This window comes from Triticum urartu, chromosome 6A (assembly GCF_056163025.1).
Source record: "Triticum urartu cultivar PI428250 chromosome 6A, HENAU_Tu73, whole genome shotgun sequence".
Classification (NCBI taxonomy): Eukaryota; Viridiplantae; Streptophyta; class Magnoliopsida; order Poales; family Poaceae; genus Triticum; species Triticum urartu.
The window spans coordinates 527,274,342-527,346,430 of NC_141878.1; positions in this window are offsets into that span (position 1 = coordinate 527,274,342).

Genomic DNA, 72,089 nt, shown 5'->3' on the forward strand with positions numbered 1-72,089 from the left:
CCACTTGCATCTCCTCTTCCCTTTCCCTCTACCTCGATCCCCTGCCTGCAGCACTAGGGTTCCTCCAGCGAGCCGTCGCCACTGGTCCCATCTGGCCTTGTTCTCGATGATGCTAGGTCCAGCTAGGCTACATGGCCGGCGGGTAGGGGCAAATCTCCCTGGCTTCTCCTCCCTCTGGCGCCGCCCCTCATTCTCATGGTCTCCAGCAGCTGCTCCACTGTGGTTCGTCCAAAGCACTACTCCAGCGGGCGCTGCACAACTACGGCTGATGCCACACTGCGGCAGAAGGCACCCTATTCCCCCTCCCCTCCTCCCAGGCCATGGCCTTGAGGTGCTGTTGAAGGATGAGCTCATCCAACAAGGTGAGGATCTCCTCTGATTTTTTGCCAAATTTTCATTCTGATCCACTATACGATGAATTGCTATGAGCTGCTTCTGCTGCTGCTATATGATGCATTGCTATGAGCTGCTCCTGCTGCTGCTATATGATGAATTGCTATGAGCTGCTGCTGCTGTATGATGAGTTGCTATGAGCTGCTGCTGCTGCTATATGATGAATTGCTATGAGCTGCTGCTGCTGCTATATGATGAGTTGCTACAAGCTGCTGCTGCTATATGATGAGTTGCTACAAGCTGCTCCTGCTGCTGCTATATAATGAATTGCTATGAGTTGCTCTTGCTGCTGCTATATGATGAATTGCTATGAGCTGCTCCTTCTGCTGCTATATGATGAATTGCTATGAGCTGCTGCTGGTATATGATGAATTGCAGACTGCTGCTGCTGTATGATGAGTTGCTATGAGCTGCTGCTACTATATGATGCTTTCAGGTGGTGCTGCTATACGATAATAACCAGCCACTTGGACCATCAAATTTCAATAAATAATTGTTCTTCATTTAAATGTGGGTCATGCGTTCTTCGTTTAAATTAGGCAATGAGATCTCTATGGAAAACATTGACCAAAATAGATTGTGCCAAGTAGATGGTATCTTTTTATTTGCATTTTGAGCAAATAGTGATGGTCTGTTTTCCTATCATATTAATTACCGCACTGGGTTCAATTTGTGATGTTTGCAAGTCAAATTAATTTCCATATGGGCAGCAAAATGAAAAAAATATAATGCAATCTAGACTTTCCACTGATCATACCAAAGATAAGCTGAAAACGCAATGAAAAGAACTGGTTGGCTTATTACATGGAACTTATATTCACAGGTGCTTATTTTCTTAGGATAACTCATAATAACTGTCCCTAAGAAACTTGGCTAATAGAACTGGCATACAAATAACATGTCACGATGATTGTAATGGAGGAGTGACGTACCATAGCACAATGTATAGGCTCACCGCTGCCTCTCCTTTTTTTGCGATGTTCCATGAAATTGCCACATACATCTTGTACTTTTTCATTGTGTAACTCTATCTGCAAGTTGACACGGCTAATTTCAAACATCTCTACATGATACTACATTGCATATCCCTTGCGCATATTTAAACCACCAATTAACGATTGTGTGCGTACCATAAACTAGCCATGACTCTGTATGCTGGACTAGCAGGCACTCTAAGGGAGCCTAATGTAGTGCACTAGAATTCCTACATGCCACCTACGATTTTGTGTAATGTACTGCCCCTGTTCCTAAATATATGTCTTTGTAGAGATTCCAGTATGGACCACATACAGATGTATATAGATGCATTTTCGAGTGTAGATTCACTCATTTTGCTCTGTATGTAGCCTATAGTGGAATCTCTAGAAAGACTTATATTTAGGAACGGAGGTACGAGGTAGTATCATGTATGACATCTACATATCTAATTTAGCAACCAGCAGTAGAAATCATTGTCTGCGCAAAGGGATTACTGGTCGAAAATCCTAGCAAAGCATGCTGGCAGGCACAGAACAATACAAGAGAGAGAGACGTGCTTACAAGATCATAGCAATGCCTCAGTCCAGGATCTTGGTTAGCCAAGCTGTTAGATCCAGAAGAAACATCGTCCTTGTAGTTTTTTCCAGCTACATAACAGGTAACAACGACCGGTTAGTATATTTGAAGTACATCGGGCAGGTGATGTTGGACGGGTTTAAAGGTGACAAGTACCTAGGCCGTGGCGGGTGCTTGGCATCTCTCCAGACTGTGGGAATCAGGTTAGAAACGTCGAGGGTGATGACGCTGCGCTGGCTGTCGGGGTCCGGTAAGGAGATCTAGAACCGTCGAGTAGGGTGTTTGTGGAGCGGCTTCGGTAGGGTGGACTACGGTGTGGGCGAAGCGGATCTATGGCCGTGGACGAGGGCGTAGGTGAAGCTGCTCCGGTGGTTGGGTTAAGGATGGTGTCGACTATGCGGATCTGCGGCCGTGGACGGGGTGTCAGAAGCTGCTCCGGTGGTTGGGTTAAGGGTGGCGTCGACGATGCGGATCTGCGGCCGTGGATGGGGCGTCAGAAGCTGCTCCGGTAGGTTGGATGAGGGTGCGAGGAAGCGGATCTGAGGCCGTGGACTTGTGAGTTGGCAAAGCGGCCCCAATAGGGTTGAGAATGGTATAGGCGAAGCTACTCCGGTAGGGTTGAGGAAGGTGTCGGCGAAGAGGATCAGAGGCCGTCGACGGGGGCGTCGGTGGGGCGGCTCCGGGGGGTGTGGACGAAGCGTCTCCGATGGGGAGTACGAATGAGCCGCTATAGATGCGCGGCGGTTGACGAGAGTACCGGCGAAGCAGATCCGGCGCTGTGGACAAGGCCGGCACTGAATGGGTTGTGGTACAGTGGTGGATGAGCAGTCTACTTGTTTCTAGGGGAGGTGGGAGGGGTAGATGCGGCCGCAGAAGCAGAACCAGCGAGGTGGACGCTGCTGGCAGTGAATGGGCTATGGTACGCCGGTGGATGAGCAGTCTAGGGTTTCGAGAGGGGAGGGGAGAAAGGGGGATGAAGTACGGACGGCGTGCCGTGTAGTCAGTCGTTTTTGTGGGATGGGGAGAGGAAATGGGGGTGCCGTGTAGTGGGGGAACCGGAAGTTACCAAAGCAGCCCCGACCTATCATGTAGATGAGGGCGGTATTGTAACTGTTGGTCTCCGTGCACCAAGGACAAAAGGGGGATTTCGCATGCTAAAGACTAAGGTGGCGGAAATTTTAGAAGGAGGCGGGAGATTTTGCCGCCTGCGAGATCGTTCGTATCCAGTTTCAACTAATTTTGGACCGTGCTAGCGGGAAGGTCATGCTAGACTGTGTACACGGGGCACGCGTCAGCAGTTAATAACCGGTGTGAAGTCCACCCCAGAAAAAAGACAATAACTCGGGATGATGCGCCGATAACTTGGACGTTCACACAGGCACGGCCAATCGTACGGGTGTAGTGGCGCGTTCACAAAAAAGGGATCAAACGCTCAGCCTATGTATTTCTCGTGTAAATAGATAATTTAGTTCCATTGGTTATTTACTTTAAACATAATGCATTGACGTGTTAGTGTAGAGGAGCACAAAAAGAAATGGATATTGTTGTCAGCTACTTAAAAGTGTTACCTCATATGATTACATAGCCTCCATTTCATAAATTTTGTACCCGTTGAATTCATATATGAATATTACATATATTACTTCAAAATAGAAACTTAAATCATCCAAGACTAATGAATTTGAATGCAAGAGTAACAATGGTGCATGTTCATGATAGCTACATTGGTTGTTTGAAGAAACATCACTGTAACTTGGCATGCACAACTAAAAAGGATTATTTAAATAGAAAAAATGTGATATGTGAGTGTCCAATCTTTATAGAGTTGAATCGATATTGTACATTTGGCCACGATACGAAGTAGATATTGACTTATGATCAAGCGATGCACGTCCACGATCGCTAGATAGTGATACGTCAATGAATTGTGAAATCTCTCTCACACGCATACATATCTCATTTCCCTGTGGGCATCGGAATCACACACGTGCACTTCGTGTATTTCTCTCCCTCCGTCAGGGTTAAATTCGTCTTTCTACCCCGTCCTACAAGTCTCTCACACAGAAACACACACGCTCTCTATGTCTAACACGCCCACCCCTTTAATTCCGCCCACCCACAGCCACTAATGTCTCTCACACATATGCTATCTACCTATCCCTTAATATAGCTAGATCTGTGTCACACAAACTCCTTCTCCCTACTAGCAAGATGCCCATGCGTTGCACGGAACATCAAGATGCATTTGTATGAGAAGTTTATCTTGTGGGAGAAAAGGATGAACGAGGGAATGCCTTATTTGCAAATGCGGAGAGGGGTGTGGGTATCTTTTTGCAAAATTGCCATAGTTTCCTTCCTGTCCGTCGGATATAAATCGGATGGCCTATATTGCAGGATGGCAGGAACACCATCATCACCAACTCTGTTTTTTTATAAGAGTAGAGATATGTGAGTGTCACTTCCCCTCCCCACACACACCCACACTTCCCAACACCGAAGGAGTAGGGTGACACCTCGATCTTGATACTAATCTATCGACTGGCTTCTCTCTCAAACATACACACACACACACACACTACCCGACACCGAAGGAGTAGGGTGGCACATCGATCTTGATAATAATCTATCTACTCCTCTTTCAAACACACACACACACACACGCTAGTTGTGCCTCTGTGTCTACCGCACACACTCTCAATACGTCTTTCTCTCCCTCCCCCCAACAATGACAACAGAAGGGTGATAACTCGATCTGATCATAATCTGTCAATTGGTTTCTCTCTCAAACATTGTGTCTCGGTGCCTCGCTCGGTAGCCCCCTCGATATGTAGACTTCTCGCGCGCGCACAGCTGTAGTGACGATGACGCTGAACCCAGTGTGCCTTGTTTTTACTGGCCTCATGTGATAGTTTTCACCCTGTTTTCTGTTAATTAACAAGGCAACCTTTTCTTTGTTACTACTAGTGAATCTGAAGTCATTCGGCGCAGACATAAAATATATCACTTCAACCCAATTATCGCAGCAACTATTTTAAAAGAAATTAGCTAGCTGCCCGTGCGTTGCACGGAACATCAAGATGCATTTGTATGAGTAGTTTATCTTGTGAGAGAAAAGGTTGAAAAAGGGAAGGCCTTATTTGCGAATGTGGAGAGACGTGTGGGTATATTTTTGCAAAATTGCCATAGTTTCTTTCCTATCCGTTAGATATAAATCCGACAGCCTATATTGCAGGATGGCACGCACACCATCATCACCAACTCTTTTTCTACTCCCTCCGTTCGAAAATACTAGTCATCAAAATGGATAAAAAGAGATGTATCTAAAACTAAAATACGTCTAGATACATTTCCTTTTATCCATTTTGATGAAAAGTATTTCCGGACGGAGGGAGTATTTGTCTTTTTAGAGATTTCAACAAGTGACTATGACCGGACCTTACCAACATACTCAAAAAAGTAGTCCATAATTTTGATGTTACCCTCTTTTCTTGGTGGTGCAGTGCCATCTGGATACCTCATAAATAAATCAAGGACAAATCTGACCCCTTCCTGAAAATACATACGGAGCAAAATGAGTGAATCTACACTCTAAAATATGTCTATATACACATCCGTATGTGGTAGTCCATTTGAAATCTGAAAAAGACAAATATTTAGGAACGAATGGAGTATATATAAGAGTAGACATGGAGATATATCTCCAACATGGTCTACAACAAAAATGTGCTGGGCTGGTTAGCGCCGGATGCTCGCAACGCGATGACATGAGTTCGTATTCTGTCTTTTAACTTTATATTTTTATATTATATATTACTCTACTTATTTGATATATACTTCTTTCACCACTGTACTGACAGTGGAACCCACAGAGTACTTAGAATACAAGATTAAGGAAGGACTTGTTTCTTTTTAACTTTCTATACGAAGCTGTAGCCACCCTGCAAGTCACGTGTACACTGTGCATGCAATTAACTTTTTATAGAGGGACAATCATACATGCAATTAGCTCAAATGGATTGGATGTCACTCTATTATTTCCAGCGTAAAGAGCATCTCCAACGGCAGCCGGCAAATTTCCTCCCGCTTCCTTAAGCGGAGGACGACATCAAACGCCAGCGGCATACATTTTTACAACTCTTACCAACCAGATGAAATTCGTGCAAACACGGACTGATTTCATATAAGCATGAAGGATTTCGTATAAAAAAGCCGGATCTTCATATAAACATCATGGATTTCATTACATTTACATGAACTAAGAGGTGCCAATCCGGCTCTCTTGTATAATTAATACTCCCTCCGTCCGGAAATACTTGTCCTAGAAATGGATGTATCTAGACTTATTTTAGTTGTAGATACATACAATTTATCCATTCTTAGAACAAAAATTCCCCACCAGCTAGAGAGGGAGTACATAATCTAAATGGCCGCCCGCAGATCCCTTTGTCTTCCTCATGTCCGTCAGACACTTGCGGGGTCGATGAAGGTCCTCGGAAGAGACGAAGCAGCAAAGAAACCACCTAAATCCGCGGTCGTCGCCTCGATGGTGGCCTTCATGGGTCCCAAGTGGCGGCGGCCTCCAGTGTTCTACTTCGCCTCGATGATGGTAGCGGACACGGAGAAGCTGACCACCGACTCGTCGCTCTCCACGCACCCGGCTTCTGCCTCTGCCTGCATGGCGCTGCCGCAGGCACGGGAGGCGTGCCCACAAATACGGGAGGCGCGGCCACCGCAGACACTGGTGGCACGGTACGACACGACAGCGACGGCGCCCGTACCGGCGTGCTCGCCGCCGTGCCGGCGTGGAGCAACTCGCCACTCCTCATCGAGCTGAACTAGAGCGGCGAGTTGCTGAACCCCGCGCCTGCTTGGGGCGGCAACTGGCTCTGTCGGGCCAAGCGAGGTTGGTGAAGCACAGAGCGGCCTCGCCCGTATCCGGAGGGCTTGGCGGGCCACCCAGCCGGGTAATATGCCGGAGAACGGCTCATCAGAAGCCATTGGAGGAGTGGAGAAAATGGTGAAGGAGGAGATGGGGGAGTGGTGGAGGGGTGCGATTCTTGCCTGTTGTCTGTTTGGCCTCGTGTAAATAGAGGGCGGGCGGTAGGAGCTTGGCCGGCGTCTGGCCTCATTTAAACTGAGGGCGGACGGGAGGAGCTCGGCCGGTGTTGCGCTTAATTCCGGCCCGCTCATGAACGGACGTGTGGCCGGAGTAGGATTCTCGGTTTGCATGCGGGTTTAACGGAGGGGTTTAATGGAGGCGCCGGGCGTGCAGCGGGCGGCGCAGTACTATTCGATTTGATAGCAGTAAAGAGCCGTCAAATCACAAAGGCCCTCGCCTCTCGTGAAACCGACCGATCTAGACTGCCCCACCCTCTAGCCTTTTAAAAAATGTATATACTCCACTTTTGTACAGTAGTAGTATCGATGGATTGCGCCATGGAGCAAAACTTGAAATAAAAAAAGGTGGTACATATAGAGAGCGCTCGTCACCCACCCCTCAAATAAAACTAAGCACCCTGGAATTCTTTGACAAAACTAAGCACCCTGAAATTCTTTGACAACTAAACTGCTGGCTATATGATGTTGGCCATATTGTACGTATATAATGTGAAGAAATGAGTGGTAGTACTGTACCAACTAAAAGATGAAATGTAAGAAATACTTGTATGTACGTACTGAAGAGTTAAAGTAACAAGAAGAAACATAACATAGTTCTGCTGGGGGCTCAGCACAACACACCCCTCAAATTAAATTAAGCACACCTAAAATTAAACTTTGCAACTATTCCGGTAGACACTGCATTAGAACCACCATGAGCAACGACACTGCCACCTTACTCGGAGTCCTCGTCCACGTCCTCGACTTCGTCCTTGTCCCTCTTCCTCTTGGCCGATACTTCTTTGCTTGAACCGCACACTTGGATGTTGCTCTTCATCCAACCCTTGTAGATATTGAAGCAAAGGTAGCCATCCATTGCAGCATACTGGATGTGGTCTATATCTAGTACATTCCGCTGCCATGCATGACGATGAAATGTGTATGGAGGTTTCTCCAGTTTACCGTACGAAGGATGAAGCATGGCTCCTGCCAGGGTCAGCATTGAAGGCTGAAGAGAGGACACCAGCCGATTCTTCTGGAGGTCGAAGGTGTTGCCTACAATGAGGCCTGCCCGACGCAGGACTTCTTTGTCGTTACCAAAGTCTACAGTAAAGAATTTGACTAGGTTGCTCCCGAGGAAGTCCTTAAAATCCTGGCACTCAATGTCGGCATGGCATATGTGGTAGACCAAGTATAAGTCATGCACGCAAACCTGGATCACGGCGGGCTTCTTCCTCTCTTCGTCCTTTAGATCCTTCTCTCATCCCAGGACTGTGGTGTACTCAACATCTAGCCCAGCGACCCACTCATCATCTGAGTTTTTGAACATGCGTCTGAAGCGAGAAAGGCATCCTTTCACCGTCGCGGAAGAACGGGTGTAGATGACGTTAAACTCATCGCCAGTGATGGTTCTAACCTTGTACTCACCACCGATCCTGGAGATTTGGGACGCCATGGATTTGGGAGGAGGGTTAGGATTAGTGGAACTGCCATAATGTGAATGGACGGGACGACTAGGAGTGAACCACCGTAGTATTGAAGGACGTGCGGGGACGAGTAGGAGCGAACTGCCAGCGTGCGAATGGCAGGGTAGTGGCTTTCCATTCTCCCATGGTACGGGCTTCCGAGAGCCCTTGGATCTGAGATCGAACGGTTGCATGGCGTGATTCTAGACCTATGGGTGAATATCCTATCCTGGAGGGTTATTCTACAAATCTTCAGCAACTTAGCATGCGACCGTTTGATCTTAGATCCAAGGGCTGCCAGCAGCCCGTATCGTGGTCGTGCCTACCATGACCGTCGTGTCGCTCGTGCGGTCGCGCCCTTGGAGATTTAATACGGTGCGTTAGGCTATCTGATGTTTGGCATGTTATACATAGTCATCACTTAGTCACTCATACTACAACAAGGGAGTATTCGATTTGAAAGCGGGCGGTGCAGTTCCCGATACGGCTTTAATGCAGACGAGGGAGAGAGAGTAGCGGTTCCCGATATGTTGAACGGCCAATGCATCCTCCTCAATTAATGCATGAGGGAAGTAATGGGAGAAGGTCCGGGAAAAGAGGCTGCACGATGTGAATGCAACGCAGTTTGCCCTCATTACCCTCATAAAGGCGCCCCTCCATTCCAATGCATCTACCACATCGTACGCACCTAAGCATTTGCCTAAGCACCTACACTAAGCGCAAAAGAGCTCACTCCAGACCCATGGCGGCGATGCGCGTGAGCAGCCAGCGGCTGCGCCAGATGGTCCACGACACCGGCGTGCGGCATGGCGCCGAGGATCGTCTCCAGATGGTGTTGGAGACCGGCTAGTGGATGGCTGCCGTCGACGCGAACTACGACTCTCAGTTGGACCAGATGATCGTTGACACCAGCAAGAAGCTCACCGTCATCAAGAAGCTCGCGGACGACATCGCTGTACTGCTCCAGCCCGCGCGCCCGGGCTCCTCATTGCCTGCCACCCTAATCGGCCTCCATGGCCGGAACCTCTTTCAAGCACTGGTGGCCCTGCGACTGCCCGCCGACGCCATGAAGAATGTCCACCTGGAGGTCGCGCTCGCCGCGAGGCGCCTCGCCCTGGAAGAATTCGTCGACCTACACATCCACGTGTACGAGCAAATCGTGTACATAGGTATCTACAATGCCAGTGAGGATGCTACGAGGTTGGCCTTCCTCAACCGGCTGGAAGCCTTGGATGCCTTTGCTGAGAAGCACCTCGACCTCACCATAAAAGCCGCCGCTCCTTAGCCACCGGTCGGTGGCCCGACGCACTAAGTTGAGGAGGAGGAGGTCGTACGTTCATGGATCCATCTTTCTTCTTGCCTTCTGTAACCACCACTGCGATCGCATCATCGTGGCCTTAATTCTTATTGTGCTGTTGCATTCTCGTTCTAGTCAATACCGACATGTGCGATCCCTTTGCTTAATTATATGCATCACTGTAACTAGTACTTGATCCGTCAATTTATAAGTTGTGCTTACCTTTTCCATCAACTTCGTGCAACACGCGGGCATCTTGCTAGAAACACTAGAATATGTCTATATAATCCGTATGTGATAGTCCATTTGAAATCTCAAAAAAGACAAATATTTAGGTACGGAGGGAGTAATATATTAGGAGTATATCATGCACACAAAGGCAGAGGAGCGGTGGGGCCGAGAGGGATGAGGGGCACGTCGGGGGCATGAGAATCCCCTGACGCAAACAATCCTACCATTCTGTCACTGACATGTGGGACCCATAAGCGTGGGTCCCACCTGTCAGCGAAGAAAAGGCAGGGCAAGGAAGTGATAGCCACGTCAGAGGATCCATGTCCACGTCGGGGGACGTCGTGCCGTGGGTTGGAGGAGCGGCGTCGTGGGAATCGCGTGGGTGAGGTAGTGGTAGAAACAAGAAACGTGATGGTCGCCGTGGTTCAACTTCCATGGACAAGCTGTCATGTCTGCTGAGACATGTATATCAAAACTAGAGTGTTTATATTTCAAGCACGTGAACAAGTATTATTCTACTACTTTGGATCCATTGCAACGCACGGGACAGCACATTGGTAGTAGTAGTGTCCATCACTATCTTTAGAGGCCTTCCCTTGTTCATCCTTTTCTCTCACAAGATAAACTACTCATACAAATGCATCTTGATGTTCCGTGGAACGCACGAGGATGTTTCCTTGGGGGTCTCTCCAGCGCGGCGTGGCCGTAGTTGCAAGTTGACGCCCCTTGAGATGCCGATGTTGAGGGGCACTCGGATTTCCTCCGATGAGCAGGTAAGATGAGTTTGATCACGTAGTAAATGCATTCTAAAGACTACTTCTGTGTCCATTTCCTAATTCTCCCCCTTCCCACTGTTTCACAGGTTAGGCTCAGTGCGAGTGGAGATTGGCTTGCATATGTACGGGAGGGTACCAACATCAATTTGCACAACATTTACAATAGTGACACCGTTCCCGTAGAACCTTTGTCCAACATTGGGATCAGCCATGCAATGGGCCACCGCATGAATTGGTACGATGGAACCACGGTGAGATTGAATAAGAAAGCACGAACCTTGCACATGGCGGTCAAAGGCGGACCATGCTGTCTGTGGCCGATTTGATGCCGTACGAGTAGGAAGACGTTTCTAACCGCATCTTCGCGGTGACAAACCAGGGGACTTATTTTGTATGGGACACATCCTACGATATACTCCCTCTCTCCCAGTTTATTTGTTTTGAATCTTTTCGTTTTGTAAGTTTCAAATTCAAATTTAGAGCTCCCCATCACATGTTAAGATTACAATGTCCATTAAATCGTTGCGTGCATGTATAGTAAAGAAACAAATCTCGAGTTTGGCACGAGTTCGTGCTGCGTGAGCACCACAAGCCCTGGCGCAGGAGTTACATTTCCCTCTCAGGGCCGTCGGGACTGAGCTTCAGCGCCTTACTACACCTACCTTTGAGTCAATAACATGTGGACCCGATAGGTGACTGGTCCACATGTAATGCTCCCATAGGCAGAGGGGCAGTAGGGCCAAGAGGGGTGAGCTGCAGGTCGGGGGACGTGTGGTTTCATGGGTTCGAGCGGCGTCGTGGGAATCGCAGGTGGCTGTGGTAGAAACTTGATGCTCGCTGCATTTTAGGTGGCCCACATGTCATGCACACAAAGGCAGAGAGGCGGTTCGGCCGAGAGTTGTGAGGCGCACGTCGGGGGGCGTGGTGCCGTGGGTTGGAGAGGCGTCGTGGGAATCACGAGATGAAACGTGATGGTCGCCGTAGTTGAACTTCCATGGACAAGCTGTCATGTCTATGGACACATGCACTGCATACCGATCACTGGAAGGAGTAGTAGAGAAAGCTATATATGCGGATAAATAGTTCCTTATAGTCAAGCGGACCCATGCTACTACTCTGTTCCAAAGACATGCACACCATCGAAATAGTCCATCTATATCAATATACACCGAGAGGGAATAATTTTTTTACAAGAGAGGAAATAGTTCATCCATCCATAATGCCCTCCTGCTGGTGCAGCCTCTTCTTCTTCTTCTTCTTCTTCTTCTTCTTCTTCTTCTTCTTCTTCTTCTTCTTCTTCTTCTTCTTCTTCTTCTTCTTCTTCTTCTTCTTCTTCTTCTTCTTCTTCTTCTTCTTCTTCTTCTTCTTCTTGTTCTCATTCTCTGTGGGAGACGGCTTCGCAACAAGCTCTTTGGACCTTGCAGCTATCTCGAAACTCACACGGGCATCGAGGGTAGCATATTTTATCCGCTCGTACGTCAAGGGATAATTCTCCCATCCAGACGACCTTAATGCCACCGTCTCGTCACCCTTCTGAAGATTTGTACCGAGCACAAAATTTGCTACGTCGAATAGGGATGGTGTCTATTTATCACAAACTTCTACAGGAATTTTGATTCTGGTTTGTAGATCAGCGATGCTTTTCAAATCAAGGATGTATGGCTCCAACTTCTGTTCGTCCCCTTCGATGGCTGCCCCATAGAAGTATACGTCCTCCCGAGACAAGAAATCGTGAAGCTCACCTGGTATGGAGGGCGAGTGTATGATGTGGTACACCAAAACATCATCTTCGAGGCACAGCTGAAGGACGGCGGCGCGCTGGATCTTCCCAGGGGCACGCTCCATGTACTCTGCATCGAGACCGATGACCCTCGTCTCTACCTTTTCGAGGGAGTTGGATACATTGTTGATCCACTGCCGAACAACCCTTGGGTGGACGGTGATGGTGGCAACTATGCGCATCGAGCCTTCGACGAGGACATGTTGGATGCTAAAAACCTGCATCTCGATCTCTTTCACCATTTGGAACCGCTGGAATGGAGGGCTATGGTTTGGAGAATTAGGATTAAATGGCTAGTCTAACTGAAGTAGTAGATGATCATTTAAAGAGGTTAAAACAATGTGAACGCGGTGGGGTTTGGATGCAAATGAAGACGAAGGGGAGGTGAAGAAGCCGAGGAGAATCGGTTCCCGATGGAGAAGGAGTAAATGGGATAAGTGGCGTGCAGGCAGTTGATTAGATGGCTAGGTAGACTAAATGAAAAGGCTATGCGGGTAGACTGATGAGTCGTACCTGTTCGTGTACGTGCCCATCCTTCCTGATAGGTGGGACCTATGCAAACAGATAAAAAAATGTGTCGTGGTTTTTTTTGAGCACGTGAGTGGGAGACACAACTTCCCTCCATTTAGGTGAGTATAAGTCACCTCATGAAAATCAGGTTTTCCCAAAACCTTTAGGCCTCCTTTGGTTTGGAGGAATTTTGTAGGATTTTCATAGGATAGGATTTTTATAGGAAAAATTCCTTCAGAGCTCTTTGGTTTGTAGGAATGAAATCCTATTCCTATGGAGGAATTCTTCCTATCCTCCACATTTCATAGGAAAATAAACATTAGCCTAGACTCAATGGAATCAAAGGGCATCTCCTTTTCTATTCCTATGCATAGGATTTGAGATGCATGTCATCTCATTTCCTATGACTTTTCTATTCCTATGATTTTTCAATCCTATGAACCAAAGGAGGCCTGGCGTGGAGCATTAACTTCCTGCTCGATCCCCTCCCAGCCTCGTTAGCCAGCGTTCTCTTCCTCTGCTGCCGCGTTCTACCTTTCCATTTTTCCTCTTCTCAAGTGTGGAGCGATCTGCATGCCGTCCTTGATGCACCAGAATGACCACTGCATGGATCGCGGCAGAGCGTTGATTGGGCATGCACGAGAATTTGGTTCTGCTCGCAATATGGATGATACCTGAACGATGAAGTGAACAGGCATGCTAGCACGGGAGACCTATTTACGCTATACAATACTGGAGTACTCATGTACCTACTACTACTACTACTACTACTACTAGTAGTAGTAGTAGTAGTAGTACAACTGTGGTACACTTGATGGTCAAAATACTATTCATCTGGTCCTCACAGTGAAGTGACAACACCCTGCGCCTGACACTAGTCCAGGCGGCGTGTTCGGGTTACCAAAGTCAGCCTCACCCTGTGCACAGCGCAGTCTGTCACCGCCGCTGTACAGCACATTGGCGCCTCGCCTCGCCTCGTCTCCCTCTCCGCTCCCATAGCACCACTCCATCTCCATCTCCTTCTCCGTCTCCATCTCACTGTGCCCCCGTGTACCGTCGCCTCACTCGCATCCCCAGTACCACTATTCCCTCGCTAGCCGCTCCAGCACCGACATCCTTCTCCCCCGTAAATCAAGCCCCCTTCCAAACTCCACCATGGCCGAACGCGAACCGCGTAGCATCCATATGAGCCGCGATTGGAGCAATCTCCCCAGTGACATCCTCGACCTTTGTTGTTCGTGTATGGATATGTTGAGCGCCCTGCGGCTGGCTGCATGCTCGACGGACATGCACACGGCCATCGTCGAAGCGAGGCCTAAGCTTTTCAAGACACCCTGCTTGCTGCTATCTGGTCTTGCGAGATTCGCTCACCATGTTACGGAGGCATGCATGATGCCCCTCGACTTCAATCCGATCTCCATTAGCCGAAACTTCTTTGCAGGTATGTAGTGGGTCGCCGTACATCATTTCCCTCGACATCGATCCGATCACCATCGCCCGAAACTTCTTGGCAGGTATGTACTGGGTCGGCATGAACTCCCACTGGACGGCTGCCTTCAGAGAAGACGGTAAAAAGTTGGTGCTCGTGAACTTCCAGACCTCCCATGAGATTATCCTTCCTCCGTTGGATTATATAGAGTATTACCATCGCGGTCCAAGTCATCTAGATTACTATGTCAGTTGGACGGACCTTGTTTTGCAAAAGATTATAATCTGCCAAGTGCCCACACGACATGCGAATTATGCAGACTTCAAGCTAATTGCCTTGTTCGACCGTGGACTCGCCTATCTTTATGCCGGTGCCTTCTTTAGCTGGAGACAACTCGACTCGCAGTGGATCATCGTCAAAGCTGATACACACTTCTGTGATGCTATTGAACACAATGGCATCATCTACGCGATCGACAAAGCAGATGGCACCACGTATTGCTGGGACGACGCGTGTAAGTTGTTTCCTCTCATGTTAGTTTCCTCATTTTCATGATGTAGAAACATGCACCACACTGTTGGTTTCATCTAACCATACATTAGGGAAGTAATTGTGCATATGGAGAACTCTATATTTGGAAGTAGTGAAGTCCTGCAATGCTTACCATGTGTACATACCTATATTCGCCCTTCAGCAATCAATGGCTAGAATAATATCCTCACAAAAATTTTGCCCAGAGAACACGAGTATATAACAATGCATGGTCTGTTAGTTACCTTGAAGAATTTGTTTGTGAGGACAGAACATGATTACATAACATGCATGACATGGTAGTTTCCTGTGAAGAATCGATTGCGAGATAACATGAGTATAACCATGCATGGCACTTCTATATTTTCGAACCCAGTATACATTTCCCTGTATTTTCCTCCCAGTTCCAACAGGGACATATCAATGCTGTTTCTTGCATTATCCTACTCATACTATGAACAATGCTGATCTTACAATAACAATGCCCGTCCTTTTTGATATGATGCAGTGTCCCTACTGTTACTGCCCTTTGTAATCACACCACCTTTGCCAAAAACAGGGAAGCACAACTGGTTCCTCGCTCGATCAGACGACGGTAAAAGACTGATGATCATTCGGACACATGAGCCGGAAAAGTTATATTGCAAAAACCCCACTGTATACAAGCACCGTGTAATACGTGAGTATCCGGACAGTGGCTGTTACGTCTATGAGCAGGATACCAGCTTGTTGGGGCCTTTAGGATTTTTTAGTTGGAGGCGGGTAAACAGCCTTGGTTCACACTCTCTGTTTCTCGAACTCAATTATCCGATTAACTAGGAGATCACCGTTGGCAAGGACCTTGATGGCAGAGAGGCTCTGTTTGCTATGGAAAAATATGTCTACACGGCGAGCCCTAGGAGTTCGGGAGCAAACTCCCCTGATTGTCAACGATACAGCCTGCAGCCAAAAGAAGGTGAGAATGGCAAAGGCATCCGGATTAACTTTGATCCTTGGATGTCTCAATTACGACAGGTAGTGATGTGGTTCGAGCCTTCAGGTTGATAGGTAATTGGGCTGTTGCATCGAAAGGGTGGAGTACTGGTGTCTCCGGATCACTGGTCGCTGAAGCGGGGCTGCAAATTATGATGGTGTTGGATCATCTCTTTGAATGACTTTGTTGTCTTTGTTGCTGGTTCTGGATGGGTAGTTCTTTCTTTTGTTATGCATATTCCTTGTCATTTGGTCATCCTCGTCTATGTCACTCTTACTATGTAATAGTTGCTTCTGTTTAGAATGTCATTCTCGTCTGGATCACGAGAGTCTGAGCGCTGCAGATGGGTGCGTTTTGGTGGTGTAGCAAGACTTCTTATGAACTATCATGTCTTGCTGTTTATGTCAGTAGTAGTCACTAGTCAGTGTTTGAATGTTGTATATATCGTTGTTTCGAACTGTTTATTGTCTCGAACTACTGGTGGGCTAAATGAGGGCATCACCATTCTCCAGTGTTCAGAGTATATCTCCTTTTTCAAGTTATATAATTTGAGCTCAGTGTCTTTTCGATGATGTACACTTGTTTGGGCCAGTGAGGTGTCGTTGAATATGGGCCGAGTAGTAACGCAATGCCAAACAGGTCAATTATGACTCTCAGGACGGGCTCTCAAAAGATCCTGAAAAAAGGCTGGGCTCTCCAAAAAAGAAAGAATAAGGACTCTTAGGCCAACATGTGGGTGCCACCGGTGTTTTCGTGCGCTTGCGCGCCGAGAGCATATTGGCGCGTGCTCGAAATTCATGCTACCTTTTCATCACCAGTCTCCCGCCCCTCCCCCACCTCTGGAATCTCGATTCCTACTCCAGTTCCCCCAAATCCCCCTCCTGTACTCCCTGTACTCAAGCGCACTATCATGTCGCCGGTCAACGCAGATCTCCGAGCCGGAGATCCTGAGGTCCGTCCAGCCTTTGGTCACTGCGTGCTGTAGCTCAATAGTGTCATGGCGGCGCTTGACGACCAGTTTGCCGGCAAAGTGGTGATGGTAACCATCAATGGCGACCGGCCTCCCGTCTCGCCGGATGACCTTGTCAAAGCTCTTGGCATTGCGCACGGCATCCAAATAAGTGACTTGCTCGTCGAAGTCTATCCGCCACCGGCTGATTTCTTCGTCAGGTTCCGGACAACTTTCGACTGCAGTCGTGTGTTCGAATCTTCCCGGCGTTTGTTCTGCGATGGCGCACTGGTGAGCTTTGATCGGTGGCACCCAGGATGGGGCTCGGTGCCCTCTGAGCTTGAGTTTTTAACAAAGCTTACCTTCCACGGCATGCCTTGACGTGCTTGGAACAACGAGTCCATGAACAAGCTTATCAACGACCTTGGAGGTGAGCTCGTAAGTATGTTTGTTCCTCCAGACAGCTAGGCTCTGACGGTTATGGCATGGATGAAGAAGCCGTCCACCATACCGAAGGTGATTGGTGTTGAGATACCGGTGCAGGAACCGGGGTTGTACTATTCGTCGCCACCAAGGCCGCCGCGGACCACGTTAGGGATGTACCTGTATCGAGTGTTCGTGCATGTCGAAGAAGTGGTCAATTCATCAATTGAAGTCCTGCCGCCGCCGCTGGTGCCAGGGTCCGTCGACGACGTCCATTACAGGAGTCAACGTCAGACTTTCCCCGTGTTGCTTGGAACGATGGATGGCACAGGGCCTACTCCATCGCGCGGCGGAGGCCACTGCTTCTTTGGGAGAAGAGGCAGGGCTGGCTGCCTGATGTGCTCTAATTTGAGGTAACAACTGAATCTTGTCAGATACTAGTTAAATCCGAGCTATGGGTGTGAAGCACTGATATGCCAGTACATTTGATTGTGACCTGTTCTAATTTTGTACCTGAACTTTTTTTAGAAAGGGATGTACGTCAACTTAATGTGCTAGCAGAACTTATTGTGTTGTCTGTCTATTTTCTTTGCACAACATTCAAGATATTTCTCCGTCATTGATAAAGACGATGAACCGTTATGTACGACTTCGTTGGTTTCAACATAGCCCTTCCCGTAGCGATCCACTGCTTCCATCCTGATTGTGCCGCCTGCATGAATTTTTTGTATGCAAGTTCAGTGTGCTATGATGTTCTATATGATTGTGTCAACTATATAAGTTTTTACTAAGCATCAGCAATGCATATGGCTGAAAGATGTATTTATGAGCATCGGCCGATGGGTCTCTCTCTCTCTCTATCTCTCTCTCTCTCTCTCTCACACACACACGCACACGCACAAGAGGGACCCGTTGAATTATTTATTTGCTCGTGACAACTTTTAATTAGGTTCCACTGTAATCTAACTTTTTTCTTAAGTTATTAATTGAGCTCAGTGACTTCAAAAAGTTGTACAAAAGCCTTGTTTGGGCCTTCCCGGCGTCGCTGAATGTGGGCCGAGTAACCATGTTAGGTTGTACTGTACTACACAGGCCTTTTTTCCGCTATTTTTTTAAATAATACATTTTTTTATTAATTTTCATAAATATTACGCTGGGTAAATTTTTTTCAAAAATAATACACCGTCGGCCCGCTGCTGGCCGACTGGGCCTAGTTGGCCCATAGCCGGCCGATTGGATTCCAGTCGGCCTACAACTGACCGACTGGCCCCTGTCGGCCCATTGTGGGCTGATTGGGTCCTGTCGGTCCACTGTGGGCCTACTAGAGCTAATTGGCTTGCTGTGGGCTAATTGTTTTTGCAAAAGTGTTAATCATGTATTTAAAAAATATGTGTATTGTGACCTCCTTCGCTCGCTGTGGGCCCACCGTTGACTAAAAAATATGTTTTAAAAAGTGTTAATCATGTATTTAAAAAATATGTGTATCGTGACCTCCTCCGCTCGGCCCCTGTCGGCCCACTGTGGGCCCACCGACTGGCCCCTGTCGGCCCACTGTGGGCTGATTGGGTCCTGTCGGCCCACTGTGGGCCGACTAGAGCTAATTGGCTTGCTGTGGGCTAATTGTTTTTGCAAAAGTGTTAATCATGTATTTAGAAAATATGTGTATTGTGACCTCCTTCGCTCGCTGTGGGCCCACCGTTGACTACAAAATATGTTTTAAAAAGTGTTAATCATGTATTTAAAAAATATGTGTATCGTGACCTCCTCCGCTCGCTGTGGGCCCACTGTTGACTAAAAAAATATTTTTTAAAAAGTGTTAATCATGTATTTAAAAATTGTTAAATGTGTGTATAAAAAATGTTCCTTATCTATACAATTTTTTTAAATGTGTGTATAAAAAATAGCTTTTTTTCAACATCAGCAATGCAACTGGGCCGACAGTTGTACACAATATCCGGGTCAACTTGTTATTCTTCGCCTCGCTAGGCTGCAAACTTTCCTAGGAGGTATGCATTAGGCTTAACAAGAAAATCGACTTTAAGAAATAATAAATGGGATGTAATTATAATAACTGGACAATTACTATGCACCAAACACATAATTAGTTTGAAAAATATATTATTTTTGGAATTTGAAAATTTTAATTTCATTACTTGTTGCGCGCGCAATATTTCGTTGGATTTTAACGTAATACAACTTTATTTTGAATTTATATTTAACCTGACTAGAAATTTTGGATAAAAATATTTCGGATCCCATCAAAATATGGGAATTTTTTTGTCAGGACCCCGATTCCAAGTCACATCGATCTAGCCGGTAACACCTCATATCACATTGCGGCCTCACGCACGGTATCCCCACAGGTGTCGCCTTACCATGGCCCGGGACCGTTCCTTTTGGCTCATGTATATGATAGTGTCGCTAGCATCCATATGACAGAGAACCCGGGCCGACATGGCTAGTTGTGAACCCAAAGCGGCACAGACCTATGGAGACAGGCATACATGAATCACATCGAGCATGTCGGTCAACATCGTGTGAATCCGGGCTGTAGCACTAGGCTAACAGGACTCCAGGGAACCCGGGCTGTAGCAGGCTAGGCAGGAATCCGAAAGTCACCGCGTGACGTTTCCCCGAAGGGACAGACATAGGAACGAAGTGAAACACATGCCAGCCAGTCAAGTGTCCTGAGCAGTAGTGCTCGGCTAGCAGGACTCCGGTGAAGCGGGCTGTAGCGGACTACTATGGCTCATGGAAGCACTAGACTACTTTTCCCCATAAGAGAGGCTGCCAAGGATAAACAACTAGATTGTCGGATCCCACACATACCAAGCATTTCAATCATACACACAATATGCTCGATATGTGTAAATACAACATGGCATCACAACAAGACTCTACGACTCAAGTATTTATTCATTAGGCTCCGAGGAGCGAGATATTACAAACATGGGTCTCATGACCCAACAATCATAGCATACAAATCAAAGCACATGTGGAAGCTTAACATGTCTGAGTACAGACATCTATTGAAAAAGGCTAAGAAGCCTGACTATCTACCAGATCCTGCTGAGGGCACAAGATCGTAGCTGAGGTATCAAGCTAGACGTCGAAGTCCACACGGAACTACTAGCGAGACTGACGTCTCTCTGCAAAACATAAAATAGGAAAACATGAGTACAAATGTACCCAGCAAGACTTACATCAGAACTATCTACATATGCATCGATATCAATAAAGGGGGTGGTGGAGTTTAACTGCAGCAAGCTAGCTTTGACTCAGTGGCTAACCTGAACTACGACTGCAAGCAACTCTTTTGAGGTGGCGCACACGAGTCCACATATTCACCATTCAATACCCCACTATGGATCCGCTCCCGTCTCCCTACGAGAAGGCCATCCATAGCACTCACACTTATCTTGCGAGTTTTAGAGTATCCACTTTCACTTGTCTAAGAACTGTTATAGGCAACCCAGAAGTCCATTACCACGGACATGGCTATTCGAATAGATGATGTTAACCCTGCAGGGGTGTAATTCTTCACACACACTCTTACCACTTACCGCTGTTTACACGACATGTACTCGGCAACCTCCAAGCAGAAGCCCAACAAGGGTGTCGGCCACGGCCTACCTAAACACTCAAGTCTCTAGTGTAGGTTTATCGCCTATCCAGGTTCCATCCGCAGGGAGTCCGGCCGAGGTTTCCACATACGGCCCCGGACGATTTGTACAGGGTTCCGAGACACCAAACGGGCGCCCGGCATGCCCGGCCACGGTGTATCTACCGCATCATAGCCCATCCCTAGGGTCAGCGCTACGCACGGCCGTCAACACATATCCTATAAACACCAGAAACTAGTTGCAACTCCTGGACAGAGGACAAGGGTGATCAAGAAGCCGAGAGGGTCCATTGGTTTCGGGCCCAATGCGTGGTAGTAACTGTTTCATGGATCACAAACACAGAACTCAGTTCCTGAGGACGGCTTCAATGAGACAACCCACCATGTACTCCTACATGGCCTCTCACCGCTACCTTTACCAAATCATGTTCACACACTTAGCTCTCAACAGTAGGACATTTTTACACACCTCTGATTCATCCCCGATGAATCAGACCTGACTCAACTCTAACCAGTAGTAGGCATGACAAACAAACATGAATGAGTAGGCACATCAGGGCTCAAACAACTCCTACTCATGCTAGTGGGTTTCATCTATTTACTGTGGCAATGACAGGTCATGCAGAGGAAAGGGGTTCAACTACCGCATCATGTAACAGTTGAATCGTTGTTGTCCTAATGCAGTAAAAGAGAGCAGGAGCAAGAGAGTGGGATTGTATCGGAATGAACAAGGGGGTTTTGCTTGCCTGGCACTTCGGAAGATATTATAGCTCTTCATCGGTGTCATCGAACTCATCGTCGAAACCACGTCTATCGAGAGGGGACAAATACCGGCAATAGAGAAAGAAACACAATCAATGCAATGCACAATATGATGCATGATCATGACATGGTGAAATGAGTGTGTTGGGCTAATGCCACTACAACCAGATGGGTTTGAGCTATTTTGAACCAAAGATTCAAAGTTCAAACTCATTTGTGATCTTAAATAGTGATTATCATGTTTTTGCACTAAACAGCAAGTTAACTTGTTTAACCATGCATGAAACCAGTACAGATGGATAGATTGGATTTTTCTGATCATTTTTCATATATAAATCTTTGCATTTGGAGTTACAGTTTAATTTCTATGAATTTTAGAAGTTTTGGGCATTTTCTGGAATTTCCTGAATTAAATTAAATCCAGAAAATAGATTATTGCGTCGGCATGACATTAGTGTGACATCAGCAAGTCAACACGCCAGGTCTAGGTCAAACCTGACCAGTGGGTCCCACTAGTCAGTCTCACAGTGATGGCTAGGCTCACAGACATGTGGGCCCGATCAAAGGCCATGTCAGCACGATCAATGCTGACGCGTGGGTCCACTGATTTTATTAGTTAACCTAATTATTTTGGTTATCTAGCAAACTAACAAGGCGGGTCCCACTGGTCAGTGTCTTGTGTTAAATTAACAGGGTTAGTTAGCCCCTAAACTAATGACGGCCACGTCGGCTAACCGGCGATTAGCCGCCGGCGCTAAGCAGGACACGGCGGAGGTTCTCGTCCGACCGTTTCCGGTGACGAGAGGTCGTGCGGATGGGCTCGTTGGAGAGCGCTTGCCAGCGCGCGTCGGATGGTGGTGGTGGCCGGGCCTGTGGTGGCCGGAGTCATCGCCGACGACGACTTTGGCGGCAGCCGGAGCTCGGGTGAGCTCGGGGCCGAGGCTACGGCGAGCGAGGCGGCGCGTGCGAGGCATCAACAGGCTCTACGCGGAGCGGGGTTCAAGCGGGGCATGACGGTTAGGCCATTGAGTGGCCGAGGGCACGTCGAGGGTGAGCACAGGCGGCGGCACGTTCGGTCACAGGCGAGATGGCGGCTACGACACGCAAACGAAGCAAATGAGAGGGGGGGTTAGGGGGAGGAGCTCACGGCGGATGCGAGGAGAGGCTCAGCGGGCTCGGGGAGGTGTCGGAGAGGGCGCAAGGTCGTCGGCGATCTCGGCAGGCGCTGTGGTGCGTCCCGAGTTGCGTGGGGCGTCGAGGAGGAAGACGGAGCCGAGGCGGTTCTCTTGGACACGCTGGATGGACTAGGGAGGGCCGGTGGCCGCGGTTTCACGGCGACGCGGACGCAACAACGTCGGCCATGGCGAGCAGAGGCGAGGGAGAGAGTGAGGGAGAGGAAAGATGGGCCAGGCAGGTTCGGGTCGTCGTCGAGGCGGTTCAGCCACGCGTCCAACCGCTCGGCGGCAAGCAGGAGGTGGCCAGCGCGTCGTCGACGCGCTCCAGCGAGCTGCTTCATGCGCTGGCGCGGGGAAGAAGACGCCCGTGCCCCTGGTGGGCTGGCTGGGCCAGCTGGGCCGCCAGGTAAGGAAACTCTCTCTCTGTCCTTCTATTAGTTTTCTGTTTTCTATTTATTTGATATGTTTGGAATTAGTAATAATACTAACTCATTTGCATAAATCCTGGGATATATTTTGGGCTCTATTTGAAATATTTACGACTACCCAAAATTGTTTCCAGGATTATTCGAGCATTTAAAATATTTATATTGATTAAATGCCAAATTCAAATACCTAGGGATTTAATTCAAAGCCCAAATGTGTCAAGCAAAAATGCAAATCATCTTGGGTAGATGCTTCCACCTTAAACCAGAGATGATGAACATTTTTAAAAGGAATTTTGACTTCATTGAAAATATTTTTATTTGGAACTATTTGAATTGCATTTGTGCTAGGGCTTGATCATCCCCATTTCAGAGTTTCATAAAACTTAAACATGATGACATGATGATCATGCAAGGTCAAGCAAAGGCTAAGGCTAGGACTGTGATAACTCACCCCCACTAAACAAGAATCTCGTCCCGAGATTCAAGACGTGAGGTAAGCAGAAAGGAGGTCACAAACCATCACAGTCTTCTCGATCCAAGCTGCACCTCATAAGGTTGTTGATTCGTTGCATACATTGATCTTGATATCCTTGATTTTGAGATCTTCATCCATGCGATGACGACGGAAAGAAACTTTACTAGGATTAATCTTCTCGAAGGTCGAGCTATACAAGATCAACTCGCGGAATGAGATGTTGAAACATCTCGAGTTGAGACACAAAATACATCGAGAGGGATGGAAGAACAAACGACGAGGTTTGATTTGTGGGCAACAATTCCACGCTTAGAAAGATGGTGGATGGTGTCAAGGTGGCGAGGAAATAATTGCCATGATCCCGTAATGGGGCACCTTGGGAAATGTGACTCGTTGGATTGTTCCCTTAAGTGGAAAAAAGAATTACTTTTGATCCATAGATCATTGAAACTCTTCATACCAACTTAAAGCAATTTTCAATTGATCGTTTGAAAGAGCTCGAAGAATTGGCATACTCGGACTAGGATGAATGATGTGGACTACCTTGTTGGAGACAGCGTAATGGATGATTTGCTTATCATCGGAGACGGATGGGACCCATGGTAAGTCCACTTTTGAAGATGATCCTGGACAACTACTACTGAGTGCAAGTTGGGAACAAAATGCAAATGCTGGGAATGATTCTGGTAACTGGGGAAAAACTCAACAATCGAGAGTGTTTCCAATGTTTCAATGGTTATAGAATCATCGAAGAAACTGAGAGCACAAGGATCCCTAAGGAACAACTTCTATAATAAGTCGCACGAAATCCTCATGGAAAGATGGGCAAAGATACTATAATGACAGATCTTCCGGCTAGGTGTGTCGGCCAGAACATCAACCCTGTCAGGACCTACATCATAGATCCTGGAAAAGTTCCAACCATCATATCTGCCTAAGATTCAGATCTGGTTGGTAATAGGATATTTCAGACAGCATGTCTGGAAAAGAAAGTTTGCAACACAAACCGACAAGATCACGTTGCGAGATTCTCAGAAAATGAACTATGATAGTAAGCTCCAAAACATGAGCCGGTTTTGCTACAAACCTGTGAACACGCTGTCCCAGACAAGCATGACCACATAGTAGTCTTATAATAAAACACTACCGAGTCCAGATGGGGAACCATCATCGAGGATATCGAAGTCCTTGCGTAAGTCTAGCTCTTAAGAAGAAACTTCTTCTCCTTGAACAAATCAATCAGTGGCTTGGTGTGCTAGGGATTCATATAGAATGAAGGTTGCAAGTCTCCAGACCACAGAATACTTCGCACGTATGCATGACTGACTTGGGATGATTCCAGAGAAAGAGAGACAAACTTTCCCAAATTCATGGTGGCAACTTGCTTGAAATGCACGTGAACTAGAGGAAGTCACTTCTTATACCAAACATATGCTTCATGAGCTAGCATGAAGAAATGCTTTCAAAGTTTCCAACACTAGCTTAATGTTCAACATGAATCATGGATAAGATGAAAATATTGTCGATGGGCTCAACAACAGGTCATCCAGATTTCCGTGAAGATGGAATTCCATAATTATGTGAACAAGGTGATAGCATTGGTCAGACCCAAAAGATATAACGGTGTATGCTCGAGGAAACAACCATGAGTAAGACAACATTATGAACATCATTGGTTCTCATTTGACTTGACGATAGCCCACACTCAAATCAAGGTTTGGACAAGACGATAGATTCAACAACCGATCCCGAGGAACAATCAATGAAAATATCATCTTTCTTCAACACACACACACACAAGGATATCCCTTTGGAATGAACTGAGTCGGCCAAGCTTTCATCTTCCAACTCTCCAAGTTGTTGTTCAGCTTAACCAACTAGCTCAGAGTATCCAACACAGATTCTTGGAGAAGGGGTGGTTTACAAGAAACCAACTTGATCACGAGCTCAACATAACAGTCAGGGGGCAACCTGGTGATACTTCCGAGGAAATATTCAGAAAATCACGAACCACCAATATGTTTCTAAGCTCGGGAACAATCTTGCTTTTCATAGCAAGATGATATGATCAAGAGAGCGAGGGACTAACACAATCCTAACTCATTGATCGAAGAGTGCACCAGGAAAAATGGACCAGGTAGCACGATCAATCTTAGGATGATGATTCAATAACCAACACGCTAAGAAAGAAATTATTGTCCATTAGCTACCTAGCAACTAGTTGCTAGGAGTATTGATTTCACACATCATGGTTCACTTGCCGGCATTCCGGTTGCGACAACACGGGACCGAGGAATGAAAAATGATGGTAAGAAGTATCACTACATCAAGAATTCATAAGGGAAGGTGCAATTATCATGACATTCCTGACATAAAGTGGATAATACTTCAGGGTGGAACAGACCAATAGCTTGATTGCATTTGATCTATGAAATACAACTGCTTTGACCCAATCCTAGAAATGGATGAGGTACTGGAGTTTGTTTCTCCTAGTCATTCTGAACTAGAATGGCTTGACGGACCACAAGAATGATAGGCACCGATGAACGAATGCTCACATACTCTTGACTATCAATTGATAGATGAAGGTCGAAATATAACGGAAGGGGGACAACTAAAAGGAACATATAACTTTCTGAGTTGTGGATGCATAGATTAGTATGTCGAACGAGTTCAACAGGTTTCTTCCAAATAACCCATGCAGAAAGGTAGAACTGGCAGAATCACAATTATGAATGGAGAACTCCTCAAGAGTACTCTGATTGTGATATTTTGGTTCAAAGAACTTCTGCCTTAATGGTTCATGGTATTTGGAAGAAGGAAATACCACAGACCTCAAGGACTGTCGCAAGGTTACTAATATCCTAAAGGAACGAGCAAACACTATCAACATGAGGTGACTAGAGTGAATCTCGGGTTCAAACCCATGAATAGAATACCTACTAACTAAATGGCACCACGGAATGCTTTCGAGAATGATGGCCAGAATCATCACACTGGGAACACAAGACATGGCTAGATTTACTAGGTGATCCTCTAAGACACCTAGGGTCATAATACTAGCTCCAACCTATATGTCGAGGCAACAAAAAGGATATCATGAACGGGAAGAAAGGATTTGCAAATGCATCAGACTATTTAGAGACCTAGGATGACTCGGACAGCATAACGGCTGTAAATGCTCAAAATTATTTGAGACATCCTGCAAAATGGTGGCATAACCACTTAACATCACAATATCAAGGTTCTGAGACCAACTATGAACACACAGAAGTAGTAGAGACTGAACTAGGGTTAAATCCAACAATCTTATAAGTCTATGGATTAGTAACACGTCATCCTGATAGATAGATGAGAAGCCCTAGTTTCTTAACCCCGTCGAAAAGAAGAGGTTGAATCAGATCAGAAGGGCATAAAGTATAAGGAGTAAAAAGAACCTTACGTTCCCTTCCACAATCAATTCCCCTACATAACTAAAGCATTTCTAGACACAACTTCGACCGGTTTGGCTTGACAATCCTACAGGCAGTCAGGCTCTGATACCAACGCTGTCAGGACCCCGATTCCAAGTCACATCGATCTAGCCGATAACACCTCATATCACATTGCGGCCTCACGCACGGTATCCCCACGGGTGTTGCCTTACCATGGCCCGGGACCGTTTGCGCCTTTTGGCTCACGTATATGATAGTGTCGCTAGCATCCATATGACAGAGAACCCGGGCCGACATGGCTAGTCGTGAACCCAAAGCGGCACAGACCTATGGAGACAGGCATACATGAATCACATCGAGCATGTCGGTCAACAGCGTGTGAATCCAGGCTGTAGCACTGGGCTAACAGGACTCCGGGGAACCCGGGCTGTAGCAGGCTAGGCAGGAATCCGGAAGTCACCGCGTGATGTTTTCCCGAAGGGACAGACATAGGAATGAAGTGAAACACATGCCGGCCAGTCAAGTGTCCTAAGCAGTAGTGCTGGGCTAGCAGGACTCCGGTGAACCGGGCTGTAGCGGACTACTATGGCTCATGGAAGCACTAGACTACTTTTCCCCATAAGAGAGGCTGCCAAGGATAAACAACTAGATTGTCGGATCCCACACATACCAAGCATTTCAACAATACACACAATATGCTTGATATGTGTAAATACAACATGGCATCACAACAAGACTCTACGACTCAAGTATTTATTCATTAGGCTCCGAGGAGCGAGATATTACAAACATGGGTCTCATGACCCAACAATCACAGCATACAAATCAAAGCACATGCGGAAGCTTAACATATCTGAGTACAGACATCTATAAATGAAAAAGACTAAGAAGCCTGACTATCTACCAGATCCTGCCGAGGGCACAAGATCGTAGCTGAGGTATCAAGCTAAACGTCGAAGTCCACATAGAACTACTAGCGAGACTGACGTCTCTCTGTAAAACATAAAATAGGCAAACATGAGTACAAATGTACCCAGCAAGACTTACATCAGAACTATCTACATATGCATCGGTATCAATAAAGGGGGTGGTGGAGTTTAACTGCAGCAAGCCAGCTTTGACTCAGTGGCTAACCTGAACTACGACTGCAAGCAACTCTTTTGAGGTGGCGCACATGAGTCCACATATTCACCATTCAATACACCACTATGGATCCGCTCCCGTCTCCCTATGAGAAGGCCATCCATAGCACTCACACTTATCTCTCGAGTTTTAGAGTATCCACTTTCACTTGTCTATGAACTGTTATAGGCAACCCAGAAGTCCATTACCGCAGACACGGCTATTCGAATAGATGATGTTAACCCTGCACCGATGTACTTCTTCACACACGCTCTCACCACTTACCGCCGTTTACACGACATGTACTCGGCAACCTTCAAGCGGAAGCCCAACGAGGGTGTCGGCCACGGCCTACCTAAACACTCAAGTCTCTAGTCCAAGTTTATTGCCTATCCGGGTTCCATCCGCAGGGAGTCCGGCCGAGGTTTCCACATACGGCCCCGGACGATGTGTACAGGGTTCCCAGACACCAAACGGGCGCCCGGCATGCCCGACCACGGTGTATCTACCGCATCATAGCCCACCCCTAGGGTCAGCGCTACGCACGGCCGCCAACACATATCCTATAAACACCAGAAACTAGTTGCAACTCCTGAACAGAGGACAAGGGTGATCAAGAAGCCGAGAGGGTCCATTGGTTTCGGGCCCAATGCGTGGTAGTAACTGTTTCATGGATCACAAACACAGAACTCAGTTCCTGAGGACGGCTTCAATGAGACAACCCACCATGTACTCCTACACGGCCTATCACCGCTACCTTTACCAAATCGTGTTCACACACTTAGCTCTCAACAGTAGGAAATGTTTACACACCTTCGATTCATCCCCGATAAATCAGACCTGACTCAACTCTAAGCAGTAGCAGGCATGACAAACAAACATGAATGAGTAGGCACATCAGGGCTCAAACAACTCCTACTCATGCTAGTGGGTTTTATCTATTTACTGTGGCAATGACAGGTTATGTAGAGGAAAGGGGTTCAACTACCGCAGTATGTAATAGTTGAATCGTTGTTGTCCTAATGCAGTAAAAGAGAGCAGGAGCGAGAGAGTGGGATTGTATCGGAATGAACAAGGGGGTTTTGCTTCCCTGGCACTTCTGAAGATATTATAGCTCTTCATCGGTGTCATCGAACTCATCGTCGAAACCACGTTTATCGAGAGGGGACAAATACCGACAACAAAGAAAGAAACACAATCAATGCAATGCACAATATGATGCATGATCATGACATGGTAAAATGAGTGTGTTGGGCTAATGCAACTACAACCAGATGGGTTTGAGCTATTTTGAACCAAAGATTCAAAGTTCAAACTAATTTGTGATCTTAAATAGTGCTTATCATGTTTTTGTGCTAAACAGCAAGTTAACTTGTTTAAACATGCATGAAACCAGTAGAAATGGATAGATTGGATTTTCCTGATCATTTTTCATATATAAATCTTTGCATTTGGGGTTACGGTTTAATTTCTATGAATTTTAGAAGTTTTGGGCATTTTCTGGAATTTCCTGAATTAAATTAAATCCAGAAAATAGATTATTGCGTCGGCATGACATCAGTGTAACATCAGCAGGTCAACACGCCAGGTCCAGGTCAAACCTGACCAGTGGGTCCCACTGGTCAGTCCCACAGTGATGGCTAGGCTCACAGACATGTGGGCCCGGTCAAAGGCCACGTCAGCACGGTCAATGCTGACGCGTGGGTCCATTGATTTTATTAGTTAACCTAATTATTTTGGTTATCTAGTAAACTAACAAGGCGGGTCCCACTGGTCAGTGTCTTGTGTTAAATTAACAGGGTTAGTTAGCTCCTAAACTAATGACGACCACGTCGGCTAACCGGTGATTAGCCGCCGGCGCTAAGCAGGACACGGCGGAGGTCCTCGTCCGACCATTTCCGGCAACGAGAGGTCGTGCGGATGGGCTCGTTGGAGAGCCCTTGCCGGCGCACGTCAGATGGTGGTGGTGGCTGGGCCTATGGTGGTCGGAGTCATCGCCGGCGACGACTTTGGCGGCAGCCGGAGCTCGGGTGAGCTCGGGGCCGAGGCTACGGCAAGCGAGGCGGCACGTGTGAGGCATCAACAGGCTCTACGCGGAGCGGGGATCAAGCGGGGCACGATGGCCGGCCCATTGAGTGGCCGAGGGCATGTCGGCGGCGAGCACAGGCGGCGGCGCGTTCGGTCACAGGCGAGATGGCGGCTACGGCACGCAAACGAAGCAAATGAGAGGGGGGGTTAGGGGGAGGAGCTCACAGCGGATGCAAGGAGTGTTGGGGAACGTTGCAGAAAACAAAAAATTTCCTACGTTTTCACCAAGATCCATCTATGAGTTCATCTAGCAACGAGTGTTCGGATGCATCTACATACCTTTGTAGATCGCGAGTGGAAGCGTTCAAGAGAACGGGGATGAGGGAGTCGTACTCGACGTGATCCAAATCACCGGAGATCCTAGCGCCAAACGGACGGCACCTCCGCGTTCAACACACGTACGGTCAGCGTGACGTCTCCTCCTTCTTGATCCAGCAAGAGGGAAGGAGAGGTTGATGAAGATCCAGCAGCACGACGGCGTGGTGGTGGAGGCAGCAGTCACCGCAGCAGGGCTTCGCTGTTCTACTGCGAGAGGGAGAGGTGTAGCAGGGGAGGGGGAGGCGCCAAGACTTCAGGGTATGGCTGCCCTCCCTCCCTCCCCTTTATATAGGCCCCTAGGGGGTGCGCCGGCCCTAGGAGATGGGATCTCCTAGGGGGAGGGGGGCGGCGGCCAAGGGGGAGGAGTGCCCCCCAAGGCAAGTGGAGGCGCCCCCTCCCCTAGGGTTCCCAACCCTAGGCGCATGGGGGGCCCAAGGGGGGGGGGCGCACCAGCCCACTATGGGCTGGTTCCCTCCCCACTTCAGCCCATGGGGCCCTCCGGGATGGGTGGCCCCACCCGGTGGACCCCCGGGACCCTTCCGGTGGTCCCGGTACAATACTGGTGACCCCGAAACTTTCCCGATGGCCGAAATAACACTTCCTATATATAATTCTTCACCTCCGGACCATTCCGGAACTTCTCGTGACGTCCAGGATCTCATCCGGGACTCCGAACAACTTTCAGATTACTGCATACTCATATCTATACAACCCTAGCGTCACCGAACCTTAAGTGTGTAGACCCTACGGGTTCGGGAGACATGTAGACATGACCGAGACGACTCTCCGGTCAATAACCAACAGCGGGATCTGGATACCCATGTTGGCTCCCACATGCTCCTCGATGATCTCATCAGATGAACCACGATGTCGAGGATTCAAGCAACCCCATATACAATTCCCTTTGTCAATCGGTATTTTACTTGCCCGAGATTCGATCGTCGGTATCCCAATACCTTGTTCAATCTCGTTACCGTCAAGTCACTTTACTCATACCGTAATGCATGATCCTGTGACCAGACACTTGGTCACTTTGAGCTCATTATGATGATGCATTACCGAGTGGGCCCAGAGATACCTCTCCGTCATACGGAGTGACAAATCCCAGTCTTGATCCGTGTAAACCCAACAGATACTTTCGGAGATACTCGTAGTATACCTTTATAGTCAATAGTTACGTTGTGACGTTTGGTACACCCAAAGCATTCCTACGGTATCCGGGAGTTACACGATCTCATGGTCTAAGGAAAAGATACTTGACATTGGAAAAACTCTAGCAAACGAACTATACGATCTTGTGCTATGTTTAGGATTGGGTCTTGTCCATCACATCATTCTCCTAATGATGTGATCTTGTTATCAATGACATCCAATGTCCATAGTCAGGAAACCATGACTATCTGTTGATCAACGAGCTAGTCAACTAGAGGCTTACTAGGGACATGTTGGTGTCTATGTATTCACACATGTATTATGATTTCCGGATAACACAATTATAGCATGAATAAAAGACAATTATCATGAACAAGGAAATATAATAATAATACTTTTATTATTGCCTCTAGGGCATATTTCCAACAGTCTCCCACTTGCTCCAGAGTCAATAATCTAGTTACATTGTGATGAATCGAACACCCATGGAATTCTGGTGTTGATCATGTTTTGCTCTAGGGAGAGGTTTAGTCAACGGATCTGCTATATTCAGGTCCGTATGTACTTTACAAATATCTATGTCTCCATCTTGAACATTTTCACAAATGGAGTTGAAGCGACGCTTGATGTGCCTGGTCTTCTTGTGAAACCTGGGCTCCTTGGCAAGTGCAATAGCTCCAGTGTTGTCACAGAAGAGTTTGATCGGCCCCGATGCATTGGGTATGACTCCTAGGTCGGTGATGAACTCCTTCACCCAAATTGCTTCATGCACTGCCTCCGAGGCCGCCATGTACTCCGCTTCACATGTAGATGCCGCCACGACGCTCTGATTGCAACTGCACCAGCTTACTGCCCCACCATTCAAAATATACACGTATCCGGTTTGTGACTTAGAGTCATCCAGATCTGTGTCGAAGCTAGCGTCGACGTAACCCTTTATGATGAGCTCTTTGTCACCTCCATAAACGAGAAACATTTCCTTAGTCCTTTTCAGGTACTTCAGGATATTCTTGACCGCTGTCCAGTGTTCCTTGCAGGGATTACTTTGGTACCTACCTACCAAACTTACGGCAAGGTTTACATCAGGTCTGGTACATAGCATGGCATACATAATAGACCCTATGGCTGAGGCATAGGGGGTGACACTCATCTCTTCTATATCTTCTGCCGTGGTCGGGCATTGAGCTGAGCTCAATTTCACACCTTGCAACACAGGCAAGAACCCCTTCTTAGACTGATCCATATTGAACTTCTTCAATATCTTATCAAGGTATGTGCTTTGTGAAAGACCTATGAGGCGTCTTGATCTATCTCTATAGATCTTGATGACTAATATATAAGCAGCTTCTCCAAGGTCCTTCATTGAAAAACTCTTATTCAAGTAGGCCTTAATGTTGTCCAAAAGCTCTATATCATTTCCCATCAAAAGTATGTCATCTACATATAATATGAGAAATGCTACAGAGCTCCCACTCACTTTCTTGTAAACGCATGCTTCTCCATAAGTCTGCATAAACCCAAACGCTTTGATCATCTCATCAAAGCGAATGTTCCAACTCCGAGATGCTTGCACCAGCCCATAAATCGAGCGTTGGAGCTTGCACACCTTGTCAGCATTCTTAGGATCGACAAAACCTTCCGGCTGCATCATATACAATTCTTCCTTAAGGAAACCATTAAGGAATGCCATTTTGACGTCCATTTGCCACATCTCATAATCATAGAATGCGGCAATTGCTAACATGATTCGGACGGACTTCAGCTTCCCTACGGGTGAGAAAGTCTCATCGTAGTCAACCCCTTGAACTTGTCGATAACCCTTAGCGACAAGCCGAGCTTTATAGATGGTCACATTTCCATCCGCGTCTGTCTTCTTCTTAAAGATCCATTTATTTTCTATGGCTCGCCGCTCAACGGGCAAGTCAGTCAAAGTCCATACTTCGTTTTCATACATGGATCCTATCTCGGATTTCATGGCTTCCAGCCATTTGTCGGAATCCGGGCCCGCCATCGCTTCTTCATAGTTCGAAGGTTCACCGTTGTCTAACAACATGATTTCCAAGACAGGGTTGCCGTACCACTCTGGTGCAGAACGTGTCCTTGTGGACCTACGAAGTTCAGTAGCAACTTGATCTGAAGTTTCATGATCATCATCATTAACTTCCTCTCTAGTCGGTGCAGGCACCTCAGGAACATTTTCTTGAGTTGCGCCATTTTCCGCTTCAAGAGGTAATACTTCATCAAGTTCTACTTTCCTCCCACTTACTTCTTTCGAGAGAAACTCCTTCTCTAGAAAGGATCCATGCTTGGCAACAAATATCTTGCCTTCGGATTGGAGGTAGAAGGTATACCCAATAGTTTCTTTAGGGTATCCTATGAAGATGCATTTTTCCGACTCGGGTTCGAGCTTTTCTGGTTGAAGTTTCTTGACATAAGCATCGCATCCCCAAAATTTTAGAGACAACAACTTAGGTTTCTTCCCAAACCATAATTCATACGGTGTCGTCTCAACGGATTTCGACGGAGCCCTATTTAAAGTGAATGCGGCAGTCTCTACAGCATAGCCCCAAAATGATAGTGGTAAATCGGTAAGAGACATCATAGATCGCACCATATCTAATAGAGTGCGATTACGACGTTCGGACACACCATCATGCTGAGGTGTTCCTGGCGGCGTCAGTTGAGAAACTATTCCACATTTTCTTAAGTGTGTGCCAAATTCATGACTCAAGTATTCTCCCCCACGATCTGATCGCAAGAACTTGATTTTCCTGTCACGTTGATTCTCAACCTCACTCTGAAATTCCTTGAAATTTTCAAAGGTCTCAGAGTTGTGTTTCATTAAATAGACATACCCATATCTACTCAAGTCATCAGTGAGGGTGAGAACATAACGATAGCCACCGCGAGCCTCAACACTCATTGGACCGCACACATCAGTATGTATGATTTTCAATAAGTTGGTTGCTCGTTCCATTGTTCCTGAGAATGGAGTCTTGGTCATTTTACCCATGAGGCATGGTTCGCACGTGTCAAATGATTAGTAATCAAGAGACTCTAAAAGTCCATCTGCATGGAGCTTCTTCATGCGTTTGACACCTATGTGACCAAGGCGGCAGTGCCACAAGTATGTGGGACTATCATTATCAACCTTACATCTTTTGGTATTCACACTATGAATATGTGTAGCATTACGCTCGAGATTCATTAAGAATAAACCATTCACCATTGGAGCATGACCATAAAACATATCTCTCATATAAATAGAACAACCATTATTCTCGGATTTAAATGAGTAGCCATCTCGAATAAACGAGATCCTGATACAATGTTCATGCTCAAAGCTGGCACTAAATAATAATTATTGAGGTTTAAAACTAATCCCGTAGGTAAATGTAGAGGTAGCGTGCCGACGGCGATCACATCGACCTTGGAACCATTCCCGACGCGCATCGTCACCTCGTCCTTCGCCAGTCTCCGCTTATTCCGCAGCTCCTGCTTTGAGTTACAAATGTGAGCAACCGCACCGGTATCAAATACCCAGGAGCTACTACGAGTACTGGTAAGGTACACATCAATTACATGTATATCACATATACCTTTTGTGATGCTGGCCTTCTTGTCCGCTAAGTATTTGGGGCAGTTCCGCTTCCAGTGACCACTTCCCTTGCAATAAAAACACTCAGTCTCGGGCTTGGGTCCATTCTTTGGCTTCTTCCCGGCAGCTGTCTTGCCGGGTGCGGCAACTCCCTTGCCGTCCTTCTTGAAGTTCTTCTTACCCTTGCCTTTCTTGAACTTAGTGGTTTTATTCACCATCAACACTTGATGTTCCTTTTTGACTTCTACCTCTGCTGATTTCAGTATTGCAAATACTTCAGGAATGGTCTTTTCCATCCCCTGCATATTGAAGTTCATCACAAAGCTCTTGTAGCTCGGTGGAAGCGACTGAAGGATTCTGTCAATGACCGCGTCATCCGGGAGATTAACTCCCAGCTGAGTCAAGCGGTTATGTAACCCAGACATAGTGAGTATGTGCTCACTGACAGAACTGTTTTCCTCCATCTTACAGCTGAAGAACTTGTCGGAGACTTCATATCTCTCGACCCGGGCATGAGCTTGAGAAACCATTTTTAGCTCTTCGAACATCTCATATGCTCCGTGTCTCTCAAAACGCTTTTGGAGCCCCGGCTCCAAGCTGTAAAGCATGCCGCACTGAACGAGGGAGTAATCATCGGTACGTGTCTGCCAAGCGTTCATAACGTCTTGTTCTGCAGGGAGAGCAGGTGCTTCACCTAGCGGTGCTTGTAGGACATAATCTTTCTTGGCAGCTATGAGGATGATCCTCAGGTTCCGGACCCAGTCCATATAGTTGCGGCCATCGTCTTTCAGCTTGGTTTTCTCTAGGAACGCGTTGAAGTTGAGGACAACGTTGGCCATTTGATCTACAATACATGTTGTAAAGATTTTAGACTAAGTTCATGATAATTAAGTTCATCTAATCAAATTATTCAATGAACTCCCACTTAGATAGACATCCCTCCAGTCATCTAAGTATAACATGATCCGAATTAACTAGGCCGTGTCCGATCATCACGTGAGACGGACTAGTCAACATCGGTGAACATCTTCATGTTGATCGTATCTTCTATACGACTCATGCTCGACCTTTTGGTCTTCTGTGTTCTGAGGCCATGTCTGTACATGCTAGGCTCGTCAAGTCAACCTAAGTGTTTGCATGTGTAAATCTGTCTTACACCCATTGTATGTGAACGTTGGAATCTATCACACCCAATCATCACGTGGTGCTTCGAAACAACGAACTGTCGCAACGGTGCACAGTTAGGGGGAACACTTTCTTGAAATTATTATGAGGGATCATCTTATTTACTACCGTCATTCTAAGTAAACAAGATGCAAAAACATGATAAACATCACATGCAATCGAATAATAGTGACATGATATGGCCAGTATCATATAGCTCCTGTGATCTCCATCTTGGGGCTCCATGATCATCTTGTCACTGGCATGACACCATGATCTCCATCATCATGATCTCCATCATCGTGTCTCCATGAAGTTGCTCGCCAACTATTACTTCTACTACTATGGCTAACATGTTTAGCAATAAAGTAAAGTAATTTATATTGCGTTTCTCAATGACACGTAGGTCATACAAAAAATAAAGAAAACTCCTATGGCTCCTGCCGGTTGTCATACTCATCGACATGCAAGTCGTGATTCCTATTACAAGAACATGATCTCATACATCACATATATATCATTCATCATTCATCACAACTTTGGCCATATCACATCACAGAACACTTGCTGCAAAAACAAGTTAGACGTCCTCTAATTGTTGTTGCAAGTTTTACGTGGCTGCAAGAGGGTTCTAGCAAGAACGTTTTCTTACCTACGTTAAAGCCACAACTTGATTTGTCAACTTCTATTTACCCTTCATAAGGACCCTTTTCATCAAATCCGCTCCAACTAAAGTGGGAGAGACAGACACCCGCCAGCCACCTTATGCAACTAGTGCATGTCAGTCGGTGGAACCGGTCTCATGTAAGCGCACGTGTAAGGTTGGTCTGGGCCGCTTCATCCCACAATACCGCTGAAGAAAAATAAGACTAGTAGCGGCAAGAAAGTTGACAACATCTACGCCCACAACAAATTGTGTTCTACTCGTGCAAAAAGAACTACGCATAGACCTAGCTCATGATGCCACTGTTGGGGAACGTTGCAGAAAAGAAAAAAATTTCCTACATTTACACCAAGATCCATCTATGAGTTCACCTAGCAATGAGTGTTCGGATGCATCTACATACCTTTGTAGATCGCGAGCGGAAGCATTCAAGAGAACGGGGATGAGGGAGTCGTACTCGACGTGATCCAAATCACCGGAGATCCTAGCGCCGAACGGATGACACCTCCACGTTCAACACACGTACGGTCAGCGTGATGTCTCCTCCTTCTTGATCCAGCAAGAGGGAAGGAGAGGTTGATGAAGATCCAGCAGCACGACGGCGTGGTGGTGGAGGCAGCAGTCACCGCAGCAGGGCTTCGTCGTTCTACTGCGAGAGGGAGAGGTGTAGCAAGGGAGAGGGAGGCGCCAAGACTTTAGGGTATGGCTGCCCTCCCTCCCCCCTTTATATAGGCCCCTAGGGGGTGTGCCGGCCCTAGGAGATGAGATCTCCTAGGGGGGCGGCGGCCAAGGGGGAGGAGTGCCCCCCAAGGCAAGTGGAGGCACCCCCTCCCCTAGGGTTCCCAACCCTAGGCGCATGGGGGGCCCAAGGGGGGGCACACTAGCCCACTATGGGCTGGTTCCCTCCCCACTTCAGCCCATGGGGCCCTCTGGGATGGGTGGCCCCACCCGATGGACCCCCGGGACCCTTTCGGTGGTCCCGGTACAATACCGGTGACCCCGAAACTTTCCCGATGGCCGAAATAACACTTCCTATATATAATTCTTCACCTCCAGACCATTCCGGAACTTCTCGTGACGTCCAGGATCTCATCCGGGACTCTGAACAACTTTCGGATTACTGCATACTCATATCTATACAACCGTAGCGTCACCGAACCTTAAGTGTGTAGACCCTACGGGTTCGGGAGACATGTAGACATGACCGAGACGACTCTCCGGTCAATAACCAACAGCGGGATCTGGATACCCATGTTGGCTCCCACATGCTCCTCGATGATCTCATCGGATGAACCACGATGTCGAGGATTCAAGCAACCCCGTATACAATTCCCTTTGTCAATCGGTATTTTACTTGCCTGAGATTCGATCGTTGGTATCCCAATACCTCGTTCAATCTCGTTACCGGCAAGTCACTTTACTTGTACCGTAATGCATGATCCCGTGACCAGACACTTGGTCACTTTGAGCTCATTATGATGATGCATTACCGAGTGGGCCCAGAGATACCTCTCCGTCATACGGAGTGACAAATCCCAGTCTTGATCCGTGTCAACCCAACAGATACTTTCGGAGATACCCGTAGTATACCTTTATAGTCACCCAGTTACGTTGTGACGTTTGGTACACCCAAAGCATTCCTACGGTATCCGGGAGTCACACGATCTCATGGTCTAAGGAAAAGATACTTGACATTGGAAAAACTCTAGCAAACGAACTATACGATCTTGTGCTATGTTTAGGATTGGGTCTTGTCCATCACATCATTCTCCTAATGATGTGATCTCGTTATCAATGACATCCAATGTCCATAGTCAGGAAACCATGACTATCTGTTGATTAACGAGCTAGTCAACTAGAGGCTTACTAGGGACATGTTGGTGTCTATGTATTCACACATGTATTACGATTTCCGGATAACACAATTATAGCATGAATAAAAGACAATTATCATGAACAAGGAAATATAATAATAATACTTTTATTATTGCCTCTAGGGCATATTTCCAACAAGGAGAGGCTCAGCGGGCTCGGGGAGGTGTCGGAGAGGGCGCAAGGTCATCGGCAATCTCGGCGGCCGAAGGAAGAAGACGAGGGCGATGCAGGCGCTGTGGTGCATCCCCAGTTGCGTGGGGCGTCGAGGAGGAAGACGGAGCCGAGGCGATTCTCTTGGATACGCTGGATGGACTAGGGAGGGCCGGTGGCCGCGGTTTCACGGCGACGCGGATGCGACAGCATCGGCCATGGCGAGCAGGGGCGAGGGAGAGAGTGAGGGAGAGGAAAGACGGGCCAGGCAGGTTCGGGTCGTCATCGAGGCGGTTCAGCCACGCGTCCAACCGCTCGGCGGCAAGCAGGAGGTGGCCAGCGCATCGTCGACGCGCTCCAGCGAGCTGCTTCGTGCGCTGGCGCGGGGAAGAAGACGCCCGTGCCCCTGGTGGGCTGACTGGGCCAGCTGGGCCGCCATGTGGGCGCCAGGTAAGGAAACTCTCTCTCTGTCCTTCTATTAGTTTTCTGTTTTCTATTATTTTGATATGTTTGGAATTAGTAATAATACTAACTCATTTCCATAAATCCTGGGATATATTTTGGGCTCTATTTGAAATATTAACGACTGCCCAAAATTGTTTCCAGGATTATTCGAGCATTTAAAATATTTATATTGATTAAATGCCCAAATTTAAATACCTAGGGATTTAATTCAAAGCCCAAATTTGTCCAGCAAAAATGCAAATCATCTTGGGTAGATGCTTCCACCTTAAACCAGAGATGATGAACATTTTTAAAAGGCATTTTGAGTTCATTGAAAATATTTGTATTTGGTACTATTTGAATTGCATTTGTGCTAGGGCTTGATCATCCCCATTTCAGAGTTTCATAAAACTTAAACATGATGACATGATGATCATGCAAGGTCAAGCCAAGGGTAAGGCTAGGGCTGTGACATTTTTTTTTGAATTCTGTTTTGAGCGGTTTATTTGAAATTATTAATCGTTGTCCTAGCAAGAAGTTCGGCTGTACTTTTAACAAACTGTAAATGGGCTGTAGTAAATTCCATTAGAATTGAAAAATGGGATGTACATTCTTACAAATCAAAAATGGGCTATATGTTCTCTGCCAAATCCGAGCTGTGGGCCTACTAAGTTGAGGCATACCACGGGCTTTGTCAACTTAGTCAATATAAACGATTCTAGCTGCAGTGATCGTACGATGTCCATCCAACGGCCGTAGTGCTTCTTCAACCTCTGGTCTTCTTGCTCCATCCGCCCAAAGCAGCGCCGGTCGTGTCGCGTGCTCCTGCCTCCCATGGCCGGCTGTGATGCCGCGGAGGCCTCACCGCCCCGTACTACTCCCACTGCTGGCCATGCCATCCCTCTACTCACCCACACCCCCTGTTATTCTGCGGCTACGGCAGCCTCACACCGCAGCCGAACCAGTGAACCCTCGTACTCCTCTCCGCGCGGGCTTCCGCTGCTGCGTCTTCCCCGGCTCCGCGTCGTCCCCTTCCTAGGCCTCGCCGTCGTCCACTGCCCTGGTGCTCTCGGCGCGACGTGGTCAACGTGGTCAAGGAACGAGTTCCATCGGACATGGACTGTACATGGAGAGGCTGACAGCTGGGTCTACGGCTGCAGCAAGGAAGTGCCTCCTTATTATGCGGAAAATAATGTTTCCTCCACCTGACAGCAGGGACCCACCGGACGGGCCACCGTATTTCGCGAAAAAAACGTTTCCCCCCTGACTGCTGGGACCCACTAGCTACACCTTCACACGCAAGGAAGTGCGTCCAGGCAAAAAAAACGATTCGCCCCCCTGATTGCTGGGACCCACCAGCTACATCTTCGCACGCAAGGAAGTGCGTCTGGGCAAAAAAAACCAAAACGATTTGCCCCCCTGACTGCTGGGACCCACCAGCCCCCCGACTGCTGGGACCCACCAGCTACATCTTCGCACGCAAGGAAGTGCGTCCAGGCAAAAAAAAACGATTCGCCCCCTGACTGCTGGGACCCACCAGCTACATCTTCGCAGGCAAGGAAGTGCCTGACAGTCGGGACCCACCTGGTCTAAGCGTACGTAGCATTGTCATTCTGGTCGCAAATGTGTATGTACATATATACTGGTGGATGTAGAGGCGCGCACATAGCATGTACACGTACGTACAGCGGCCAGGGTGCAAGAAAGAAAATAGGGCCACGTATGTGTACATATGGGCAGGGTCTCGAACGCCTACTCGCGCATACATACGGTGAGGGCTCGTGTACATGGCTGGGTCAGAACGGAGAAACAGTGTCGTCGTCGTGTTCATGGGTCGGAACGGAATGCATGGTCGTGTTCATCGGGAGGGCTTGGACAGAAGAGGCGATGGAAACGAGGCCTGGCGTACCGCACAACGGAGGAAACGGACCTCCTATGGTCGAAACGGGGGTCCTGTTGATCGGGAGGGGTGTGGCGTACCGCAAAACGGAGGAAACGGACCTCCTACGGTCAAAACGGGGGTCCTGTTGATCGGGAGGGGTGTGGCGTACCGCAAAACGGAGGAAACGGACTTGTGTTGGAGCGCTACGGTCGAAACGGGGGTCCTGTTCATCGGGAGGGGTGTGGCGTACCGCAAAACGGGACTCCACGGGATACTATTGATCTCCACCGTCGACCCCCTCCAGCCTCCACGAGCTACTGTTCATCCACCGTCGACCTCCTCCAGCCTCCACGGGCTCCTGTTCATCCAGCCTCCACCGCGCGCTACTCCACCGACTACTGTTCAACCACCCCTCCACCGTCTACTGTTCATCCAGCCCTCCACACCTCGGGGTCCTGTTCAACCACCCCTCCACAGGCACCCCTCCACCGTCTACTGTTCATCCTGCCCTCCACGGGGTGGTCCTGTTCATCCACCCCTCCACGGGGTCCTGTTCATCCAGCCCCAACCGGCTCAATCGATCGGGGTCCTGTTCATCCAGAGGCAACACCACGGGGTCCTGTTCATCCACCCGCACCGGGAACTGTTCATCCAACCCCCCGCCCCCTCAACACTCACTGTTCATCCAGAGGCAGCATCGATCAGCTTCAGTTAGCAGCAGTAGCCAAGGAATCGCTCGATCGGGTTCAGTTAACAGCCATCGATCGATCGCTCGGGTTCAGTAACGCGTAGCCTGTAGTGCAATTGCTCGGGTTCAGTTAGAGCCCAACGCCTCGCTCGGGTTCAGTTAGAGCCAACGCCTCGCACACACGCGCGTACGTGTACGAGAGAAACGCGCATCGCTCGGCCCCCGACCTCCCACCGTAACCGGGAACTCCCTGAAATTTTCCTCCCCCTCGCTTCTACCATGGTTTTTTCCGTCATGGACGGCCCAAAGAATGTCATGCAGCTGCATCTCCGGCCCGCCCAGGACGAAAAGCCCATTTTCTGTCATGATTTTTTTGTCATAGAAGTAGGAGCCCACCACATCTATGACGATACCGGGTTTTGTCACAATTATCGTCATAGAAGTGTCATATGTATGACAGAAAAAAAATTTCGTTCGGCCCAAAATGTCACGAACGTGTCTTTTTTTTGTAGTGTTTGGGCCCGCGGTGCTCTACACTTGCCATTTGGCTTCGCCTTGAAGCCAAGCTTGAGCGCGCCTTGGGCCCGAGGGCTACTATCGGCGTTCTAGGACCGGGGGTGCCCAGACTTGCCTGCCTACGGCCCATGGCATGGCTCCATCGGTGGCCCAGTATGGCCCAGCTTGAGCAGCAACAACTCAAAACCCTCGCGAGGCGAACGACACCAAGACCTCCCTGGGGGTGGCCGCGCTAGGATGGCTCCCGAGGAGCGGAGATATCAAGGCAAGGAGCACCTCATGAGGTTCACATGACTTGAGCCATGATGACCAAGGCCGGGCGGGCGCCAGCTGGCGCAGCGTGCCAGATTCCTCTTTGGTGCTAAGGAGGCAAGCGCAGGCTCGGAGCCCTGAGGAATCAGGCAAAGGTTCCCTTATCGGTGCAACAAGACCGAGACCGCCAGGACGGAGGTCATCACGGAGCCCACGACAGCGTCACCACCAGAGCCTTTGCAGGCAAAGACTACTTTTGTCAGGATAACTTGTACTAGTTGTCCCCCTTCGAATTTGGCCGTTGTGGGATCCCTTCCCGCCTAACATTTGGGAAGAGGACCAAGGCCACTATAAATAGGACTTAGCCACCACCATAGAGGGGGATCAGATCCATTCCGCCCTGACCAGCTCACCCGCTCATGAAGCTCAAGAACACCTCACCTCCTGAGGCTGTTCATCCAGTGTACTAGATAATCCTCAGCTCGTCGAGGCAATCCACCACAAAGCTGGAGTAGGGTGTTACACCGCAAGGTGGCCCGGACCAGGGTAAATCTCTGTGTCTCTCGTTCTTTGGGTTCGTCGAGCTAGGCCGTGGGATCGTGAGCAAGCGAGCTAGGGAGAGATTGTTCTTCGTATGCACCCCAGTGTTCGAACCTCTGAAGGGTCTGCAGAGCCCTGAATCCGACAACAACCCACCTGGGCGCGCCTGGGCCCCTAGGTGTGCCCTGGTGGGTTGTGCCCCCTCGGGGCACCCCCAGGTGCTGCTCTGGCCCATCCTGGGTGTTCTGGTCCATAAAAAATCTCCAAAAAGTTTTGCGGTGTATGGACTCCCTTTGATACTGATTTTCTGCGATGTAAAAAAACAAGCAAAAAACAGCAACTACCACTGGGCATTGGGTCAATAGGTTAGTCCCAAAAAATGATATAAAGTTGCTATAAAATGTTTGTAAAACATCCAAGAATGATAATATAACAGCATGAATACTTCATAAATTATAGATACGTTGGAGACGTATCAAGCATCCTAGCAGTCGGGACGGTGTGAGCTTGGGTGGCCTCGACCTACCCACCGACATAGCCCACCTAAGAGCGTGGCTCTCGTCCGTGCCCGTTGGCGACACATATGCAACAGAGACATGAGAAAACCGTGTATGCATGCACCACATAGCAAAAACATATGTGGTGGTCGTGGCCGCCACCCCATCGTCGGCCTCCGTGGCCGCCAGCCCACCGTCCATCGCCGGGGCCATCACCCGCTCTGCCATGCTGCCCGAAGGCGGGAGGCGGAGGTGGATGCCCGCACGTGCGTCAGCGACCTTGCGCGCTACACCGAGTTCCTACGGGAGGAGGAGGAGCACCTCGTCGAGCATGCAAAGATCCTTACCACCGCTGTGGCCACGGCACACGCCGCCTCAGAGGCGAGGAATTAGGAGATCTACGAGGAGAACCACCGCTTCAAGAGGGGTCGTCTAGAGCGGCAGAGGGCGTTCGACGTGAGCGTCGGTAAAGCTGCAGCAGCGACATGCACCGTATTGTAGTTGTCTAGCTCGTCGGTAGGCTCCTCCTCCTCTGCCTCTCACTGAGGGTGCTCAGCGGAGGAGAGGCAGCCGGAAGTAGTACAAAGCCCCTCCGTAGTAGTATTTAGGGGCTTTTTTGTTCAATTCATCTAACTATAGATGTGGTGGAACTGTACAACATACTTAAAATTAGCTAGTATATATATAGTTGAACTAGCTATTTCAATACGTGGGCGTGGGAACTCCTGTCCCGCGGGCCCGAGTGGCAGCAGTGATTAGCTCGTGGTCGGCACCCACAACAACATCGGTGAGCATGTCTGGCAGTGGGCGGTTTTTCACACTGCGGACAGTGCAATACACGGCACGCCAGCCAGCACATGGCTGCGTGCACTGACGCAGAGGCAGCCCGCTAGCTAGCACGCATGCAATTGCTAGCTAGCTAGCACGCCTTGGCCGGGAGCAAGCAGGTCTGGTTAGGCCAAGAGCATCTGCGGCGGTGTGAGTAGGGTGCAGCAGGTCCGGCGAGATCCGCGGGTAGTCGGCTGAAGATGGCGGGCCGGTTGATGGCGCCGTGGGACGAGGTTACGTGGGTGTCTTGGCGGCGTCGGGTGCTCCGCATCGGCACGGATCGAGACAAAAGAGAGAGAGAAAAAGGAATTTTATCATTACAGTTTGTTTAGATCGATGATGTTTACATCTAATATTTGTACCATGTTCTAAAACTAATGTATGATGCTTTGTGTATTCTTTTGTTTATCCATCCGAATGGCATATGGTGGGTCGACGATGCTCCACATGGTAAGTTTTTTCAATAATTGTGGATGTTTTACGGATGTGTTTGCAATTCGGCATGAGAGGTGTCCGTTTATGCATGTAGTTATTTTGGTCTAGATATTGACAAAGGATGATGCTTCCTGATTTGAAGAGGCTAAATTCTTTCTCGTTGGTAAGTTGCATTCCAATGAGTATCTAAGAAATAAAAATCAAGAGTCTATAATGAATTCATTATGCCCGCGAGAGGTTGTCTTGATATTGGACGGTTGTCATGTCCCTCCTGCACAGACACGGTTCATTAACATGTGTGCTCTTAACATCCTGAGATTGACAATATTCGGCCGCACTGTGATCACCTCAACACGTAGTTCGTTGAATAGGGAGGAAATGAGGAAAAGCAGCCACACGAATAGAGGCTTATTAGGTTAGGGGCGTGTGACGTTTTTTTTCTGCCATTGCAACGCACGGGCAAGTTTGCTAGTCAAATTAAATGGGCCTATTAACTATCTAGCTAATTAACACACGTAATTAACCCATGTGGCTAATTAATTACACACACCTAACATTGGGCAGGATATGAATAAGACGATGTTTCAGCATTAATGGCTGCATGTGAACAAAAGAAACGACCTACGGACTCCCCCTTTAGAAATAGAGATATACCGATATTTCAGTTATCAGTAGCTTTTGGTGGAACATGTTGCAGATGACATCAATCTGTTACAACGTTGATTGGGTTAGGAAGATGCAGGTAGCATTCTACTTGGAGATGTGTGTGATGGTACCTGCTGAGGGAGGTTGTTGAAGTCGCCATCCATGGCGGCCCCCTTCCAAGCTCGACACATGACACCATCCATTGGTGTCACACCAACGTGTGCAGATTCCCCACAACCAGCTTTATGCTCTTAGGGCAGTGGATGTTAGGTTTATTTATCCGTGCTCGTCTGGATGTTCGCTGCAGCACTTGTCGCATGATGGAAATAATGCATGGATAGGAAGATGTTATGAGGGACATCGATTGAGTGAAGACTCTTCTCGAATTGCCTCTCGACCAGATCGACCCTGAGGCGCTCTCCTTGGGCACCTCATCTGATGATGCACGGCGGTGACACCGGATCAACACTGACGCGCATCATTGTTTCGGATGATGCCAGCCCGGCGGCAGGCATGTAGTAGATCGTCGGGGGGAGGGGGGAGGAGGAGGATCTCTTTCTGTTTGTTCTTCTTTTCTTTTTTATGAGGCAAAGGAGGTGGGTTTTCTTGTGCGTGTGGGGAGGTGCAGGCAGATGGTTTTCATAAGGGGGGACCGACATCGCATCAATGTTGAGTTGTGTCATTGTTTCGAACAATGCCACCCAGCGGTGCGGCATGTAGAAGATCATCGGGGTGGGGGTGGGGGTTGTCGGGAGGAGGACGATCTTTTTCTGTTTGTTTTATCTTATCTTTTTTTTGTGAGGCAACGGAGGTGGGTTTTCTTGTATGTGTGTGGGGAGGTGCGGGCGGATGGTTTTCGTAGGGCGGATCAAGGGGAGGGGAGTTGGGCGTACCAATACAGTCCCGAACTCCACTTTAATAGTAGAGACATGGTTAAATAAACTTCCTACTATTAATTATCTGCATCCTAAATAAGTCTGACTAAATGATTAATGCCCTTATTTCATAACTGATTTGTCGCAAAAAAAATCTCTACTTAAACAGAATTAATTAATTGCACGTGTAATTAATTGTCTAGCTAACATTGCATTAACAGCTTGATTTCTAAATTGATTCGGTAATTGGTTTACAAATTGTTTTGCATTAATGACTTGGTGATACTTCTCATAATTAATGTGATCCTCCCATTCTAGGCTTGATAATACTATTCATAATTAATGTGGTACTCACATCCATTGAATCATACTCTCCATAATTAAAGTGGTCCTTCCGTTAATCACTTGATTACACTTTGGATAATTAACGTGATCCTGCGAGTCCAAAAAAATATTCCCGTAATTAAAGTGACCCTACTCTGAAACGCTCGAAAATACTTTCCATAATTAACATGATCCTCCCATTGAAGTAATTATACTCTTTATAATTAATATGATTGTTGCATCCAAAAAAAGATAATCTTCATAATTAATGTGATTTTTTGTCCAACACACGATTATACTTTCCAAATTAAACATACCTATGAACTGTCTAGCTAATTAACACATGTAATTAACCCATGTGGATAATTAATTGCACGCAACTATGGGCAAGGCAGGAATTGGGCAAAATATGAGTAAGACGATGTTTCAGCATTAATGGTTGCGTTCTCAAGAAAGAAACGACCTACGGACTTCCCCTTTAGAAGTAGAGATATAGCGATATTTCAGTTACCAATAGCTTTTGGTGGAACATGTTGTAGATGACATCAATCTGTTACAACATTGATTGGGTTAGGAAGATGCAGGTAGCGGTCTACTTGGAGATGTGTGTGATGGTACCTGCTGAGGGAAGTCGTTGAAGTGGCCATTCATGGCGTCCTCCTTCCGAGCTCGGCACATGACCCCATCCATTGGTGGCACACCAATGTCTGTAGATTCCCCACAACCCGCTTTATCCTCTTAGGGTGGTGGCCGCTGGGTTTATTTATCTATGTTTGTCTGGATGTCCGCCGCAACACTTGCTGCATGATGGAAATAATTCATGGATATGAAGATGGTATGAGGGACATCGATTGGGTGAAGAATCTTCTGGAATTGCATCTCGACCGGATCTACCTTGAGGCGCTCTCCTTGGGCACCTCATCTGATGATGCATGACGATGACACCGGATCAATGCTGATGCATGTCATTGTTTCATAGGATGCCAGCCCGGCGACAGGCAGGTAGTAGATCGTCGGGGGGGGGGAGGAGGACTATCTTTTTCTATTTGTTCTTTCTTTTCTTTTTTATGAGGCAAAGGAGGTGGGTTTTCTTGTGCGTGTGGGGAGGTTTAGGCAGATGGTTTTTGTAAGGGGGATTGATATCGGATCAACGCTGAGGTGTGTCATTGTTTCAGACGATGCCAGCCTGGCGGTGCGGCAGGTAGAATATCGTTGGGGGGTGTCGGGAGGAGGACGATCTTTTTCTGTTTTTTATCTTTTCTATTTTCGTGAGGCAATGGAGGTGGGTTTTCATGTATGTGTGTCGGGAGGTGCGGGCAGATGGTTCTCGTAGGGTGGATCAAGGGGAGGGGAGTTGGGCATACCACACACAGTCCCCAACTCCACTTTAATAGTAGAGGCACGGTTAAATAAACTTCCTACTATTGATTATCTGCATCCTAATTAAGTCTGACTAAATGATTAATTGCATTAATACCCTTATTTCATAACTGATTTGTCGCAAAAAAATCAATACTTAAACGGAATTAATTAATTGCACACGTAATTAATTTTCTGGATAATTAATTGCATTAATGGCTTGATTTCTAAATTGATTCGGAGCTTGATTTACAAATTGTTTTGCATTAATGACTTGGCGATAGTTTTCATAATTAACATGATCCTCCCATTCTAGGCTTGATAATACTTTTCATAATTCATGTGATACTCACATCCATAGAATGATACTCTCCATAATTAAAGTGATCCTTCCGTTAATCATAATGTGATCCTCTTAGTACAAAAAAATATTCCCATAATTAATGTGACCCTACTATCAGATCCCTGATACTACTTTCCATAATTAACATGGTCCTCTTGTTCAAATAATTATACTCTTTATAATTAATATGATTGTTGCATCCAGAAAACATAATTTTCATAATTAATGTGATTTTTTCCAACACTCGAATATAATTTTCAAATTAAACGGACTAAGACATCTCCAACGTATCTGTCGGTGTACAAAAGTAGGGGCCTTCTGTACCCCTTTACTTGTGCACAGGAAGTAGTAGCCACACCTGCGACCACGCTTGGCGGCGCAGAGGAAGCGAAGATACAAGACTACCCGAGTAGCGCTGAAGCCATAGGCGCGAAGAGCAAAGGTTCAAGATGGGTTTCCCTCGGCAAGAGCCTTGCCAGGAACGACCTACGCTGCCTCGGCAAGAGCCTTGCCGGGGCAACTTGCCCAACACCATCGAGACTGCCACCATTGAGCCTGAGAATTATGACGCCATCAACAACATCAATACCAAGGCTCGGGAGCGCCTTGGCATGCAGATCTTTGTGATGAATAGAGGCCTGCAAGACTAGATGAGAACCCGAAGACGAAGCCCCCCCGGCAAGACCCTTGGCAGGGATGCCCACAAGACCCCGACAAGATCCTTGCCGGGGCCCCGGCAAGACCCTTGCCAGGGACATCTGCGGGGTCACAACCAGGCACGCACCTACATGGCAGCATGCAACTTCTAGGCCAACCAGGCAAGCACCTGCGTGGTGGCATGCAGATCTTCGTGAAGACCCTGCCACCGCACCAACGCAGCTGCCAGCTAGCCAGCGTGGCGCTGCATGCCTCGTCGGCTTGGACGCGCGTCGAAGCAAGGTGAGGCGGCGATAGACAAGACGAGCTTCCTTGCCGTCCTCGATAAAGCAAGAGAACACATCGGCAGCGCATTAAATACGTTTTTCCTATGGTTCTTGGAGATAGACACGTACAATGGAGACACTTTCCACCTCCTGTGTGCCGCTATGGCAGCCCCTTTGACATATAAAAGGAGGCCCGAGGCATACTGAGGAGGGATTCAGATTTTTTGTGCTAGGCATGCACCACAACTAGTTCAAGAACTCAAGAACACTAATACACCAAAGTGGGATTAGGGTTTTACGCATCATTTGCGGCGCGAACCTGGATAAAATTCCCTCGCGTTGATCTTCTAAACCCGCTCTTTCCACAGCCCCATGCCCCATCAACCCCAATAGGGATTCCCTGTGATCCCGTAGGTGTCGTTAACCCCGACATCTTTGGCATGCCAGGGATGGGGGCCCAAGCTGTGAAAATCTGGTTTGGAAGTGAGCGCATTGACTTAATCATCACCATGGCCCCCAAGAAGGGGATCATAGCGATCGGGTCGTCCGGAGCCGGCCCGTCCGCACCAGCACGGGCGAGCGATGGAGTGGCCACGGGCGGCGCCGGAGGCGCGGCCCGCGAGCATCCATGAAACTCTGGAAATCGGAGCCAGGCGAGCGGCGTTGTTTGGGCCCAAGACAACCAGCCACACACCGCCGGGCCAGGGAGCAGGGTTGTGCTGCCCACGGGGGGCACAGCGACCTCCCGGATGCCCTAGCCGGCGTCAGCACTGTGACCTTCCCGGCCGTGCATGATGAACAACACCACGATGCTGGTGCCCCCGGGCGTCGCCGCGGGAAGAGCCCTTTGCATCACTCTCAAGACGCACCAGGCCGGTGTGCGCGCCCGGACGTTGACGAAGGCGGCGGGCCACCCCGAGACCGTGATAGAGATCCTTCTAACGTGGTTAGAAGTCAGAGTGCGTCACGATCCACGCAACTTTCGCCGCCACCCACGCCAGCAGAAGCGTTGGCGCGCGTGCAACTGCTCCTTGACTTTTCTCCCGTCGCGGAGAAGCTCGACGAGTGGAGAGCCACCATCCGGAGCCTCATCAGCTTCGCCAACAAAGATGAACCGCAGTTAGCGGGACCCTCGTGTCGGCGTTCTGTAGAGCCGGTGCATGCTGGAGGTGGGAGGACTGGGGGTGCTGCGACCACGGTGCACTCTCCTCCCCGTGCTAGAAACAACAGCCGCCGGCTCGTCGGGCCGACGCCTGTGACAATGTTTCCACGGTGTCGTCCGACCCGCGAACCCGCTGCGACCAACGTCGAGTCCTTTGAGAGCGAGCTCAGGAAGACGCTCGAACCACCATCGAGTGACGACGAGAAGCGCACCAATAGTCATATCAGTGTGCGGGCCCTACTATGGACCACCCAACGTCGGGGGGCTCCGGCGACCTGCCTGACGAGGTGGGTTGTCCATCCTTTACCCAAGAGCTGCGGCAGTTCCAGTGGCCCTCCCACCACACGTTCAAGCCTGATGTTGGGGAAAAGTACAATGGCAATACTCACCCGTCGGAGTTCCTTAGCATTTACACCATCGCGATGCAAGCCGCCGGGGCTCGCGACGACAAGGTGCTCGCCAACTACTTTCCATTGGCGCTTAAACCCAACGTCATGTCATGGTTGATGCACCTGCCAATGAATTCTATCTCTTCTTGGTTGTATATGTGCCACGAGTTTGTTGGCGCCTTTACCGGAGGCCACCAAGCTCCTGGCCAGGCAAGTGATTTGCACGTCATCCCCCAAAAGGACGGCGAGACCCTGCGCAAATACATACAAAGGTTCAGCCATGTACAGTACACCATCCTGGATGTTCACCCTGCCGCTCTCATCAGTGCATTCCATCAGAATGTACGCAACCGCAAGATGCGTGAAGAGCTGGCGATGAACAAGGTTAAGGATGTCGCCGAACTTTATGTTTTGGCTGATAGATGTGCTCGGGCTGAGGAAGGAAGGAAGTACCCCGGCGAGGACGCCGGCACGGAAACCGACTCCACGGATAAAGAAGTCGTCGCCACGATGAAGAAGGGCTGACGCCGCAACAAGAAGCACAAGGGCAAGACTGTGCTTGCCGTTGAGGGATCCGTCGACCCCGGCACCGCCAAGAAGGCCAAGGCAGACGACCCCGACAAGGAAGTTGCTGGGTGTGCCGCCTGCCCGGCCTTGGCGGCTGCCGACAAGCCAGGAGGCTCTGACAAGCAGTACTGCAAGATCCATTGCACCAAGGGCCATGACCTCCAGAACCGCCGACAGGTTGAGCTGCTTGTAGAAAAGCAGAAAGCTGAATATGAAAGGCGGGACAAGGAGAAGGGTCAGGATGGTGTTGAGGGGTCCGGCAAGAAGCGTGGTGGCCAAGGAGGTCACCGCGGCAAGGATAATCAGCAAGAGAGGCCCGCTCGGGGCCGTGATAAGAAGGAGGAAGATGATGATCATGATGGGGACAACGAGTCCGGCGAGCATGAGTTCCAGAAAGCTACGGAGGCCATGTGCGTTGACGGTGGCGCCTCGCTGCACACCTCTCACCGCCAACTGAAGTAGTGGGCGCGTGAGATTATCGCGGCAGAACCATCGATCGATGCCCAGAAGCCACTGAAGTGGTCCAGCACCCCTATAATTTTTTACACCGAGGACCACCCTGATCGCACAACTGCGGTCGGGTGTTTGTCGTTGTTGGTTTCACCAACAATACACAACCTCAAGGTAAAAAAAGTGTTAGTTGATGGCGGAGCCGGACTGAACTTGATCTTGCCTGCCGTGATCAAGAGGCTGCAAATCCCTGATGGAGACCTCGAGGAGACGGGCACGTTTCAAGGGGTCAACCCGGGGAGGAGTCAGCCGAAAGGTAAAATCACGTTGCTCGTTACATTCGGGGGCGAGCTGAACTATAGGACGGAGAAGATCGTCTTTGATGTCGCCAAGATCCCCTTGCCCTACAACGGGATCCTTGGCCGCCTAGCGCTGGCCAAGTTCATGGCGGCATCACATTACGCCTACAACACGTTAAAGATGCCCGGGCCGCTGAACATCACCACCATCCCCTTCGACAAGAAAGACGCGCTCATCTGCGCCGACCAACTCTACCGGGAGGTAGTTGCAGCAACTGCCGCCAAGGCACTTGCTCCTGCCGCTGAAACTCCGGGAGGGAAGAAAACCGGCAAGACCTCTTCCTACAAGACCTCCTGCACCCACTCCGGCAAGTGCGCCTCTTCGGAGTGCAGCACTACCATTGAGGACGTGCCGGAGAGCTCCACCGACAAGAGCAAGAAATCCAAGGCAGCACCACCAGAGACCAAGAGGGTGCCCGTCAAGGGGGATGACACGGGCGGGGCTTTTACCATAAGTGCTACCTCTTGAGCATGCGTCAGTTTTCCCTTGAAGACGAAAGGGTGATGCAGCAAAATAGCATAAGTATTTCCCTCAGTTTTTGTGAACCAAGGTATCAATCCAGTAGGATGCCACGCGCGAGTCACCTCGTACCTACACAAACAAACAAGAACCTCGCAACCAACGCGATAAAGGGGTTGTCAATCCCTTCACGACCACTTGCAAGAGTGAGATCTGATAGAGATAATAATAATAAGATAAATATTTTTGGTATTTTTATGATATAGATTGAAAGTAAAGATTGCAAAATAAAATAGATTGGAAACTTATATGAGGGAGAATAGACCCGGGGCCATAGGTTTCACTAGTGGCTTCTCTCAAGATAGCATAAGTATTACGGTGGGTGAACAAATTACTATCGAGCAATTGATAGAAAAGCGAAGAATTATGAGAATATCTAGGCATGATCATGTATATAGGCATCACGTCCATGACAAGTAGACCGACTCCTGCCTGCATCTACTACTATTACTCCACACATCGACCGCTATCCAGCATGCATATAGAGTATTAAGTTCATAAGAACAGAGTAACGCCTTAAGCAAGATGACATGATGTAGAGGGATAAAATCATGCAATATGATATAAACCCCATATTTTTATCCTCGATGGCAACAATACAATACGTGTTGTTTCCCGTTCTGTCACTGGGATCGAGCACCGCTAGATTGAACCCAAAGCTAAGCACTTCTCCATTTGCAAGAAAGATCAATCTAGTAGGCCAAACCAAACTGATAATTCAAAGAGACTTGCAAAGATAACCAATCATACATAAAAGAATTCAGAGAAGATTAAAATATTGTTCATAGATAATCTTGATCATGAACCCACAATTCATCGGATCTCGACAAACACACCGCAAAAGAAGAGTTACATCGAATAGATCTCTAAGAGAATCGAGGAGAACTTTGTATTGAGATCCAAAGAGAGAGAAGAAGCCATCTAGCTAATAACTATGGACCCGAAGGTCTGAAGTAAACTACTCACACATCATCGGAGGGGCCATGGAGTTGATGTAGAGGCCCTCCGTGATCAATGCCCCCTCCGGCGGAGCTCCGGAAAAGGCCCCAAGATGGGATCTCTTGGGTACAGAAGGTTGCGGCGGTGGAATTAGGTTTTCGTGGTGCTCCTGGATGTTTGCGGGGTACGTAGATATATATAGGAGGAAGAAGTAGGTCGGTGGAGCCACGAGGGGCCCACGAGGGTGGAGGGCGCGCCCAGGGGGGTAGGCACACCCCCTGCCTCGTGGCCTCCTTGTTGATTGCTTGACGTCCAGTCCAAGTCCTCTGGATCATGTTTGTTCCAAAAATAACGCTCCCGAAGGTTTCATTCCGTTTGGACTCCGTTTGATATTCCTTTTCTACAAAACAGTGAAATAGGCAAAAAAACAACAATTTGGGCTGGGCCTCCGGTTAATAGGTTTGTCCCAAAAATAATATGAAAGTGTAAAATAAAGCCCATTAACATCCAAAACAGATAATATAATAGCATGGAGCAATAAAAATTATAGATACGTTGGAGACGTATCAAGCATCCCCAAGCTTAATTCCTGCTCGTCCTCAAGTAGGTAAATGATAAAAACATAATTTTTGATGTGGAATGCTTCCTAACATATATATTTCTCAATGTAATTTTCTTTATTGTGGCATGAATGTTCAGATCCGAAAGATTCAAGATAAAAGTTTAATATTGGCATGAAAATAATAATACTTCAAGCATACTAACTAAGCAATCATGTCTTCTCAAAATAACACGGCCAAAGAAAGTTATCCCTACAAAATCATATAGTCTGGCTATGCTCTATCTTCATCACACAAAATATTAAATCATGCACAACCCCGATGACAAGCCAAGCAATTGTTTCATACTTTTGATGTTCTCAGACTTTTTCAACTTTCACGCAATATATGAGCGTGAGCCATGGACATAGCACTATGGGTGGAATAGAATGGTGGTTGTGGAGAAGACAAAAAGGATAATATAGTCTCACATCAATTAGGCATATCAACGGGCTATGGAGATGCCCATCAATATATATCAATGTGAGTGAGTAGGGATTTCCATGCAACGGATGCACTAGAGCTATAAGTGTATGAAAGCTCAACAAAAGAAACTAAGTGGGTGTGCATCCAACTCGCTTGCTCACAAAGACCTAGGGAAATTTGAGGAAGCCCATCATTGGAATATACAAACCAAGTTCTATAATGTAAAATTCCCACTAGTTTATGCAAGTGACAACATAGGAGACTCTCTATCATGAAGATCATGGTGCTACTTTGAAGCACAAGTGTGGAAAAAGGATAGTAACATTGTCGCTTCTCTCTTTTTCTCTTTTTTTATTTGGGCTTTCTTTTTTTGGCCTCTTTTTTTGTCCGGAGTCTCATCCCGACTTGTGGGAGAATCATAGTCTCCATCATCCTTTCCTCACTGGGAAAATGCTCTAATAATGATGATCATCACACTTCTTTTTACTTACAAGTCAAGAATTACAACTCAATACTTAGAACAAAATATGACTCTATGTGAATGCCTCCGGTGGTGTACCGGGATGTGCAATGAATCAAGACTGACATGTATGGAAATTATGAAAGGTGGCTTTGCCACAAATAGGATGTCAACTACATGATCATGCATGGAAATATGACAATGATGAAGCATGTCATAACAAACAGAACGGTGGAAAGTTGCATGGCAATATATCTCGGAATGGCTATGGAAATGCCATAATAGGTAGGTATGGTGGCTGTTTTGAGGAAGGTATATGGTGGGTGTATAATACCGGCGAAAAGTGCGCGGTAATAGAAAGGCTAGAAAAGGAAGGGTGAGGGTGCGTATAATCCATGGACTCAACATTAGTCATAAAGAACTCACATACTTATTGCCAAAATCTATTAGTTATCGAAACAAAGTACTACGCGCATGCTCCTAGGGGGTATATTGGTAGGAAAAGACCATCGCTCATCCCCGACCGCCAATCATAAGGAAGACAATCAACAAATAAATCATGCTCCGACTTCATCACATAACGGTTCACCATACGTGCATGCTACGGGAATCACAAACTTCAACACAAGTATTTCTCAAATTCACAACTACTCAACTAGCATGACTCTAATATCACCATCTCCATATCTCAAAACAATTATCAAGTATCAAACTTCTCATAGTATTCAATGCACTTATATGAAAGTTTTTATTATTCCTAAAAGCAAATTACCATGCTGTTCTAAGGGACTCTGAAAATAATATAAGTGAAGCATGAGAGATCAATTATTTCTATAAAATGAAACCACCACCGTGCTCTAAAAGATATAAGTGAAGTACTAGAGCAAAAACTATATAGCTCAAAAGATATAAGTGAAGCACATAGAGTATTCTAATAAATTCCCATTCATGTGTGTGTCTCTCAAAGGGTGTCTACAGCAAGGATGATTGTGGTAAACTAAAAAGCAAAGACTCAAATCATACAAGACGCTCCAAGCAAAACACATATCATGTGGTGAATAAAAATATAGCTCCAAGTAAAGTTACCGATGAACGAAGACAAAAGAGGGGATGCCTTCCGGGGCATCCCCAAGCTTAGGCTTTTTGGTGACCTTGGATTTACCTTGGGTGCCTTGGGTATCCCCAAGCTCAGGCTCTTTCCACTCCTTGTTCCATAATCCATCAAATCTTTACCCAAAACTTGAAAACTTCACAACACAAAACTTAACAGAAAATCTCGCGAGCTCTGTTAGCGAAAGAAAACAAAACGCCACTTCAAGGTACTGTAATGAACTCATTCTTTATTTATATTGGTTTTAAACCTATTGTATTCCAACTTCTCTATGGTTTATAAACTCCATTACTAGCCATAGATTCATCAAAATAAGCAAACAACACAAGAAAAACAGAATCTGTCAAAAACAGAACAGTCTGTAGTAATTTGTAACTAACGCAAACTTATGGAATCCCAAAAATTCTAAAATAAATTGCTGGACGTGAGGAATTTATCTATTAATCATCTGAAAAAATAATTAACTAAATAGCACTCTCCAGTAAAAAATGGCACCAATTCTCGTGAGCGTCGAAGTTTCTGTTTTTTACAGCAAGATCAAAGAGACTTTCCCCAAGTCTTCCCAATGGTTCTACTTGGCACGAACACTAATTAAACACAAAAAACACAACCAAAACATAGGATATATAAATTATTTATTACTAAACCGTAACAAAAGGCAAGGGATAAAAATAAAATTGGGTTGCCTCCCAACAAGCGCTATCGTTTAACGCCCCTAGCTAGGCATAAAAGCGAGGATAGATCTAGGTATTGCCATCTTTGGTAGGCAATCCATAAGTGGCTCTTATAATAGATCCATATGGTAATTTATTTTTCTTTCTAGGGAAGTGTTCCATGCCTTTCCTTAACGGAAATTGGAATCTAATATTCCCTTCCTTCATATCAATAATTGCACCAATCGTTCTAAGGAAAGGTCTACCAAGAATAATAGGACATGAAGGATTGCAATCTATATCAAGAACAATGAAATCTACGGGCACATAATTACTATTTCAACAATAATAAAATCTTTAATCTTTCCCATAGGTTTCTTAATAGTGGAATCCGCAAGGTGCAAGTTTAAAGAACAATCATCTAATTCACGGAAACCTAGCAAATCACACAAAGTTTTTGGGATCGTGGAAACACTAGCACCCAAATCACACAAAGCATAGAATTCATGATCTTTAATTTGAATTTTAATTGTAGGTTCCCACTCATCATAAAGTTTTCTAGGGATATAAACTTCCAACTCAAGTTTTTCTTCGTAAGATTGCATCAAAGCATCAACGATATGTTTAGTAAAAGCTTTATTTTGACTATAAGCATGAGGAGAATTTCGCACGGGTTGCAACAAGGAAATACAATATATTAAAGAAAAATTATCATAATTAAATTCGTTGAAATCCAAGATAGTGGGTTCATTGCTATTTAAAGTTTTTACCTCTTCAATCCCACTTTTATCAATTTTTGCATCAAGATCTAAAAACTCCGAATTTTTGGGACGCCTTCTAACTAAAGTTGACTCATCTACGGTCCCATCATTATCAAGATTCATATTGCTAAACAAGGATTTAATAGGGGACACATCAATAACTTTTAGATCTTCATCATTATTATCATGGAAACTAGAAGAACACGCTTTCACAAAGTAATCTTTCTTAGCACGCATCCTAGCGATTCTTTCTTTGCACTCATCAATGGAAATTCTCATAGCTTTGAGAGACTCATTGATATCATGCTTAGGTGGAATATATCTAAGTTTCAAATAATCAACATCAAGAGAAATTCTATCCACGTTCCTAGCCAACTCATCAATCTTAAGCAATTTTTCTTCAATCAAAGCATTGAAACTCTTTTGTGAACCAATAAATTCTTTAATACTAGATTCAAAATCAGAGGGCATCTTATTATAATTTCCATAAGAATTGTTGTAGGAATTACCATAATTATTAGAGGAATTACTAGGAAACATCCTATGATTAGAATTACCTCTATACGCATTGTTACCAAAATTGTTCCTACCAACAAAATTCATATCCATAGATTCATTATTATTCTCAATCAAAGTAGACAAAGGCATATCATTGGGATCAGTAGGAGCACTCTTATTAGCAGACAATTTCATAAGTTCATCCATCTTTCCACTCAAAACATTAATTTCTTCAATTGCATGCACCTTTTTACTAGTAGATCTTTCAGTGTGCCATTGAGAATAATTAACCATAATATTATCTAGGAGTTTGGTAGCTTCTCCTAAAGTGATTTCCAAAAAAGTGCGTCCCATGGCCGAATCTAAAAGATTTCTAGAAGCAAAATTCAATCCGGCATAAAATTTTGTATAATCATCCATAAATTCAAACCATGTGTAGGGCAATTACGTATCATTAATTTCATCCTCTCCCAAGATTGTGCAACATGCTCATGATCAAGTTGCTTAAAATTCATAATATCGATTCTAAGAGAGATGATCTTAGCGGGTGTAAAATACTTAGAGATAAAAGCATCTTTGCACTTATTCCATGAATCAATACTATTTTTAGGCAAAGACGAAAACCAAGCTTTAGCACGATCTCTAAGCGAAAACGGAAATAGCTTAAGTTTAACAATATCATTATCCACATCTTTCTTCTTTTGCATGTCACACAAATTAACAAAGTTGTTTAGATGGGTAGCGGCATCTTCACTAGGATGGCCAGAAAACGGATCTTTCATGACAAGATTCAGCAAAGCAGTATTAATCTCACAAGATTCAGCATCAGTAAGAGGAGCAATCGGAGTGCTAATAAAATCATTATTTTTGGTATTGGCAAAGTCACACAATTTAGTATTATCTTGAGCCATCGTGACAAGCAAGCAATCCAACACACAAGCAAACAAGCGAAGAAAAAGTGAACGGAAAGAGAGGGCGAAAGGAAAAGAGGGCGAATAAAACGGCAAGGGTGAAGTGGGGGAGAGTAAAACAAGAGACAAATGGAAAATAATGTAATGCGGAGGATAAGAGTTGTGATGGGTACTTGGTATGTCTTGAATGGAAAGAGAGGGCGAAAGGAAAAGAGGGCGAATAAAACGGCAAGGGTGAAGTGGGGGAGAGTAAAACGAGAGACAAATGGAAAATAATGTAATGCGAAGGATAAGAGTTGTGATGGGTACTTGGTATGTCTTGACTTGGCGTAGATCTCCCCGGCAACGGCGCCAGAAATCCTTCTTGCTACCTCTTGAGCATGTGTTGGTTTTCCCTTGAAGAGGAAATGGTGATGCATCAAAGCAGCGTAAGTATTTCCCTTAGTTTTTGAGAACCAAGGTATCAATCCAGTAGGATACCACGCGCGAGTCACCTCGTACCTACACAAACAAATTAGAACCTCGCAACCAATGCGATAAAGGGGTTGTCAATCCCTTCACGGCCACTTGCAAGAGTGAGATCTGGTAGAGATAATAATAATAAGATAAATATTTTTGGTATTTTTATGATATAGATAGAAAGTAAAGATTGCAAAATAAAATAGATTGGAAACTTATATGATAGAGAATAGACCCGGGGGCCCTAAGTTTCACTAGTGGCTTCTCTCAAGATAGCATAAGTATTACGGTGGGTGAACAAATTACTGTCGAGCAATTGATAGAAAAGCGAATAATTATGAGAATATCTAGGTATGATCATGTATATAGGCATCACGTCCATGACAAGTAGACCGACTCCTGCCTGCATCTACTACTATTACTCCACACATCGACCGCTATCCAGCATGCATCTAGAGTATTAAGTTCATAAGAACAGAGTAACGCCTTAAGCAAGATGACATGATGTAGAGGGATAAACTCATGCAATATGATATAAACCCCATGTTTTTATCCTCGATGGCAACAATACAATATGTGTCGTTTCCCTTTCTGTCACTGGGATCGAGTACCGCAAGATTGAACCCAAAGCTAAGCACTTCTCCATTTGCAAGAAAAATCAATCTAGTAGGCCAAACCAAACTGATAATTCAAAGAGACTTGCAAAGATAACCAATCATACATAAAAGAATTCAGAGAAGATTCAAATATTGTTCATAGATAATCTTGATCATAAATCCACAATTCATCGGATCTCGACAAACACACCGCAAAAGAAGAGTTACATCGAATAGATCTCCAAGAGAATCGAGGAGAACTTTGTATTGAGATCCAAAGAGAGAGAGAGAGAAGAAGCCATCTAGCTAATAACTATGGACCCGAAGGTCTGTAGTAAACTACTCACACATCATCGGAAGGGCCATGGAGTTGATGTAGAGGCCCTCCATGATCAATGCCCCCTCCGGTGGAGCTCCGGAAAAGGCCACAAGATGGGATCTCTTGGGTACAGAAGGTTGCGGCGGTGGAATTAGGTTTTCGTGGTGCTCCTGGATGTTTGTGGGGTACGTAGATATATATAGGAGGAAGAAGTAGGTCGGTGGAGCCACGAGGGGCCCACGAGGGTGGAGGGCGCGCCCAGGGGGGTAGGCGCGCCCCCCTGCCTCGTGGCCTCCTTGTTGATTGCTTGACGTCCACTCCAAGTCCTCCGGATCACGTTCGTTCCAAAAATAACGCTCCCGAAGGTTTCATTCCATTTGGACTCCGTTTGATAATTCCTTTTCTACGAAACACTGAAATAGGCAAAAAAACAACAATTTGGGCTGGGCCTCTGGTAAATAGGTTAGTCCCAAAAATAATATAAAAGTGTAAAATAAAGCCCATTTACATCCAAAACAGATAATATAATAGCATGGAGCAATCAAAAAATGTAGATACGTTGGAGACGTATCAATAAGTTCCACCCTGGACAGCAAATAGGAAAGCGCGCTCGTCGCCTTCCTGTGGGCGAATGGTGACATGTTTGCATGGCAAGCTTCCGACATCCCCGGTGTTCCCAGGGAGGAGATTGAGCACCATCTTGTTGTCTGTCCTCATGCGCGGCCCGTCAAGCAGAAGGTCAGGAAGCAAGCTTTGGAGCGACAAGAGTTCATCATCAAGGAGATCAGGAAGTTGGAGGCGGTAGGCCTGGTTAGAGGAGTACTCCACCCCATGTGGTTGGCCAATCCAGTGGTGGTGCGTAAGGCGAACGGGAAATGGAGGCTGTGTATTGACTACACGGATATCAACAAAGCCTGTCCAAAGGATCATTTCCCTCTACCACGCATCGACCAGATTGTGGACTCCACTACCAGGTGTGACCTGCTGTCGTTCCTCGACGCCTATTCAGGATACCACCAGATTTTCATGATGAAGTAAGATGAAGAAAAGACCGCGTTCATCACCCCATGTGGTACATACTGTTTTGTGCGAATGCCTTTCGGGTTGAAGAGCACTGGTTCAACGTTTGCCCGAGCGGTCCAAATTGGGTTTGAGCCCCAGCTGCATAGGAACATAGAAGCTTATATGGATGATATAGTGGTCAAAACTAAGGACAATGCCACACTCGTGCAAGATCTGGAAGAAACATTTACAAATCTACGCAAGATCAACCTCAAGCTCAACCTAGAGAAGTGCGTGTTCGCTGTCCCATCCGACAAGCTTCTTGGGTTCTTTGGGTCTCAACGCGGAATCGAAGCAAATCCTGACAAGGTCAAAGCAATTGAGCAGATTGAGGCCCCAAGACGGGTCAAAGACATTCGTAGGCTTGCCGGCTGCGTTGCCGACCTAAGTAGGTTCATCTCCAAGTCTGCTGAGCGTGCCCTCCCCTTTTTCAAAGTTCTGAAAAAGGCGGGTCCAGTGAAATGGACTCCGGAGGCAGAGGCGGTGCTGCAGGACTTGAAGAGGTACCTCTCCTCCACGCCAATACTAGTCACGCCTAAACCACAAGAGCCATTGTTGCTATACTTAGCAGCAATAAATCAAGTGGTCAGTGTCGCGCTGGTGGCATAGAAGGAAATTGAGGAAGAAGCAGTAGCAGCAGCGGAGCCATCGGATGTTAGGCCGGGGCCCTCCCTAATAGGGCCTGGCGCCGGCAAGGCGAGACCCCGGCAAGGCCCGGTCCCGGCAAGACAAAGTCTGTGCAGATGGGCGAAGTTGAACAGAAGAAGAAGGTGGTGCAGCATGATATTTCTCCAATGTATCTACTTTTCCAAACACTTTTGCCCTTATTTTGGACTCTAACTTGCATGATTTGAATGGAACTAACCCGGAATGAGGCTGTTTTCAGCATAGTTGCCATGGTGTTATTTTTGTGTAGAAATAAAAGTTCTCGGAATGACCTGAAAATCAACGGAGAATATTTTTGGAATATATAAAAAATACTAGCAAAAGAATCAAGGCCAAGGGCCCACACCCTGTCCACGAGGGTGGGGCGTGCCTACCTCCCTGGGCGCGCCCCCTGCCTTGTGGGCCCCCTGGTGCTCCACCGACCTAAAATCCAACTCTATATATTCACGTTCGGGGAGAAAAAATCAGAGAGAAGGATTCATCGCGTTTTATGATACGGAGCCGCCGCCAGGCCCTAATCTCTCTCGGGAGGGCTGATCTGGAGTCCGTTCGGGGCTCCGGAGAGGGGAATCCATCGCCATCGTCATCATCAACCTTCCTCCATCACCAATTTCATGATGCTCACCGCCGTGCGTGAGTAATTCCATCATAGGCTTGCTGGACGGTGATGGGTTGGATGAGATTTATCATGTAATCAAGTTAGTTTTATTAGGGTTTGATCCCTAGTATCCATTATGTTCTGAGATTGATGTTGCTATGACTTTGCTATGCTTAATGCTTGTCACTAGGGCCCGAGTGCCATGATTTCAGATCTGAACCTATTATGTTTTCATGAATATATGCGAGTTCTTCATCCTATCTTGCAAGTCAATAGTCATCTACTATGTGTTATGATCCGTTAACCCCGAAGTGACAATAATTGGGATACTTTTTTGATAGAAAGACTGTAAGGGAACCCCCTACAGTATAATTGGTGCAACAAACCCAAATTGCAAGTACTGTGCCTTGAACCTGGGTGGGTGGGAAGACATCAGCCCCTTCCCACCACTAGGCTATGCCTTAGTCTGCATAATCGGGATACTTACCGGTGATGACCGTAGTTTGAGCAGTTCATGTATTCACTAAGTGTTAATGCTTTGGTCCGGTACTCTATTAAAAGGAGGCCTTAATATCCCTTAGTTTCCAATGGGACCCTGCTGCCACGGGAGGGTAGGACAAAAGATGCCATGCGAGTTCTTTTCCATAAGCACGTATGACTATATTCGGAATACATGCCTACATTACATTGATGAACTGGAGCTAGTTCTGTGTCACCCTATGTTATAACTGTTGCATGAGGAATCACATCCGACATAATTATCCATCGCTGATCCATTGCCTACTAGCTTTTCACATATTGTTCTTTGCTTATTTACTTTTCCGTTTCTACTGTTACAATCACTACACAACCAATACTGTTACTTTTGCTACCTTTACCACTACTATCATATTACTTTGCTACTAAATACTTTGCTGCACATATTTAGTTTTCCAGGTGTGGTTGAATTGACAACTCAGCTGCTAATACTTGAGAATATTCTTTGGCTCCCCTAGTGTCGAATCAATAAATTTGGGTTGAATACTCTACTCTCGAAAACTGTTGCGATCCCCTATACTTGTGGGTTATCACAGCACCCGGTTTATTTTGCCAGCTCCCACTTGCAGGGGGATATATCAAGGTATTCTAGTATGCAGAAGCTGCTTTTTGGCCTCCTTATGGCCTCGAGAAAGCTGCGTCACTATTTCCAAGCACACGAGATCACCATCATCACCCCCTCCCTTTGCAACAAATCTTGCACAACCCAGATGCAACTGGGAGGATTGTGGAATTGGCTTTGGAACTGTCGAGCTTTGGCCTCAAGTTTGAGAGTACTTCGACAATCAAGAGCCGAGCTTTAGCAGAGTTCATAGCAGAATGGACATCAACGCCCGATGAAGAGATTCAAGAGACTACCATTCCTAGCAAGGAGACGAGCCGTGATTGGATCATGTACTTCGATGGAGCCTTCTCGCTGCAAGGTGCTGGCGCCAGCGTATTACTCGTTGCACCCACCGGAGAGCGCCTCAAGTACGTAGTCCAGATGCACTTTCCTCGGGAAGAATGAATGAATAATACGGCGGAGTACGAGGGATTGCTCGTCGGTCTCAAGATCGCGGCAGACCTCGGGATCAGAAAGCTCATCATCAGAGGTGATTCACAGCTCGTCGTCAAGCAAGTCAACAAGGATTACCAGAGCCCGCTGATGGAGGCCTATGTGGATGAGGTGAGGAAGTTGGAGGAGCATTTTGACGGTCTACAAGCAGAGCATGTTCCCCAAGCAGAAAACACCATTGCCGATGACCTGTCAAAGCACGCTGCCCTGAAGTTGCCTGTGGAACCAGGTACCTTTGTGCTTCAATTAACCCAGCCATCCGTTGAGCCATCAGCAGGATAGAACAAATGAAGGAAGGTGGGCCACGACAAGTACTTTCCGGCTGAGCTCCGATGGGCCGCTGGCAAGGACATTGTCGGGTGCCCCGGACTCGCCGGGGAGCGGCAACCTCCGGCGGGGCCTCAAGCCCTGGTTGTAGAGGCAGCTTCCCCTGCGGCTATAGATGAGCCTTTAGTCCTTGTCGTCGAGCCCGAGGCTCCGGCATGGGTGCAGCACACCGTCCGTTTCCTCCAAACAGGAGAACTCCCTGAGGAACAGGAAGAAGCGAAAAAAAGTAGCCCATTGATCCAGCATGTACTGGTTTGTGGATGAAGTCCTATATAGAAGGAGGCCGAACGACATGAAATCAAAGTGCATTTCTCAGGAGGATGGACTGGAGCTGTTGGCAGAGATACATGGAGGCATGTGTGGCTCCCACATAGGGTCGAGAGCCCTTCCCGGCAATGTGTTCTGGCAAGGTTTCTTCTGGCCCACCGCTCTCCAGGTTGCGACTGCACTAGTAACCAAGTGTGAAGTGTGCCAGTTACATTCAAACAAGCCCCACCAGACAGCCCAAGCCCTTCAAACAATCCCTCTTTCCTGGCCATTTTTGGTCTGGGGGCTCGACATACTGGGCCCCTTTCCCCGTGCTATCGGGGGCTTTGAGTACTTGTACGTTGCAATCGACAAGTTCATAAAGTGGCCGAAAGTGGAACCGGTGAGGAAGGTGACAACACAGTCAGCCGTCAAGTTCTTCAAGGGACTAGTATGCCGTTTCGGTGTGCCGAACAGAGTCATTACCGTTAATGGCACGTAGTTCACAAGCCGCACCTTCATGCAGTACATTCAAGACCTCGGCGGCAAGGTCTGTTTTGCTTCTGTTGCTCATCTGAGAATTAACGGCCAGGCTGAGAGGGAAAATGCAGAAGTGCTGCGAGGCCTCAAGACCAGAACTTTTGACAAGCTGCACAAGTGCAGAAGGCGCTGGATTGATGAGTTGCCAACGGTTCTTTGGTCAATCAGGACGACACCAAATCAAGCCACTGGCCAGATGCCCTTTGCCCTGGTATACAGGGCGGAAGCAGTTCTCCCCACGAAACTCATATACGGGTCACCTTGAGTGCTCGCTTATGATGAGCTTGAGCAAGAGTAGTTGCACCAAGATGACGCGACGCTCCTTGAGGAAGATCGTCTTAAGGCTGCTGTGCGAGCCGCTCGCTACCAGCAAGCCTTGCGTCGCTACCATAGCCGCCAGGTTCACGCCCGAAGCCTTGAGGAAGCCGACCTTGTTCTTCGGCGAATTCAATCTGCCAAGAATTCAAACAAGTCGACACCGAAGTGGGAAGGCCCTTATCGAGTAATATGAGTCACCAGGCCCGGCGTAGTCCGCCTGGAGACCGAAGATGGCATTCCAGTGAGCAATTCATGGAATATCTAACATCTTTGCATGTTTTACCCCTAAGGCGCGGTTGTCGGGAGCCCCAACAACCCCCATTTTGTACTAGCCTTGTCGGCAAGGCATGTAACCCAATATACAGAGCCAGGCACGGACCTTGTGCGCAGTCAGGGAAAGGAATCCCTAAGCATGTATAGTTTCCTGTTCATTTCCATGTTTATGTATATACATATATGCATGCTTGTCCAGGGTATTGTACTGCTTTTTGATTCCAACAAATATCCATGGACTGCCAAGGTTCCATGCTCTTGCCCTCTCTTCTTTCCAGCTACGGCAAGGACGCACAATCCCGCCAAGGACCCGGCTCCGGCGAGAAGCTGAGAAGACCGTTCGGCAAACCAAATAGATAAAGTTTACCTCTTGCCCATTCGTATTCGTAACCTGTGACTTGTGCATTAGAAAACCTCGCCACTCTCCTTTAAAAAAAACTCGGGTGGTCCCATTCCCGACACCGAACGTTGCTTCGGTCGGAGTGGTTGTAGTAGCCCTTGCTAAAGGGAGGTGGACGGGGGGATGGACCCTTTGTCTATAACCCGATAGATGTGATTCTCCGGTAGGCACAGAGGGTATTGGCAGGGCAGCTTGCTGGGAGGACTCGCTTGTTTACATTAAGGAGGCGTTTCGCCTCTGCACGAACGTACGCGTGCGTGGGTTCCCGGCAAGGCTAGTATTTTTCATTAACATGCTGATATAAGTACGAAGGTTACATGACACAAGCATGGGTTCGAGAGATTACATTGTCTAGAAATTAAGATTTGGCAAGTGCCTACAATTTAAAAGAAAGATAAGTGCCCCATGATCTCCGTTCTTGCTCCTTTCCTCCCAGATGAGGCAGGTGAAAGCAAAGAGGAGGCGACGGGGAACGCGCCAATGGAGAGCTTAATGAGGAAGACCCTCAGCAATGCGTGTGTCCAAGGGAGGAGGGCGATGCGGTCAGCCGGAGTCAGAATCGGAGTCCTCCCGCTTGATGCCCTCATCATCGTTGTCGCTGTCCTCCTCATCACTCTCGCTCGAGGAGGAGGTTTCGTTGTCGGTGGAGCTCTTTGCGCAACACCTTAGGCAAGTTCCCAAGTGCCCAAAAACCTTGACGGAGAGCAGGCCGTTCTCCATCAATTTGAAGTGGAGGACGAGCCCCTCCGACAGGCTATGGGCATGGGCGAAGGTTTTCCACCCGCGGCAGAGATACATGACATGAGGGGCGGGGAAGTCGACGTCGACCTACATGCTGCCATTCCCGCAGCCCCTCATATGCAGCCTCAAGTCCTGTGGCGGGTCGACCTCCACCTCCCGAGCGAATGGAGTGGGAAGGCGAAGGTGACCACGCACTGGCTTATAAAGCCTGATGAAGAACTCACGGGGCTGGTATCCAACGTGGCCCTCCATTAGGAGAGGGGCCGCTGGCGAAGGCGCGGCCAGTGCGCCGCCCCGTCCTCCTCTCCCTTGAGTGCCATAGCGGCCTCGGCCACGCCCCTCCCTCTTCCTCTCACAGCAGGCCCCGCTACCATGAGCTCCTGGGGAGGGCGGGGCGCTGTCGAGCAGAGGCCCTCGTCGCTGCCATTGAAGCGCCGGCGTGACCTCTCGCCATGGCAAAGGGAAGGAAGGAGTCAGGCTGGAAGGAGATGAATGTTGAAGGATGCCATTTTTCTCCCCTTCTTATAGGGGGTGGGGCCGGGGCTCGCCCCCCCTCCCCAATCTAAGGGCAGCCGCACCACTCGACCAATCCGGTCGCCAGAGGCACGGGGAATCTGGACCAACCCGCTGCTCCAATTAGCGATGACCGGGCTTCCCGCCTCGGCGTTAAGGCATGTGCCCTCCGTGCCCATCACCTACCCTTCCCGAGGTATGAAGGACACGTGGCGAGCGAGCCAGAATCGAGGAGACGAGTGAGGCGACCGTTTTCCACCCCATGGGCGTGGGGTGCGGGCGCCTTAAAGGCCGCGACCCGAGTCCACTTAGTAAATGAGCCGTGCCCCTGCGGCTTCCTCCTTTTTATGGGGAAGACGCGGGCTGCCTCTTTACTATTCACCATGATGTGACGCAAGCGTGCTGCAACCGCCCCATGCAGGACCCCCGCGTCACGCATTCAACATGGATCATGGGGAAGCACAACTGGAGGAGGAGTTACCGCAGTTAAAACCCTGCCACGCGTGCCCGCACACCGTTCTGGGCCTAGCCTAACAATGCTCTACGCTTATATGTGGCCCAGTCCCGGGGGCTCCTGTCGGTGTACAAAAGTAGGGGCCTTCTATACCCCTTTACTTGTGCATGGGTAGTAGTAGCCACACCTGCGACCACGCTTGGCGGGGCAGAGGAAGTGAAGATACAAGACTACCCGAGCAGCGCTGAAGCCGGAGGCGCGAAGAGCAAAGGGAAAAGATGGGTTTCCCTCGGCAAGAGCCTTGCCGGGAACAACCTACGCTGCCCCCGCAAGAGCCTTGCCGGGGCAACTTTCCCAACACCATCGAGACCGCCCCCTTTGAGCCTGAGAATTATGACGCCATCAACAACGTCAAGACCAAGGCTCGGGAGCGCCTGCATGGTGGCATGCAGATCTTTGTGATGAACAGAAGCCTGCAAGACTAGACGAGAACCAGAAGACGAAGGCCCCTGAGGGAGTCCTGGATTCGGGGGTCTCCAAACAGCCGGACTATCTCCATTGGTCGGACTGTTAGACTATGGAGATACAAGATTGAAGACTTCGTCTCGTGTCCGGATGGGACTCTACTTGGCGTGGAAGGCAAGCAAGGCAATACGTATATGGATATCTCCTCCTTTGTAACCGACCTTGTGTAACCCTAACCCTCTTCGGTGTCTATATAAACCGAAGGGTTTTAGTCCGTAGGACAAGAATCACAACATACAATCATACCGTAGGATAGCTTCTAGGGTTTAGCTTCTCTGATCTCGTGGTAGATCTACTCTTGTAACACCCATATCTTCAATATTAATCAAGCAGGGCGTAGGGTTTTACCTCCATCAAGAGGGCCCGAACCTGAGTAAAACTTCGTGTCCCTAGACGCACAGTTCGGGACCCCCTACCCGAGATCTGCCGGTTTTGACACCGACATTGGTGCTTTCATTAAGAGTTCCTCTGTGTCGTCGCCGTTAGGCTTGATGGCTCCTACTATCATCGATACCGATGCGGTCTAGGGTGAGACTTTTCTCCCCAGACAGATCTTCGTATTCGGCGGCTTTGCACTGCGGGCTAATTCGCTTGGCCATTTGGAGCAGATTGAAAGCTACGCCCCTAGCCATCAGGTCAGATTTGGAAGTTTGAATTACACGGCCAACATCCGTGGGGACTTGATCTTCGACGGACTCGAGCCACAGCCGGGCGCGCCGCACTGTCGCGATGGGTATGACCTAGCTCTGCCATCGGACGGTACCCCAGAGGTCGCGCCCGCATCAGCTCCGACCCTTAGCTCGGAGCCAGCTGCACCAATCGAGGACGGGTGGCTAGACACCGCCTCAGGGGCTGCAGTCTCGACGGCGATCGAGCCAAACACCAGCATAATCCTCTGTGCGGCCCGTGACTCCAAGGTGCCGGACTCTCCTCTGGACCCCGAACCATCCGCGCACATGCCAATCGAATCCAATTGGGCGCCGATCATGGAATTCACCGCTGCGGATATCTTTCAGCACTCGCACTTCGGTGACATTCTGAATTCATTAAGGTCTCTCTCTTTGTCAGGAGAGCCCTGGCCGGATTATGGCCAACAGGACTGGGATGCGAACGACGAAGAAATTCGACGCCCACCCACCACCCACTTTGTAGCCACTATCGATCATTTAATCGACATGCTCGACTTCGACTCCGAAGACATCGACGGTATGGACGACGATGTAGGAGACGAACATGAACCAGCACCTATAGGGCACTGGAAAGACACCTCGTCGTATGACATATACATGGTGGATACACCCAATGAAGGCAACGGCGACGAGATAGCGGAGGATGACCCCTCCAAGAAGCAACCCAAGCGCCAACGTCAGCGGCGCCGCTCTAAGTCCCGCCAAAGCAAAAGTGGTGATACCGGCACAGGAGATAATAACACTCTGGATAGCGCCGAAGACAACAAAAATCCCCTCCAGCAAGAGTTAGATCAGGAGGATGAAGGAGCCAGCTCTCCTGAGAGAGCGGCTGGCGGAGAGGAGGAGGATGACAATTACATGCCCCCCTCCGAAGACGAGGCAAGCCTCGGCGACGATGAATTCGTCGTACCAGAGGATCCCATTAAACAAGAGCGCTTCAAGCGCAGGCTTATGGCCACGGAAAATAGCCTGAAGAAAAAGCAGCAACAGCTTCAAGCTGATCAAGATCTGCTAGCTGACAAATGGACTGAAGTCCTCGCAGCCGAGGAATATAAACTCGAGCATCCCTCCAAGAGTTACCCAAGGCGCAGGTTACTACCCCGACTGGAGGAAGAAGCGTATGATACGGCTGATCGGCCACCTCGTGGCCGCGATAAAGAGGCATTCCAGCCAAAATCTTAGCCTCCACCCCAACGCCATCCAAATAAAAAGGCATGGGGAGATACGCCAGACCTGCGAGACATATTGGAGGACAAAGGAAAGCATTCAAGATCGATCTACGGATCACGAGGGCGCACCACTCCACGAGACGGTAAACATCATGGCGGATAAAGTAAAAGCAAATCCGGCCGGGCCGAACACAGCGGGCAGGACCCATACGAGCTGCATCGTGATATAGCCCAATACAGAGGCGCCGCACACCCCTTATGCTTCACAGACGAAGTAATGGAACATCAATTCCCAGAAGGTTTCAAACCTGTAAACATTGAATCATATGAAGGCACAACAGATCCCGCAGTATGGATTGAGGACTTCCTCCTCCACATCCACATGGCCTGCGGTGATGACTTACATGCCATCAAATACCTCCCACTAAAACTCAAAGGACCAGCGCGGCATTGGCTTAATAGCATGCCAGCAGACTCCATTAGCTGTTGAGAAGATCTGGAAGCCGCATTCCTCGACAACTTTCAGGGCACTTATGTGCGACCACCAGACGTCGATGACTTGAGCCACATAATTCAGTAGCCAGAAGAGTCAGCCAGGCAATTCTGGACTCGGTTCCTTACAAAGAAAAATCAAATCGTCGACTGTCCGGATGCGGAGGCCTTAGAGGCTTTCAAGCACAACATCCGAGACGAATGGCTAGCGCGGCACCTTGGTTAGGAAAAGCCGAAATCTATGGCAGCCCTCACGATGCTCATGATCCGCTTTTGTGCGGGAGAAGACAGCTGGTTGGCTCACAGTAACAACATA